This window comes from Solanum verrucosum, unplaced genomic scaffold, assembly GCF_900185275.1.
Source record: "Solanum verrucosum unplaced genomic scaffold, falcon-dt-bn FXZP01000128.1, whole genome shotgun sequence".
NCBI lineage: Eukaryota > Viridiplantae > Streptophyta > Magnoliopsida > Solanales > Solanaceae > Solanum > Solanum verrucosum.
The window spans coordinates 1,451,808-1,516,647 of NW_026020327.1; the positions used below are offsets into that span (position 1 = coordinate 1,451,808).

General features: G+C 31.3%; 7 protein-coding genes across 9 annotated transcripts; 1 reads left to right on the top strand and 6 right to left on the bottom strand.

Moving 5' to 3' along the window:
• Positions 1-229: 229 nt before the first annotated feature.
• Positions 230-967, bottom strand: LOC125835951 (protein MKS1-like). Its single transcript, XM_049515058.1, has one exon. It carries the CDS (start codon positions 913-915, stop codon positions 232-234), a length of 684 nt encoding a protein of 227 aa, XP_049371015.1. The 5' UTR covers positions 916-967; the 3' UTR covers positions 230-231.
• Positions 968-9,362: 8,395 nt separating this feature from the next.
• LOC125835938 (probable Histone-lysine N-methyltransferase ATXR5) lies at positions 9,363-14,227 on the top strand. Of its 2 annotated transcripts, none has more exons than XM_049515048.1 (6): positions 9,363-10,060; positions 10,150-10,230; positions 12,807-13,030; positions 13,134-13,234; positions 13,324-13,536; positions 13,743-14,227. In XM_049515048.1, the coding sequence occupies exons 1-6, from the start codon at positions 9,664-9,666 to the stop codon at positions 13,900-13,902; spliced, it is 1,176 nt and encodes a 391-aa protein (XP_049371005.1). In that variant the 5' UTR covers positions 9,363-9,663; the 3' UTR covers positions 13,903-14,227. The 2 variants fall into 2 exon arrangements, with proteins under 2 accessions (XP_049371005.1, XP_049371004.1); XM_049515047.1 differs by having other exon boundaries at positions 9,409-10,060; positions 12,804-13,030.
• A 4,026-nt stretch (positions 14,228-18,253) lies between these two features.
• Positions 18,254-20,716, bottom strand: LOC125835716 (uncharacterized). The gene is made up of 6 exons (XM_049514820.1): positions 20,676-20,716; positions 20,438-20,521; positions 19,292-20,014; positions 18,871-19,089; positions 18,663-18,787; positions 18,254-18,555 (listed from the first exon to the last, which is right to left on the bottom strand). The coding sequence occupies exons 1-6, from the start codon at positions 20,714-20,716 to the stop codon at positions 18,254-18,256; spliced, it is 1,494 nt and encodes a 497-aa protein (XP_049370777.1).
• Positions 20,717-24,560: 3,844 nt separating this feature from the next.
• On the bottom strand, positions 24,561-26,469 carry LOC125835717 (probable pectinesterase/pectinesterase inhibitor 51). The gene is made up of 2 exons (XM_049514821.1): positions 25,485-26,469; positions 24,561-25,249 (listed from the first exon to the last, which is right to left on the bottom strand). Exons 1-2 carry the CDS (start codon positions 26,467-26,469, stop codon positions 24,561-24,563), a joined length of 1,674 nt encoding a protein of 557 aa, XP_049370778.1.
• A 2,198-nt stretch (positions 26,470-28,667) lies between these two features.
• On the bottom strand, positions 28,668-33,512 carry LOC125835924 (UDP-glucuronate:xylan alpha-glucuronosyltransferase 1). 2 transcript variants are annotated; one of them, XM_049515030.1, is made up of 5 exons: positions 33,411-33,512; positions 32,688-32,712; positions 31,183-31,392; positions 29,813-30,426; positions 28,668-29,721 (listed from the first exon to the last, which is right to left on the bottom strand). In XM_049515030.1, the coding sequence occupies exons 2-5, from the start codon at positions 32,705-32,707 to the stop codon at positions 28,673-28,675; spliced, it is 1,893 nt and encodes a 630-aa protein (XP_049370987.1). In that variant the 5' UTR covers positions 32,708-32,712; positions 33,411-33,512; the 3' UTR covers positions 28,668-28,672. The 2 variants fall into 2 exon arrangements, with proteins under 2 accessions (XP_049370987.1, XP_049370986.1); XM_049515029.1 differs by having other exon boundaries at positions 29,813-30,444.
• Positions 33,513-46,252: 12,740 nt separating this feature from the next.
• Positions 46,253-49,236, bottom strand: LOC125835925 (probable pectinesterase/pectinesterase inhibitor 51). The gene is made up of 2 exons (XM_049515031.1): positions 48,043-49,236; positions 46,253-47,181 (listed from the first exon to the last, which is right to left on the bottom strand). The coding sequence occupies exons 1-2, from the start codon at positions 49,046-49,048 to the stop codon at positions 46,496-46,498; spliced, it is 1,692 nt and encodes a 563-aa protein (XP_049370988.1). The 5' UTR covers positions 49,049-49,236; the 3' UTR covers positions 46,253-46,495.
• Positions 49,237-51,312: 2,076 nt separating this feature from the next.
• LOC125835718 (protein FAR1-RELATED SEQUENCE 1-like) lies at positions 51,313-53,991 on the bottom strand. The gene is made up of 4 exons (XM_049514822.1): positions 53,042-53,991; positions 52,887-52,965; positions 52,754-52,799; positions 51,313-51,560 (listed from the first exon to the last, which is right to left on the bottom strand). Exons 1-4 carry the CDS (start codon positions 53,989-53,991, stop codon positions 51,313-51,315), a joined length of 1,323 nt encoding a protein of 440 aa, XP_049370779.1.
• Between the last annotated feature and the right edge of the window lie 10,849 nt (positions 53,992-64,840).

Here is a 64,840-nt window from a genome sequence, read left to right on the forward strand (position 1 = left end):
TCAAATGTGAACATAAAAGGAAATTTTCAACTATGATACAATTGTCATTGAATCCCACTACAATTGTGGAAAAATATACATTATTGTACAAACAACAATGTTTTATGAGCAAATAAAATAAAAAGTTAAACCTCATCATATTCTAAACTTACATTAATTTTACTTGAACCTCAAAAAAAAAAAATCTTAAAAAAAAAGTAAAATTAAAAATTAAAATAAAAAAAAGTCCACCTAAAAGTCAAAGAATGGATGGAATAGATCAGAAGCTGACGGAGACGGCGAAATCAACGGCGCTGAAAACAACGTTGACGGACTTGGACTTAACATATTCATAAACGGATCCGTCGGAAACGGCGAAAATAATCCCGGCGGTGATACTGGCGGTAAAGTAGCCGGCGCCGGCGACAAAATCCCCGGGAAATGACACATTTCTACGCTTGAATTTCCGAGTATATCCAAAATATCCATCGAATCAAAAGTTTCCATACCAACAGCAGCAGCCGGAGGGATTGCAGTAGACGGACTACTAGCTTTTTCCATAGAAGCCAATTTCGCCGCCGGCGATAGATTCCCATCACCGGAACCCGATCCAGATGTCGATGTTTCCATCGAGGAAGTAGTAGATCCAGTAAGTCTCTGTACAACACTCATAAAGTCACTAACCGTCGTGTGATACACTTTCGGCGAAACGGCGTAGATTATCACCGTTTGGGGGTTTTGGGTCGTCGCCGCCGGGGCTACCGCGGCGGTATGTGGCGGAGGATGCGGCGGAGGAGCAACCGGAGGTTTCTTGATCTTGTATGAATCTTTGTTGACTCTAAGAGGAGCTGGACGAGGACCTTGTAGTTCTCTCCGGGTCGGAGATGGTCTTCCGTCGGAAACGCCGGCGAAAAAGTCCGGTGGTGGAAAATCCATTTGGAAAATGGGAAAAATTGTTATTTGTGGATATTTGTATAAATGATATATGAGTGGTAATAGGAAATAGCCTATGAAAGGGGAAAAAAATGTGATATACTATGGAACATGAATGGAAATAGCTAAGCAAAAAGGTTTGAATATTCTATTTTCCTAAAAATATATTAAAAAAAACTACTACTAAATATCATTTTATAAAATTAAGAAAAAAAATTAGTGGTCACCAACTTGGCATAAGTTGATCACTATTCTTAATTTGACATGTGATAATTACTGTATGCATGTTTGGAATTAACTAGCAACTGCTTCAAAAATATCTAAAAATAGTGAAACTAATTTTATAATAAATGGAGTTGTAGTATATATAATTATAATAGGGAAAATTACACGGTTAAACAAATTTATATTACTTAATTAGTTATTATAGCTATAGTTTTGCTATAATTATCGCTCGCGACTAACATTAACCATTAATTATGTGGGCTGACTTCGAGTTTGTATAATTAGCTACGTTTGTATAATTCACCACATTTGTATAATTCACAACTACCAATTCTTCGTTTGATTTGTATTTGTATATGATGGTTTATATTTGTATTTGACGATGATTTCCTTTGATTTTTTCAGTTTTATCACCATATAAATTCAATCTTTTTGTGTATAACTTTTTAAAGTTTGTATAAACGTGTAGTTTTCGAATTTTGTATAATATGATTTATATAAAGTAATTTGCATAATATAATTTGTAGAACTGTTTAAAGTTTATATATTTATTTTTGTATCAATTCGTTATTTTGAGTTTTATCATATTTGTATAATTTCAGACTTTATATTACTTAATTATACAAAAAAACACGTGAATTATACAAACGAGATGCGAATTATACAAATTATTGAGCTCTCTCGCTCGCCTCTCTCCTCCCACTCTCAATCTCGCTCGCTAGATATACAAATACATAAGTATACCAGTTACATATATATAATTATCTAACCGATATACATATACAATTCACCTCTCTCCCACTGTCTACCCTCTCTCGCTCGCCTCTCTCCCACTGTCTACCCTCTCTCGCTCGCCTCTCTCCCCCCTCTCCCAATCTCGCTTACCTCTCTTCTCCCTATAACATATAACTATGAATCGTAATTAGCAAACTATAGTTATGGAGCGTAATTAAGCTATTTTTGAGTAGTTATATCTGAAAGTTCCCCATTATAATAATATATATAGTGTAGTTATATAAGTGAATTTAGAAAGGATATGATGTATGGAGATCTTATACTTATTTTGTTGGGTGGAGAGATTATTTATGAGACTGAAGAACAAATGTAACCAAAGTATGATAGAAAAACAAAAGTCAGCAACAAAATAGTAAGATAATCAGAACAAATGAAACAATAGGTAGTAGTGAAATTAGGAAAATACTACATGTATGCTAACTAATATTTCAACGCTCGGCTACCTATTATTCTTCTACGCTTATTCTTAACCTCATCAAATCTTCTTATCTAGGGTCATGTCCTCACTAAGTTGAAGATGTATTATGTTTTGTAATATCATGTCCATGTAGTTTTTCTCCGGTCTACCTCTACTTCTTTTAAAATCTACTACAGTCAACCTTTCAAATCTTCTCACCGTTGCATCTAAGATCTTTTTCATCACATGTCTTAACCATGGTCTTAGCCTCATTTTTCTCACATTATCTACTGTGGAGGTCACTGTAACCTTGTACCATATAACCTCGTTCATTATCTTATCTCTCATAGTATACTCATATATTTGTTTGATCACCTCTGCTACCTTCATCTTCTAAAGGTGTTCGTCTTGACATACCCTTATTTTGTTTCATCCACCCCAGTCTAATATGATGTGCGACATCATCATCCACCCCAGTCTAATATGATGCAGATCTTAAATTGAAACGCTTACATTCTAAGATTTGTCTCCTAACTTTTAGTATATCGTTAATTCTACTGCATGTCTCATCGATCAATACTATATCATCTGTGAATAACATACATCATACACCTCTCCTTGAATATGCATCGTCAATTCTTCTATCACTAAGGTAAATAAAAATTGGCTAAGGATTAATCTCTGATGTCACCTCATCATGACTAGAAGTTTTTTTGAATCATTCCCCACTTTTCTTATTCGGATTTTAACTCTATCGTACATTTCCTTAATCGCTCAAGCCACATCTTCAACTCTAGATTCCAAACATTTCAATAGAATCCTCCTATGAATGTTATCATATGCCTTTTTTGAGGTCAATTAACACTATTTACAAGTCTCTCTTTTTATTTTATACTGCTCCAACAATCTCCTTGTTTTTAATTTCTAAATTCCAATCTACATGTCTAAAATATCAAATATATTTTGACAAGTCAAACTTGAGAAACAATTATTTGAATTTTGGTCTTGGCAACAAACTTCAGAGGCAATTAACACGACTTTGGCAACTTAGACACGTATGTAAAAAATTATTTTCAAGATGACTAAATTACAAAAAATTATAAATTAAATATAGTTTAAATGATAGTCCCAAAATTAATTGTTTGTTCACTTCGTCCATAAAAAGGTTCACCAATTGATATAACAAAAAAAAAAAAGTATAAATTATAGGAACCACATATTATAAGTACTAAATAACATCCTATCCCTTCTAGTTTTCTATTTATCAAAAATCCCTTAAAAATGATGTTTGCGGGATACATAGCGTTGTGCAGGGATACATTAGGTTTGATACATTCCACATAGCGGGATACATAGCGTTGTGCACGGGATACATGCGGGATACATAGGTAAATAAGGGATTTTTGAAATTTTTGAAATAAGTAGGATAAATGGATATTAAGATAAGTAAAGGAGTGTAGTTAAGTAATTTGTCCAAAAAAAAATGAAGACTCATTTGACCATAGCAATTGTACATTTAATACGTAATTGTCTTACTTTTGTAAATGATGCATAAGTATTTTAATTTGAAAGTAAAATTGTATGATAATGTCTCATAATCATAATTTTACAATATAGTATAATTAGTTTCCTTTGTTTTGACGATTTAGATAAAGTTATTTCAGATTGTGTAATTATTATAAACGAAAAAATAAATGTAAAGAAAAAGATAACCAATTAGTTGAAGAAGGTGTATTAAATAACCGGTTAATTAATATTTTGTTTAATGTAGTACAATGTACTATAATTAGTCTAAAACTTCTAATCATATCTATTAATTATCATCATGTATTTAATTTTGAGCTTTTCATATCTAAATATAATACTTGGAGGCAGTGACATAGCTAGGTACACTAAGGAGGAATCATTCGAATTATTTTTGTTGAAATATTATATATATTATGTATATAAATAGGGGAAATTATCCGGATAATCAATATATACAAGTTAATTAGCTAATATAGCTATAATTTGAATAAATTATCACTAACAACTTCTTTTTAGCTATAATTATGTGCGTCTCTCTCCTCTCTTCCTCTCTCTGGCCTCTCTCTTTTCTTATACATACAAATACAAATTATACATATACATATATAATTATATGACAGATATACAAATACAATTCACCTCTCTCCACTCTCTGCATGCCCTCTCTTGTCGCCTCTCTCCTCCCTCTCCAATTCTCGCTTGCCCGATATACAAATATACATGTATACCAATTACTATATACAATTATCTGATAGATATACATATACAATTCGACATATATATAAATACAATTCACGTCTCTCCACTCTCTGCCCTCTCTCACTCGCCTCTCTCCTCCCTCTCCCAATCTGGCTTGCCTATCTCCCCCTCTAACATGTAGCCACGAATCGTAATTAACAAATTATAGTTATAAAACCTAATTAAATTATTTTTAGTGGCTATTTGCAAAATTTCCTCTATAATATATGTTGAAATTTTAATTAATTTTTGATATCTTTACTACTCAGGAGTTTGATAGAAAAACAATAAAACATTGTTTATCTCGTTGGAGAATTGAGACATATATAAGGTGTCTAAAGAAAAGGTGCTCTCAACTTGCTTGGACAAAGACAAAACAATATTGCTCTCCTTAAACGTGTGTACATAGCTTAATCTACTATATGTTGTATTCGATGTGGAGAAAAATATATTTTTTAAAATAGAGTATATATTTGAAATATGTCGATAATAAAATATTATGTTATGTTAATTCAGTGAATCAATACATAAAGGGAACACATACAAAGTTTTTGTGCTATCATCAATATTTCATCAATATAACGTTAATGTATTTGACATGACCCTACCTTATTTTATATATATATATATATCAATAAATTATACATTCAATTAAGATCAGAAACGCTATGTGGTGATATATTTGTCTTTTTAATTAGTTAATGTTAAACAATTCACATTTCAACTATGGTATTAATTTGTATTGAATTTATTTAGTAACAAACAACTCTCTCTAAATAATTTGTAAGATAATTTATTTAAATAAATGTACTATTAAAAATATAAAACATAAAATCAAGAAAATAAACAAAATAATTAAAATGATTTGAGGGATATTTTTGTCTTAACATAGACTTATCCCATGGTATTATATCCTATGTATTACTAATACCTCCAAATGGAAGGTATTAGTAATACATCCTATAATACCATGTAGGAGGTATAATTAATCCATGAATTAGTTATACATATGCCCAAATTCCTACCAAACATAGTACAAAATAATACCATACATTAGGGGTGTACAAAATCGAACCGAAAATCGAACCAAACCGTAAACCGAGTCAAACCGAAAAAAACCCGACTAGTGGTTTGGTATTGAAAAAAAAAAACCGACTATATTTGGGTTGGTTTGGCTTTAACTAAAAAAAATCAACATGAGACCAAACCAACCCGACATTATATATATAATTTTAAAATTTAATTTTATGCTTAAAAATATTTACTTTGATATAATTTTTAAATATTTCTTATACTTTTCATAGTTTTTATCTTTTTAATATATTATTTCAAGTTTGAAACTTAGATTTCTGAATGGTCCAACAAAGATTATAGTCCACAGATGTTGGTAATTATAATAAAACTTAAATCAAAATCAAATTAATACTAATGCAAAAAGGAAATCAATTCAATACTAAGAATGACAATAATATTGAATATTTGTTCTTTAGTTTTACATTGGTTTAGATAATTAAAACACATAATCTAATTTTAATTTCCTTTAATATTTAGTCATGTAACTAATACTTATTGAACTAATTATTTTAGCATGATTTAGTACTTTTAAATTATGATCATTTTACTTATGACTTGTTAATTTGCAATATTTGTTTTACGCGATTTCATTATTATTATTTTTGTTGAATATTTTAGTATCATTAATCATATCATATTTTGTGTTATTTTTTTAAGAAACACCTTAGATAGTTGTATTTTGGTAGGACTAAACAAATATTTGAAGTACAAGTAAATTATATGTTTGTATGAATACTTTACCGAAAAAACCCAAAACAACCCGAAAAACCGAAAAAACCCGATGTTGAAAAACCCGAATTTTATTAGTTTGGTTTGGTTTATAAAATTAAAAATCCGACACAACTGATTTGGTTTGATATTTGAAAAACCCGAACCAACCCGGCCATGTACACCCTTACCATACATAATACATAAACGATTTGTTTTAATGCGGCCTACCAAATGACCCCAATTACATTGAACTCATAGTAGTCATGAAAGTAAGATCTATATAGACTTATTTACTATTCCAAGCATTTGCATTTGGTCTATTGCATGTCAAGTTGAATAACTACATTCCTTAATTATTAGCCTAAATATACTTAAATTGCTCTAGGACTAGTTTAATTTGACATATTTTGGATAGTATTTTTATACTAAATCTAAAGTATTGCATGATAAATTTTACTAACATTTAAAAATAATCTAATAATGCCTATATAAGACGTAGTGAGTCAGAAAATCTAATAGTCTTTAGTCAATATTATCATATGAATCAAGTAAAAATAAAAGTTCAAATGCTGACCTATAATAAAGAAAATAAAATTAGAAAATATAACACAATATAAACGTGAACAAAATCTCTTTTCTTCCATCTTGACAGAGGAAAATCTAGATACAAGAAAAGTAAAATTTAGATATGCCATTGTTTGTTTCGTATTTACCAAATTGGACCTATTTGCAACTCATTTTTTCTAACAACTTGCACAAATACATATTTCTAAAGATTTTGCGGAGAGGGGTGAGTTGTGTACGTCAACGAATTTGTAGGTTGATAAATCACTAGATTTGAAATCAAACTCTCTCTTAGACGAATAAAATTTGAGACTGGTCCTTTCCCAAGACTAATATAAGTCAATAATATTGTTGTTTGATTAGGACTTAGGAGAATACTAAAACTAATGCGACCATGCTTATAATAACTTCTCACTACATCAATTAAATATTTGGAGAGTACAAGATTTTCATTTGATTCTATGTAAAATTAATCAATTAAGAATCTTAAATTTATTGCTAAACAGGGATGAAATGAAAAACACTATCATCTAATTTCCTTTTTGCACTAAATATGCTCAAAAATCCTTTTGGATAAGATTAATTTAACACTATCATCAGAGTTATTTGGATAAACTTCAGATTAAACCTAAGACATTTTACAGTAAATGATATTTAACAACTTGTGTGTGATATATACGTTTAACAAATGATATTTATAATTTGAAGTATTTTTCTAAATATGATTTATATTCCCTAATTTTAAAAAGTAACAAAATCACTCAAATTAACTATATGATATGTACAATTGAATTTGCTCTAAAAGTGTAATATGTTAAAATAAAAAATAGTCATATAATGTCATAGATTAGATCTCATATACGAGTTACTACATATTATTACAAATGTTTTTTTTTTTTTTTTGCAAAAACTACATAACTAAGCAAACATCTTAGTATAACTACTAAATCACACACTACTTTAAAATAACTACCCAATCACACGCTACTCCTAATGTCTTAGGTATTGCATAAATACTTTCTTTCTCTCTCGCCTCTCTCCCGACCCTCCCTCTCTCGCCTCTCTCGACTCATATTCCTAGTTTTGTGTTGTGTTTCTCTCTCGAAGAGGAAGAGAGAGCAACTAAAGATTAGTGGACTAATGCAGTTCTATGAAGACAATGGAAAAGATATAGACAATAATGTCTCTTCTCCTTACATTGATTTCAACCGGCGGATAACAGGGTTGTGGTGGAGTAGTTAGTACTCTTTCATCCTTAACCAAGTAGTCTCGGGTTCAAGCCCTCTTGATGAACTTATAATGGCTATATAATTGATACCAAATAGTCATTGAAGGGGGCATGTACCTGGATAACTATATCTTCATTTTCTTCGTCTTCTAAGGATGTATCTATGCACATATGCATTATATACATCATCAATTTGATATCAGATACATGTACCTTTGATATCAAATAGATGTATTTATACATAGATATACTAGATACATCGAATATATCAATATATTTTTTATATTGGATACATGAAATTAATACTTTTCATATCCCAATTTATGTAATACTTTTCGTTTTTCGGTAGTCAAACAATTTTATTTTGAGTGGAAATTTGCGCAGGGAATCTTCAAATTTTTGAAATATATTTATATTAAGATGACAATTATTTATCCTCAAATAATTTAGGTGGAAAAGTAGCAAAACATGACAACAAAATTGTTCTTCTCATAGCTAGTTAGAAGGCCATAAAAAATAATATTATCCGATAATTTTCTACCTTGACCCAATTACATAATAACTCAAGGGTATAATTGGAAAGAAACTTTTTATAGAATTTTAATCCAAACACAAGATGAGATGGGAAACAATGAACCAAACACTTGATAAAAATAAACCCTACACTACTAATTCCTGCATTATTAATCTTTGTACCAAATGACCCCTAAGTGGTTTGTGTAGTGCCTCTCGGGGTTATATACGCCATGTTACGCCTAGGCAGTGGTGGACGAACCCCCTTGGCGGAAAATTATATTATTTGTACATGGTTAAAATAATTTTTTTAGGTTGATATAGTAGATGTTGAACCCCCTTCGACTACTTTGTGTGTCTATTTCTTTAGATTTTGAACCTCCTTATTAAAAATTCTGGCTCCGCCACTGTGCCTAGGACATGCTAAGTGACTTGTCATGACCCAAAGCATGCAAAACTAAATCAAAAAACCGAATACACACCCAACATACAAAATAAGTAATTATTGAAACTATCATTACATTCTATATATATCAAAACTAGCACATTTACCCCCATTCTTTCCTCTAAAGAGCTAAATCCCCTTTTAACGGCTAAATAGTGTAAGAACTAGAAACAAACACCCACCAACAATAGTGCGCACATTAATTTCCGTGTGCTCAAACGGTGCATATTAGACTTTAGCAATCACCTCGCGCCACGTCATTTAACGTCACACACCTAATTTCCCGCAACCCTTCTACTACCACCCTAGGGGTGTTTCAGGGTGGGTGGTTTTGTTGGGTGGGTGGGTATCGTCTCTTTCATTGTTTTTCCATTTTTGGGTTCTTTCGGTTCTTCTTCTAATAAACACTCTCTGCAACAAAGTATAAAAGGAGTATTTTATTGAGAAAAAAAAAAAATGAAATTTCAAAATTGAAAATTAACATCCCAATTTGAGTAATTATTTATTTCCAATACTGTCCCCCATTTCGTATCAATGGCTCCATCCAGCTCTGCGTCGCCGGCAGCGGGTTTATCGAGACCGGTAGCTCAAAGGAAAGTCCGTCCATCAGCTGAATACCGGCGTCGACCGCGGATGTCAGTGTCGCCGCCGCCGAAGAAATTCAGGTCGATGGTGGAGATCATGAAAGTAGCGAAGCGTGTGGAGTTACCGGTGGAAGAAGATGAGGAATCGTCGTCGGAGGAAGAAGATGATTACGGAGAAGTTGTGTGTGAACAATGTGGCTCTGGAGAAAGGCCAGAGGAGCTGTTGCTGTGTGATAAATGTAACAAAGGGTTTCATATGTTATGTCTTCGTCCGATTGTAGTTCGTGTTCCCATTGGACCATGGCATTGTCCTCATTGCTCTGGTGATCAACATCGCATAATCAAAAGTATGGACAAATATAAAGAAATGAATTTAAAAAAAAAAAATTGATTATGAGTCAAAATGATATAAATAATGTGTTTGTATGTTGTTTAGGTTTTTCGCAAAAGAAGATAGTCGATTTCTTTCGGATTCAGAAAGAGAGTCAAATGGTGGTGAAATGTTCATCTGCTCAAGGTAAATGAAACAATGTGATCTTTATATCGGGAAAGGTTATAATGTAAGCTCAATTGAGATCACAAGATCACAATCTGAGTGTTTAGGTGTTTTGGTTGATCGATATCTATGTATACTTTTGTTATACTAGAGCTGATTGATTGATGTCTGTACTTTTTGTAATGCTAACTTATGTTTAGAGCGGAAGATGTAGGAATCATATAGCAGATTAGGAATCTAAGCCCGCAAACTTAAGTGTGAGTTGAGGTTGTTCTTTTACTAGAAAAAGCATACTCAAAGCAAGGGGCGGGGAAGGACATGAATCTTTCCCTCTTAAAAGTAGAGAGGGGAAGTGCAAGATCATCCCTTTATATAGTAGCGAGGGTTTCTTTATCTTTTCGGGGAAGTGCAAGATCATCACTTTATATAGTAGAGAGTGTTACTTTGTCTTTTTGGAGAAGTGCAAGATCATCCCTTTATATATTAGCGAGTGTTTCTTTATCTTTTCGGGGAAGTGCAAGATCATCTCTTTATATAGTAGCGAGTGTTTCTTTATCTTTTCGGAGAAGTGCAAGATCATCTCTTTATATATTAGCGAGTGTTTCTTAATCTTTTCGGGTAAGTGCAAGATCATCCCTTTATATAGTAGCGAGTGTTTCTTTATCTTTTCAGAGAAGTGCAAGATCATCCCTTTATATAGTAGCGAGTATTTCTTTATCTTTTCGGGGAAGTGTAAGATCATCCCTTTATATAGTAGCGAGTGTTTCTTTATCTTTTCGGGTAAGTGCAAGATCATCCCTTTATATAGTAGTGAGTGTTTCTTTATCTTTTCCAATTTATGTAATTTATGTTTTAGTTGCTAGAGTTCATTTCCTGCTTGCTCTTTTGATATGGATAGACGTTTTCCAATTATTATCTTTTGTTTCCATATTTAGTTTCAAGTTGGTGGATCAACGAGTTTAGTGGGCTTGATGTTTAGGTTCAACATTCATTATCTCGAGATTTGATGGTAGAATCAACATCCTGCAGTTAACTTATCATTGTGATCAAATGTGTTTTGCTAATAACTTGTCTTTCTGTCTTTGCAGTATAGCTTTTGTCAGATGCCATTTGATAATCTGAAGTTACTCGCAAAATAATTAATAATAGAGTAATTTCTGAATTATTTTAATGAACCAGAAGTTTCTCTTAATTTATCCATTGAATTGGATAACTCATTAGTTAACAGATAACTCCATCTAACAATACCTGCCTTTCTTTTCTGCAGTCGTTTGGTAGGACATTAAGGTTGTTCAATTGTATCTTACTTGGTCATTACTTTCTTAATGAGGAAATTGGATTTTGAACACAAAATGTTTCTTCTTTCAGAAAAAAATTCAAGCTAAGTAAGGTTTAATTAACAAAAGATCACTTTCTTAAATGTTTTAATGTCCTTAAAAGTGACTGTTGCCATTGTGATAGAGTTATACTTGTGCACATAAGAAAGGAATTTAATAATTATCTGTCTCAATGACGATGTGCTTGATCAAATTTTTGCACAAAAGCATTCTAATTTTTCCACATCCGGCAACTAGTTTGGATTGAGGCTTAATTAATATATGCTTTGATCAAACCACTCACGTATGAGGTAAGTATTAAGCTTGCTAGAAACATTCATGCAACTACCTATGCAGTGTGATAGCACTGGTTAGCTCAAAAATTGTTGGTAAAATATGAACTTTTGCTTGTCATCACTGATATGATTTTGTTGCTACAATTCAGTAAAGAGCTACTTGTCGGTGCTGCACTTTATTCTTTTTCCTTAGTTGTCTTTTTGCTACGTAGTGTTATCCAAATAGACCATTTTCACCAAGATTAGGTTAGCAAATAATGTGAGAACTGTTCTTATGTTACTTGTCTAGGAAGATCTATACACCAATATTTCATTTGAAACTAAGATGAGTTACTCGTTTTTTTCTTAATAACTGTGGTGTCCAGACCAACTTTCTCGCACCTCGACTAATTCTACCAGATACCTGTCACCTTTCACCAGCAACAAGTACCGTGTAACTCTGTCCACCAAAGCTAGGATAGATGAGAAGGAATCACCTAGTGTTTTAGCCTTTGTTGATATTTGAACTTGAGACCTTATGATTCTCAACTCACTTCATTGACCACTAGGCCACACCCTTGGGTGCGTTACTCCCAGTGTTTTGGATGGCGAAAGGTGATAAAAGGCGACAAGGGTCTGCCTCGCCACAAAGCGAATAGGCGATGAAGGGTCGCCTCGCCTCTCGCCATTGGCAACGAGGCGATCGCCTTTCACAACACTGGTTACTCCCTTGGTTTTCTTTTTCTATTTTCCTGATATTGAGTTATATGCTGCAATTTTTTGTCATTCTGTTTTTAAGAATGTATATTTATGACTTGTATTAAAGAGAATTTACATTTTATTGTGAATAGATTCGCTTTCTAATCTCAGAGATTTCCCTAGATATATTTTGCTACCAGATCCTTGTAATCCATTGCAAGCTAGCGAATTTATCTCCTTGAAAATTTTAAAAGAAGGTGTCGTTAGTTTCTGATTTTCCATTTTTCCCTGTCGACATTGTCAGTAGATATCAGAAAACGTCGGAAGCGTTCACTAGTTTTCCACAAGAGACGCAGAAGGCTATCACTATATGTTCCAACAGAAGATCCTCACAGGAGGCTAGTTCAAATGGCATCTCTTGCTTCTGCACTGACAGCTCTCGATATGGAATTCAGCGATGAGTTAACTTACATGCCTGGCATGGCTCGTAAATCTGCTAATAGTGCCAAGTTTGAAAGTGGTGGAATGCAGGTTTGCTCTTGGTCCCACAGTCAGTCGGTCTATTCTATTGCTCTTTCAATGTTATAAGGTGTTAGCTCATACTTCACCATGTAATTTTTTCCTTTTGTTATAGGTTCTCTCAAAAGAAGATACTGAAACCCTGGAGCAGTGTAGAGCTATGTATAAAAGAGGGGAATGCCCTCCTCTCATGGTTGTTTTTGATTCTCGTGAAGGGTATGCCTAGTTACCTCAGATTGCTTGTGAGTTTCTTGTCTGTTTGTTTTGTATTTGCACATGAAATCTAATGCATCTTATTAATGCAGCTATACTGTAGAAGCTGATGGGCCTATAAAGGACTTGACAATATTAGCAGAATATACAGGCGATGTGGATTATATCAGGAATCGGCAGGAGGATGATTGTGATAGCATGATGACCCTTCTTTTAGCAAGAGACCCATCAAAAAGTCTTGTTATCTGTCCTGATAAGAGGGGAAACATTTCTCGGTTTATCAATGGCATAAATAACCATTCACCGTAAGCTAGTAACCTCAATCTTGCCTTCTTAAACTCGATCTTTGTCCATCTTTTCTCCTCCATAAATCGTGGCTTTCTAAAGTCTATGCTTTTTATGATATGCTCAACCAACCCCCAACAATCAATTTCAGAATGTCTAAACTTTCATATCAAGAGATCTTATAGTAACCAACCTACTGTTCTTGAGACTATTCCAATTTTTGCAGGGAGGGTAAGAAGAAGCAGAACCTGAAATGCGTGAGATACAGTGTAAAGGGCGCATGTCACGTTCTTTTGGTTGCAATTCGTGATATTGCTAAGGGAGAGCGGCTGTACTATGATTACAATGGATATGAGCATGAATATCCAACACATCATTTTGTTTAAATTATCATATGTAGCTTTCCTAGTGAGCCTAGGATCAGGAGATCTTTCTTCTTCATAACTATACAACTAGTTCAGATCAAAACCTTTTTTCCCTTTTCCTTTTCTTGATTTATCAAAGTGTCAAGGTGAATGTTGGTCATTTAGATGGAGGTAGATACACCACAGCAGAAAATTTTGGTCAAAGTCCGAAGAGTTTTGGAGATTTAAGTTACTAGGTAACTTTGTCAATTTCATTTATACATTGACATATGTAGACCTTAGCCCTATGTAATTGCTTTGAGAACAAAAATGCATCTGTTTTACAGAATTTTAGAGGTGACTATTATAGCATGCTTCTGTCTTTTATTGTCCATTCTTGACTATTTTTTGGTCATTAATGTAAAAGCATCTTTGTCTGGTTACCTTTTGAATGCTGCGGCATAACTAGTACGTAACTAGTAAAGTTGTTTCCATGTGACTAGGAGGTCACATGATCGAACTATGGAAATAGGTTCTTGCAGAAATGCAAGGTAAGGATAAGGATGTGCAATAAACCCTTGTGGTCCGGCCCTTCCTGGCCTCGAGCGTAATGGGAGGTTACTGCCCTTTGAGTATCATTAAGTGATTGACAAGTTTTACAAGACTAAACTTCCTTCTGAATATCTTAGATCAACAAAGTTCATTATTGTGTCAAAACCATTTAAGTAACTTGTACATTTTGCACCAAAAATCCAAACTTGGTAACCATTTATAGTTTACACTATGTTCAAGACCAGTTCTTCCTTCAAAAGATTCTTCTAATTTACTTCTTCCAATCAGTCCATGGAATGCATGAGGTTACTCTGACCATATATCATCCAGTGATTTCATTATACTGTCTTTGTCAACCTTCCAGGGTGCCCTTTTCTGTAAGTTTTCTTGTGTGAAGCATGCCTCACATATTATGTTGCTCGGATCCTTCACAAATGTTGTTGCACCCGTGTCAGATCTTCCAAAAATGCATAGCTTTTGGAGGATTTGACTCACTCTTGGTGGTATTTTAGAAGAGTCCGAGCAACATAGTGGCACATGTGGATATCCAAGTAAAGCAGGTCATAAAATTCCATTTCTACTATCTGCAGTGGTACATCCTTATAAGTTAACTAGACCATAATGTTCAGTTCAAGTGTCTTTAAGTGGAACAGGTTCCAACCAGTTACCTTCCAAAAACTTTATCTTGCTGCAATGACCACTTTTTAGCTTCACCAAATAGTAGAATTCATTACCTATGTTTCTCGGACTCTCCAAAAATACTACTAGGTGTGTGTCGGATCCTTTTTGGAGGATCTAACACAAGCGCGGAGTATTTTTGGAGAGTCCTAGCAACATAGCTCATATTTAGATGGCATGTGTACCATTTTGGCCTTAATTAACTTCTATCACAGTTCTCAGCTTTGTCTTGCATTGAACATCCATACAATTTGGATCAGAGATATTATTTCTTATGACCTTAGATTCTTCTGCAATATTTGTTACCACTGGCAAAATTTTATTTGACGACTTTTCTGGGACTCTCATCTCTCTTTAACGGGTAAGTTTTGAGTCGTTGGACTAAGTCAGCCCAAAAACACTCTTAACATGGTCTGATACTGCTTTGCTTTGAGTAAAGTCTGCACAAATTTTTCCAAAAGGTCTTACACCTTTAGAAGTATCTTTACACCTCATGTGTAGCTTTCGTTTCTTATCAATTTCCAATGTGAGACTTTGTTCGCGTACTCAACAATCTACCTCTTGAACTAATTACCACATGACCTATCACTAAGATTCATCTAAGTATGTATGGCCACCAAAGCCCATATGCTTCTTCTTGTGTATATGTTTCCAAGCTATGAATACATGTAGTAAACCAATCAGTGGATGGGACAAAAATAGTAAACCAACCCATGCTATCACAATCTAGTGGGCTTGTTTTTCAGCTCTTCACATGCCATAACATGAGAGCTACTTTGGAGATGGATGGGCAAAGGTAGTGACTTTGGTTCAAATCCTGTATTGCGTTAACAAATCCATTGAATAATGAAGTGGGTTGAGAACCATGAATGCCTCAGGTTCAAATCTCAGTAGAGACAAAAATACTAGGTGATTTCTTTCTGTCTGTTCTAGTTTTAGTGGACAGAGTTACCTGGTATCTGTTTGCTGGTGAGAAGTGGCAGGTATCCCATGGAATTAGTCGAGGTGCGCACAAGTTGGCCTGGACACCATGGTTATCAAAAAAAAGAAAAAAAATCCGTTGAATATGCATAAACTATTAATTTATAACCTAGTCGCGTAAAATGACTAAAATCCCAAACTCATACGTTTCAAGTCCTGTCTCCGTCTCTTCATCACTCTCCGTTTGACTTGTTTCTTAACTCTTCATGGGTGGTAATATAAGAGTTACTCAACACCATCTCCATGCACGTCCAGTCGCACCACGGGCTTTCATATATAGCAATTTGTTGGGCTAAGCTAGTTCAAAGAGACTCTTTACATGGTGTGATACTATCCATTTTTGGATCGAACCCACACGATTTCCCCTAAAAGGTCTCACACCATTAGGACTTGACGACTTCTCACAACCAACATAGATTACTTTCTTGTTTTCCATTAGGCTTGTTTTCTGTCACTTTCCATGGTACTGCTTACTTGTGGCTACTTTCTTTCCTACTATGACCAAAGAAGGAAACAAACAAAGTTACTTTAGTCTTGTACTCTCTAGGTTTTGCTTTTGTTTCATTGAAATGCATTGTCCTTATATTATACATTGCAATGGCGAAGGTTTACCAGAAATAGTCTCTCTACCCTACAAAGGTAGAGATAAGATATATTTTACCCTCTTCAAACCTCACTTATGAGATTACAGCGGATATGTTGTTGTTGTTCTGTCTGTTTGAGACTTGGATTTCTCCCTTTGATCTCATTGATCAAATCCGTTTCATATTAGTCTACTATGTGTACCTTCTATTCACATCTTACCGTATTTTTTAGGTTGAAAAGAGTAGTGTATCTTAGATAGTATGCATAGAGGTTCTATAACACATAGCTTCTAATTTCTCTGTCTAAAACAACTCTATTATGAGCTAATTGATTTGACATTTTGTTTGCCCCCTTCATAATCTTTTTTTTTTTACAATAGATATGAGGTCGTGGATGATATACATTAGGATAGATGGTTAATTGGTAGTACAATGTTCTCTCGCTTACCCTTCCATACTAGTAGTCGTAGCATTATTGTTATAGTTTCTTGGTCCACGATTATGGTTGTTTCTAGCATTTTGATTATAGTATTATTTTATTGTAATTACTGTTTAGAATGATTTGTCATGTTTTCTTTAGTATTTTGCCATGACTTCTTGACCTTAATTATTTATTTTTCCATGTTGCTTCAAACTGTTTTTCCTTGAGTCGAGAGTCTGTTGGAAACCTCTCTACCTTCATGATAGAGATAAGGTTTGTGTGTAACTTAATTAATTTGATTTGTTTCTTGTTTTTGCTCATTAAAACATTTGAAGGGTCACCATTCAAATTCAACGACGTTTGGTATGAAAGATCATTTGTGTTTCATTCGATCTAAAGGTGACCATGTATGGAAAATTAAATACACGAAGAAGTTAAAGAGAGTTCAACAACATATATAAATAGTGTAGTTTTCCATTAAAAGGAATTCGAATGAACCCCTTGATCTTATCTGGCTCTGATCCTAATAAGAGAAGAAGAAAATGTGACAACTACTTGTGGGAAGTCATCAAAATATTTGATGCACCAAGAATAATAGTCGTAGGCTCGTAGCCTTCGAAACTTCCAAAGTACATTACATGCCTTTTACTCAAGGCGTTGAGGGATCGTTTCGTACTCCCCTGTCCGTAATTAGTAATTACTTGTCTAATTTTTCTTTTTTACTTGTCCATTTTTAGACAAATCAAGAAAGGACAACTTTCTTTTACCTATTATACCTTTAATTAATTACTTTAAAAAAAGGTAAAACTTCTTGAAAATGTTAAGTTTTAAATTCATTCACTTCATAAATAATAAGATTAAAATGGTAATAGGTGTGTCAATTTAAAAATGAACAAGTAATCAGAAACAAAAAGAGTACTTATTAATGTAGGGATTTGTAATGCTGGAACTATTTCATATCCATGAGTTTGGGTTCGTCTCTAAAGAATAAACTTCCATCTAAAAGTTTACATTATGCAAACACCTACAATGAACAACTTTGAGAAGTTTGCAATATAACACTAAGTTTTTCAACCATAAGTGGTGTAATATTTTACCACGAAAATATGAGCTATCTCCTTTGTCTGGCCGTCACCAACGGAGGGTTGTATAGCTATAAAAAAAAAATGCGAGAAGCCTACCCCTTTATTGAGTCTGCTATCTCATGATGGCAAGGAGAATCTTTTGTAGAGGTACTGTTACAACAGGAGCTCAAGGGGCTTGGGAAGCGACCCGGAGGACTGCCAGAATTCCCATCTTTCAGTATGCTCAAGGGACTTGGGAAACTCTGGTCCTGAGAACTACCTGTATCTGCACCTTCGATTTCATTTGGGAGATCGCTAGTAGCTGCATTCAGAATGCCGCTAGAAGTTGGTATTCTTGAGCGTGAGGGCGACTTATGTTTAAACACACCCCACAAATAGTACTTCCTACGAAGCCCTGTATAAGGTGAAGGTTTGTTAAGTGTTTGATTGAATACAATACAACTGATATCTCTGTTCAATGGGAGAAAATAAAGACTTGGGAAGCAGAAATTCATCACTTACTCCAATGTTTCTGTGGCAGAACACGAGATGAAAAAATCAAAAGCTCCAAGTCATCAATTGTGGCGCTCATTGCAAGATCATTGTCAATAACATCTTCCAATAGAGCATCATAAGAATTTTCATCCCTGAAAGACAGTATTAATAGATAAGGTTCGAGAACATCAGGATCATAATGTTCAATGACTGCATTATAATAAGACGACGTTACTCTTCAAGCTCGGGAAAGAGATACAAAGCAATACTGCAGTCTGTTGGTTGCAGCCTCAGGAAACTCCTCGGCCATACATCATTCTTGGACACAAGTTTTACATCAAGTTTCACAGGAAGCCTATTTGCTGCCATAGACGCCTTTTCACAGGCTTTGTTTGACAAATGAGCTAAGATATTAATACTGCTTTCACTTTCTGTATTGAAGATAAAACATCCCCTACAGTTAAAAATAAAGACAGTGAATAGAGAATTCTTTTTTCTAAATTCAATAAAGAATCCTCCCACCAAGAAGTTGGGAAGAAAGACAATAGCAGAAAGAACTGCTCGTTGCAATCACTGAAAAAGCCTTTTTAGGTATCCCAAATCTAAAATGAAACAGGTAATTGCCTATCTAAAGCAGTGGAAGTTAAAGTTTTTACCTCCAAATGGGATCAATAACTGGCTGTGCAGACAAACAATTCGCAGATTCCACTTGAGGATCACTATACAAAGTGTCGAGTGGAAAATTTTGCTCACCAGGGAATGAAGAAGAAAAATTTCCACCAATTGCCCCACCCTCTCCCTCAAAATCACCGCCATCATCAAGAACTACAAACTTCCTCCTTGACTTTCTCATCTCTTGTTGATTTCCAATTTCACCAAGTGACTGAGCACTCTTTGAATCTTGCACAGAAGAGTCACCTCTTACTTGAGCTCTTTCTACCATTCCACCTTCCTCGTTGTTCAATGTTGAACAATAAGCTTCCTGGCGTTTACCTACTAGCGGAGTGTTCCCTGCTTTTACTGATTCAATTTGCTGTTCAGAATAGCATACATCTGCACACTCTTCTCCAATGTCTTTGTGTTTCTTAGTATCAATGAATGAAAGCTTCTCCTTTTGCAAAACGTGAAATGGACTATGGGCTGTAGGTGATTGAACTGCACCGCTTGTGTCATGTCTAGCCTCATCTAACCGTAGAGCTTTTACTTTACAACGGTAAAGCTTTCTTCTCCATTCCGCTCGAACATCAAAAGCATGGATTTTTCGTTCACTTATCCGTTCACTCTTTCTGAACTGCTCAACCTTAGAAACTTTGGGAGTGCAATCCCAACATATCCAATTGGTATTGTCATCATCAGCAGAGATTTTCTCTTGGCAATAGCTGCAGAATAAGGAAAAACAAAATGAAATACGCCTGTCGAGTTAATAATCTTTTTCAGAGCTTGTAAAGTGATATTGAAGTCAATATAGGCATTTTTAGATGCTCGTAGCAATAATAGAACGACAATATACAGACAAAAAATAGCCATGATATTGAAGCCAATAGAAGCACATGTAGATGTGCATGCGATAACAAAATAGAAATATACGGACTAAAACATTCATCAGTACTTTTTCTAAACTCCATAAAGGGGAAAAGAAAAATTGTTATTTTCTACTAGGCAAGAATACGGCTTAATAATTAAAATGCCTAGGAAAAACTATATCCAACATTAAACTATTACAATTGCTAATATCCACTTGAAATTCATTCTCAAAATAAAGAATATTGCATACGATTAATTAAGTTACTGATGAAACATACTGGTGTACAGCGGAATCACGACATTGCGAGCAGTAGATAAGAAGCTTGACATCTCCTTTATCCCCACATGTTAGACAAACAGTTCTCTGAGAAAGAAAAAGAAAACACAAGTGAGCACTAAGATTGTGAAATTGTACAATAAGTTGAACAAGTACTGATGAAACTATCTCTTTTGATAGACAAATTGGTGAATTTGTCTTATAGAATTCAAACACTTATAAGTTATATTGTCTGAAACCTTAAATTTCTATAGAATCTGACGGCAACAACATGACACATTGCCTCTCCACGATCAAATCTCTGGACAAGAATCCAATCCTTGAGTTGTGTGCATGACCCTTAGATTGACAGTTCAATGAAGTTGATTTTTCTTTCTTTGATGTACTCATAGAAGTTTGGAAGGATGAACTAACCCAGACATCACACTAGAACGTAAAAATGAAAACCATCTAGCTAGAAAGTAAATACACTTCTCTGAATAAAAAACATATATACATGAAACCGGGTTGGGCATTTAACTCCTAAATCTTGCACAAAACAAATGGCAAAATCAGAAGTCCTGGGAATACGTCAAAAGGTTATCATATGAATTAAGATTCGACCAAAAAGCCGACCTCAACAGGCAGGGGGAAGCAACATTATTACTTCCTCCATTTCAATTTATGTGCCTTACTTTCCCTTTTAGTCTGTTTCAAAAAGATTGCTGATTTCTACATTTAGAAATTCTTTAATTCCGACATCCTATCATTGCCTGTTTAAGACCACAACATTCCAAGAACATTTTACTTTCTTAAACTCAATGTCCAACCAAAAATAGTCTTTGAAGACAATTAAGTAGAAGTCATTACTCATTGAAAATTAACCTCTTCAATAAACAAGTCTCATTACTCATGTACACAGAATGAAGACATAAAGAATAACTACTCTGTTTCTAGAATTAATTTCCTTATGAAATCATTCGCACATTGTTCTCAGTAAGAAATATGCAATATTTGGGTTCCAATTTTGAGTTACAATCTTCTCAAACTTGTAACTAAGATCGATAAAGGGACTTTTGAGTCAAGGAGGTTAGTTATGAAATGATGTAGGTCATAAGGATTAAAGACTTGCACAAAAGTAATTGTACAGGCCTCGATTGTTGGATGTTGGGTTCCCCAAGGGTATATGTTCGGACACTTGGGGTGTACGTTTCAGGAGGAAAACATAGCAAGGAGTTTTTTTAAAGTTATCTTCCAAAGAGTAAGCTCTAAGTCCACAACATTACCTTCTAAAACATTAATAAGCAGTTTGAGGTGAAAGCATTTACTGCCAGGGACGGATCTAGAAGAGAACCTATGGGTTCTCGGGAACGCAATAGCTTTTACTCAAACCTATTGTATCTATATTAAGAAATTCACTAAATATCTATAAGTATTTGACTTGAGGTTGATCTAGTAACGCATAAACTTTAAATCCTTGATCCGTTTTTGCTTAGTACTCATATCTTATATTTATATCCTCCCCTACCCCACCATTTCTTAAACCCTACATCCCACTTTCATGTTTATGCAAAAAAAATTGCAGATGAAGAAAAAAAAAAAACAAATGAGGAACATATCACTCTCAAAAATGGGTGTTAAACTGAATTTTTTTTTGCTAATCGAACAATTTAAACAAAAAAATTTACTTTAAAAAAAAAACAAAAAGGGTTCCTCAAAAACTTCAAAAAACTCTAAAACTCCAGAAGCAGAACACACACACTGAGAATTTATCATCGCCATTCGCCATATCTCAAACAACTATGAACTAACAACCAAAAATCAAAATTTAAAAAAAGTAGAGATAGAGCAACACAGATATACGCATTTGCATAAGACCCATAACAATCCATTGATGATTTCACCTTCAAAACCCTTCTTCATTGAAGAAATTGAAAATGTTAACTAAAAAATGAGTCAAAAAAAAAAAAAAAAAAACTTTTTCACAAACGCGAAATAATCAAACCAGTACGAATTAGAAGATAAAAAGTAAAATGCAAGAGTTAAATTTTACCGAAGCCGCAGCAGAGGCAGATATAGAAGAATCCATTAGCGTCCTTTTGCTTGTTTTCTCGCTGTTGCAAGTATTTATAGAAAATGGAGAAGGACGTTGTACATAGCAAGCAAGTGGAGCCAAAATAAGAATATGGGCAAGTCTAGGGGTAAAATAGGTATTTTAAAATTATACTATTAGTACTTAATATAGAAATGTGTCGATAAAATTAGTTCTCTTATATGATAATACTAGATTTGTAATAAAATAAGATAAATTACATAATACGTAAATTTAAAATAAGAAGAGAAAATTAAAGTAACAAAGTTATTACACTAAATCTATCGTTACACAAAACGAGATTTTACGGTGTTTTCTATTAATGAATTTGATGATACAATAAAATTTAAATAACAATACAAATGAATATTTAAATTGACGATACAATACAATATAATAAATAACGACCATCCGAACAATACAATGCCAAGTAAGTAATACTTAACCTAGGAAAGTATTTGTTTTTTATCAAAGATTTATTTCATGGGCGAAAAGGTAAAATGATAATTATGTAATCTAATTAAACAAACTTAGAGCTCGTTTAAATTGACTTAAAAAAGTATCTTTTGAGTCAAAAATAAAAAGTCAAACTGAAATGACTTTAAAGTCAAAAATAGAAAGTAAATGAATTTTAAGTCAAAAATAGAAAATCAAATTGAAATGAATTTTAAATCAAAAATAGAAAGTCAAACTAAAATGACTTTTAAGTCAAACAAATAAAAAGTAGGGGAGACTTACTTTTGATTTTTTAACTTATTTTAAAGTCCTTTTAAACTTATTTTATGTTATTTTTAACCTTGTCAAACAGTTTATAACTTATTTTAAGTCATCTTTTTAATTTATTTTAAGTTATTTTTATATTTGACAAACATTTCTAAAGTCAAAAACTAACTTAAAAAGTAGATTTCACCAATTTTTAAGCCAATCCAAACACCCTCTTAATTAGACCGAAAACTATTACTACTATTTCTAAAGAGGGTAATGTTTACTTTTTGTGGATAATTATGTACTTTTTCCAATTAAAGGAATTCGGTATTCAATCTATATCTACAAGTTTAGTGAATTTGTAGTTTCATTTGGATTCAACATTTTCGATATGGATTATAAATAGAAATTTGATATAAAATTTAAGAGTTCAATTTCAAATTAGCATTTATTTATAAATTTTAACTTCATTTTGTCATGATTTTTGAATATCATTTTAATTCGAAAAGTAGGATTTGAAATTTCAAATTGTGATTTCAATTTTTTTAAAATATATAAAAATTGACCGATATATAATTTAAATTCTACAACAAATGAATTCTTGTTTAATGTGAACAGATTAACCATACCATGTGAGAAATTTTATTTAAAAAATAGCTAGTTATTGCCGATCTATTGAACCAATGAATCTTTGTAACATTATATGTATTTAAAAGTTACTTAGGATCAACTTGCAAATTTTTGGCACCGTAGTAGAATCATTATCAATGACACGTTGTGCGCCTAAATGCGAAAAGACAGTGCAAGCTTTGTTATGCCGAAATCTAAATGTAATAACATTCAACCACAAATATTTATTCATAAGCAGTAGTAAAACTAGAACTTTTATTAAGGGGTTCAAAATATGAATAGGTGACAAACTAGTTGAAGAGTATCAACATCTACTATATATATATATAAAAAATAATTTTAATTAAGTATAAATAGTGTAATTTTTCGCCAAAGGCCTAAGCTCACTCTGCCCCTATTTATAATTAGAAAAACATGAAGATCGATATGTGATTTATTAATTCGACGCTATGTCATCTTGGGTCATTTCGATATCTTGTTTATGAATAGTTTACTTATTTGTAAGATTTTGTAAAAGTCGGAGAAGTTTTGATAATTTTCATAAATTATGAGGTTTTCATGTTTATATATAAACAAAAAAAAAATACATGTTCAAATAAAATTTCAACTTCAAATTAAGCAATCTAATTTCAAATTGAGACTTGAAATCATGTCCATATGGACCCTAAATTTATGTATAAAAATTCAATAATTTGTAAAAACCTAGAGAAGAGCCTTTTTAACAAGAAGATGGAGGTATCCACTTATCCCCTTGAATAAAATTCTTAATTGAGTAAGACTCAACATGTTCACCTGGAATTTGATTACTCCATGGCACTCTTCCTGTTACATTACCTCCATCACCACTACTTTTAAATTCACCATAATAGAGCGTCGCAAGAGCAAACTCGCCGCTCCATGGCATCCAGCCCTCAGGGCGGATCAAAACTTCTAAATTACAATTTAAAAAAACCGTCCTAGAATACTCCTTCCAAGGCCTTCCGAGGTAATTTTTGTGCAAATTCGGGTTACTATGGTACAAATTCATGTACTCTTTCGTTCCATTGATTGAACAATTTTGAAATACGAATCCTGTTGATTGTCCAGGGTCTAATCTACCATGAGCAGTTACTGCATTAGTTTCACCTTTTTCGGGGTTGAGTACCCGGGGAGTGACTAGAATTTCACAGTCCTGGAAGAATGCTGCTGCGTTACCAAAAATAAAATCTACGTTCCCCTGAACGCGACATGATTGATAGTACTGTCGTAACGATTGTGTGTAGAGTGTGTCTTGATTGCCAAGAAATTCACAGTTTTCGATTACTGAGTGGTCGCTATCAGACCGGAAAGCTACTGCTTGTCCTGCCCCGATACCGGCTGTGTTCTGGATTGTTAAACCACTAGCCATGAATCCATCACCACTTACTCCTGTTTTAGAAAAAACGTAGATTAATTCATCAACCAGACGTTAAATATCACTTGTGAAACTTTTTATTTTTTAAGCCAACCATGTCATTTGCCTAGCTTATTAGTGAACAAAACAGTATAACAACAACAAAAGAGACAAAATATCAACTACAAGTTGACTCCTAATAATTTTCTTGCCGGCATTAGTTTTAATTTATGTGACAATTTTATATGTAATAAACTATAATTCACTTACCAACTGTGGCAGATTCGTAAGTGGACATTCCAGGTATTAGGCCAACACTCAACGATCCTGAAATGACGGTTTTACCCATCCCGTCACCTAAAAACACCACATTTCTCTTCTCCAAGGGTACCCGAACTATCTCATCATACAACCCGGTTTTGATCCGTATCACAAACTTCCCGGGTCCCAAATTATTCGGGGTTGCATTCACCGCCTCTTGCACCATCCTGTAATCACAACCACCATCTTTACAAACCGTCACATTTGGGCTCAAACCCGATGGAACCCCACCCCTGAACCCAAACCCGGATTCTGACCCGATTTCCCAAAAACCGTCTCGCTCCGTTTTAGGTGGGGCCCACGACCCGGTTTCATTCCCGTGAATATCATAATTCACTATCATCCATAAAGCGTTTGTAGTAAATTCAATTAAACCTTTCATTACCTCTAACGTTTTGGCCACCGGAAGGGTTCCGTTTACTCTCAGTAAATTCGATGAGCAGCCGATTTGGTATCCCAAACCTGCGCTCATCCATGCTCGAGCGTCCTTGATTTCGCCACGTGGCAATGCGGCAGCCGTCAGATTGTGCCTGTACGCCGAATTACCGAATCCTTGTAAACAATTTTTCGCGGCGACGGTGAGATTGGCGTCGCCGGCGCCGGCGGAGTCGAGGAGGTTCTTCACCATTGATTGAGCACTAGTGAGGTTCTGAGATGAAACGCTCAATGCGGAGAGGATGATTTGTAACGCCGTTAGATTTGACGGAATGTGTGAAAGTTCCGTTAATGAGGATTCGCATGTTGGTGGGTCCTTTGAGGCTTTACAAGCTAATTGGATTTCAATTGGAATGTTGTTCGGAGACGGAGACGGAGAAGGAGAAGGAGGGAGGGAAATATGTGTAACTGAATTTTCTGACGAATGAGGTTCGGAAAAAGAGAAGAAGAAGAAAAGGAAAAGATAGAAGAATGTTAGAGAAAAATATTGAGATATCATTGTGTAGAAATGAGAAGATTTTTTTCTGTGAAATTATGATATGGATTGGATTATGTATAGGTAATTGAAATAGTGTTTTTTGTTGTGTTGTATATGGTTTACGTGAGTAAATTGGCCGTTGGAGGGTTAGTTTTAGATAAGGCAAGTACATTTAATTGGATGACAAAAGATGGTATGTCATAGGTATGGAATGTAAGTTATAAGTAATTAATACACATTTCCCCCATTTCATTTTCGTATGACAATATTTTCTATAAATAATTTTTGAAAATTGTAATTACATACGGTTGATTGTGTTTCAATTATTATTTGAATATGACATTAATTGACATATGAAATGAAATAGAGAGATATATCTATATTTGTGTTGTACTATTTTCTTATTAGTTCGTTCCGAAAAATTATATATTAATAAGTATTTTTACTTTAAATTTTTTATTTTATTCGTAAATGTTTCTATAACTAAAAGATTTCATATCCCTTCTATCTTTATTTATATGATATTTTTTCATTTTTCTAAATTTAAATTATATAAACTTTGATCAAAGACGAAAAATGATTGAGCACTCTTACAAGTCACGGTTTAGAGGAAGTTCACGGGAGGCTTTGGAAGGTAGTGTTTATGGAATCTTCTTCTTAAAGGTGTCGGTTCTAATTAATGTTTCCTATCTTTTCTCGTGTTATTAATTACTTGTCTATTTTTGAATTGACACACGTATTAAGAAAATAATGCGTTTATTATTTTATCTCTATTAATTATGAAGTGGTGAATTAAAAACTTAAAAATTTCAAGAAGTTCTATCTTTTTTAAAGTAATTAATTGAGAATATAATAAATAAATAAATTTGTCTTTTTTTAATTTATCAAAATAAATAAATAATTAGAAACAATTAAAAAATAAAAAGGTGACAAGTAATCAGGAGGGAGAGCGGAGTACTTTATTTGAACATGCAGACAATCTTCTTACTTGTAAGTATTTGCATGACTTTATTATAAAAAATTGTAGCAAACTATGTTTGACTTCTTCTCTTAGATATAAATAAAATAATAATAAGCTCACCTCACTATGTGCTATACTTAATGGTAATCAGAATAGGATATTGAAATAAAAGGGTACACTATTATTGAAAAAGTGGATTTAAACGGTTTGATATTTAGAAAATAACTAAAATTTTAAAATTTTAAAGTTGAAATGCTTAATTAATTAAAATGCCAAAAGTGCTATCAATAACCACTTAGAGATGTGTTACTCTATTTTAGAAAGAAAAATAAAATAAGATAGATATAAAATTCAAATTTCTAACCTCACTAAGAGGTGCACCCAATCATTGTAGCATTATATGAACCCGATAACACCCTCTTGCATACGCCTCTGTCTGTAATTGCATTGTAAGGTGGTCAAAAGATGGATGTGACAAATGGAAAGTCTGGCATCAAAATAGACACTTTTTTAACCCTAAACACCAATAAAGACTCTCTCTAAAAACACACACCAAAACAGATAGTAGAATGGAACTTTGGAAATTTGGAATTTGTTACTCTGATTCTATAAGGTTTACGATGCAACAAGAACTCTAAGTCATGCGTCCCAATTTGGTGTTTGATAAACTCTTTTGCATAAATTAGCTTCCTTTAAACAAATAATAGATGAGATTCTCTTACAACATGTTAGAGACATTACGAGGTTTTATCTCGATGTTTCACGAGTGAATTTGAATTTGTCTTCATACACAAGTTATAAACTGCCTTCTCATATATTTAATTCTCCGATACTAACATATTTCGATTGTATAAGCCACCTTATTGCTAGGGGTTCATTCGAACCCACTTTGGCAAAAAATTATATTATTTATATCTGGTTAAAATAATTTCAGATTTTGACCATCTTATTGAAAATCTTGGCTCCGCCACGGTTAAATAATGACGTTGAAAGTGCAAAAAGGGGGGGGGGGGGGGGATGAGATGGAGTGAATTGAATTCTTTTATCTTTTCTAGTAGAGTACTATAATCTATATAGCAATACTTTTTGCATAATAAAGTTATGCCACAGGGCTATTTTTGCTCAAATTATTTCAAGTGTAACATACCTGAATATTTAATCAATGTAGAGAGGAAAACATACATAACAAAAGTGTAAAATTGGAGAACTCTATCTATAACTCCACTTAGAAACAAAAGCCAAAATAAAAATAAAAATGCTTGTTTATATAACAGAAATGGATGATCTTTTCTTGATTTTCTTAGTCTTTATGGTTGGTGGTGAAGGGTGAAAAAATGGATCATCTGTCCAATTCTTTTCACCCCAATGCTTCAACATACCTTTCCAATTGCATAACCTGTCTGTGCATCTCTTAAGTCGTCGATCGTTGATCTTGATTTTCCAATGTCCATCAACATACTTTGCCTTCTCTGCTTCCCTTCTATCCCATTCCAATTGCGCCTTTTGCTTTGATCGTAACAAGCAAAAGTCTTGTAGCTGCTCGGGCATTGCATCGTGCACTTTCCACCACTTGTGATGTGCAACATCACTCGCGAATTCTTGTAATATGTCTACGTTCCAATTACAATCATAGTCGCGGAAACACAACCATGGTTTGTATCCTAAGTAGTGAAGGACATAAAGAATAGGAGGATCAGCCCCGAAAAGATGTGTTTTCTTAGCTTTCACTACTTCATCATCACCAATCCAAAAGTTCTTTAAGAAGTTCATATGCTTTGGTATACGATGCCACCACGTGAATATTTCGTTTAGGTAACCTTGATCACCTCCATTATAAGACTCAATCTCATTTATATGATCCATCAAGAGCTGGAACGTGCAATTTGATGGCTCGATCACCATTACACCGGAGTTAAACAACGTGCCATTGTTCCCCGTGGCTGAAATCTGTGGCATCCTAAATAAGATGTCGATGTTCCTAAGTATAAGCAAATCAGCATCAATGAAAATGATTTTATCATAATCTGTCAACTGCCATAGTCTAAATTTGCTATAGTTCCACTCATTGTATGCATCTTTCTCTGCTTTAGGATTTCTTATTCTCTGTATAGTCCTAACTTGCCACCCTGCTGCCTCGAGTCCACTACGATGATACTCACCAATTGATTCATCAACAAGAATCACGAGGTCTCTCGTGGACCCTGACATTCTAATACTTTGTGCTGCTGCTATAGCTCCACATACATATACATGAGCTGAATGCAAGATTGTTGCATATGCCTCGCGTCTTTTGTTCCCCGAATGTACTTCCTCTGTTACGATAACATAGAAGTTATCAATACTCGATATTTCTGTGGCGTTCACTTCAAAAAAAGGGGAAAAAACAATAAGAGTATATCTTACCTGTTGTACCAAAGGGTAGTGCAAGTTCACATGATCCAACAGGAAGTTGAACTTTTTCTCTTAGTACACTCAAGTCCGGCTTGTACAACCAAGCGTTACCTTTCCTAGCAACGAGCTCGTTGCACCTATAAAGATTCGGTATAGGGAAACATTTGGTTATGAAAAGCAAATGCACAGGATGTATACCCTTAGCAGATGAAGCTAAACCAGCAGCAGCAAGTTGTAAGTGCAATCGCGCAACATCTCTAGACCAATTCCCTTCATTCCTACATGGTAACTTGACAGCTATAAGATCGAATCGTGTCCTAGGAACTTCAAGTTTTGGCAAAGTAGGACAACTTGGAACTTCATTTTCTTGTTCTTCATCAATCCATTCAGGATACAAGGTGTCCCAAGTCACATTTTTTTCGGCGTAGTCAAGGTGAAGTACTGTTTGATTAACATTAGGAACAACTTGTGTCCATTCACTGATTTCATCTTTGTTGAAATTAAGAAGGCCAATGTTCTCAACAACTTTGTTTTGATCAGGCAATTGTTCCAAAACTTGTGATACTTCTTCCCAGGTGATGTCTATATCTGATATGTATCTAGGATCAGAAGCACCCCATATCCACCTGTTAACAAAATGTTGCCTGCATTATATAATTTGTTCACATTAATAAACAACTAAGCTATGACCAATTTGGTGAAGTACTCCCTTCGTACTTTTAATCTTGTGGTCTCAAACATGTCATTTGGAAAGTTAAAATTATTGAGTTGTCAAAAAAAAAAGAAACATTCGTTTTTAAACAAACTAAAGAGAAAGTTAAAACAAACAACTTGAATTAGATGGAGTAGTAATTTGTTTTTTCTCCAATTTTCGCTAAGGATCCATCGAAAACAATTTCTCTACCATGAGATAGGAATAAGGTTTGTGTACACTCTACCGTCTCCAGACCCCACTATATTGAATATATTAGACTCCTTATTGCACCTAAATCACTTGATGTATTGGTGTGGACTGGCAGTAATGTAAGCCTTATTGAAAATCTAATAAGGCCTATTGTAAGAAAGGCCCATTAGATCAAGGCTTGACGCCTATTAATATATGGCTAGGTCACCTCTCATCCCCCCCATTCTATACTTTTGGAACGCGCTTCTGCATTGATGAACAAAACAGCTTAACGAATACACGTCTTAATAACTAACATTTAACTTATATACAATGACAACATAAATACGTTTTGCACTATCTATATAATTAAAAATGTAGCATGTTACCAAACTTACTTCATAAATAACTAGTTCTACATTAAACTTATTTTACGCTGTCAGTGTATATAAGTTAAACTGATATAAATATTGAAGAATATATATGAAGTAGAGCATACCTTGAAACAGTGTCAGCATTATTATGTTGACAAACAGAAGGGGAAGATAGAATCATGTAGAAAGTACCAATCACAATGATAAATAGCACAAGCTTTAGAGGATGAAACTTGCAATTTGTGTTCTTCTCTTGAAAAGGGTTTTGGAGGGGCTTTATACCTCCAACATCCTTCACTTTTATTTTTTGTAATCTTCTTTTGCATGCATCTTCTCTGTAAAATTGATGTACAAGTAGTAAAAAAAAATTGGTTTAAATATTAAATTTATAAAAAAAATATCAGTAAGTAATTAGAATGATAATTGATATCCTTAATATCTCTTTACATTGGTGGTGTGACTCTAGGTTAATAATTTTGATATCTCATTTAGTGTTCATTACTTTTTTTTTTTAATATGATTATTTTGAATTTACGCTAAAAAGTCTATTTTAAGGGGAAAATGATAACGATTTTGATTTCCAAGACACGAATACGAAACTTCTAATTAAGGACCGATTACAATTTTGAATTTCTGTCTAAGGGAGAGGTTGATGGCATTGGTTAGCTACTTCAACAACTAACTAATCTGTCCTTCAACAAATTAAATGATAGTATTAAAGATCTCATCCACATATTTCTCATCCACATATTAGAAATATTATTATAATTTTTTTAAACCTAGGTTGAACAGTTAATTGTTCACCTACCACATGTTGGATCACCACAAACTAGTTAATCTAATAAATCTCTAATTAATTAAAAGGTTGCTTAGTCTAATTAAAGTGAGATTATAAAATTAAGATAATACAACTACTCTACCATCCTTAAACCAATAATTTTCAGTCTCACATGGTTTTTATTTCCCTTGCCTATGTGTTATTATTTTAGAGAACAACTATTTTCCACAAAAAAAAAAAGAAGTATTTTGTATGATACATTTTCTAGTAAAACTTACTTTCTAAGTTTTGGGGTTCTTTGCTTGAAAGGTTCCAACAAATTATAAAGCTAATCTTTTTATAAGTATTTTAATGTAATCTATAAATACGAGGAAAATGACCTTTTTATTGAAATTAGGAAAAATAAATTGCACAAATATCATTTCAAATGCTTTTGATATCATATTTTCTACTCAATTATAAAAATAAAAAAAACTTCACATGAATTAATATTTTCCTTCCTACCAAAACACCCTAAATGCTAGATTGCTAGTTCCAACTAAACTATATTATTTGCCTCTATATCAATACTATATATTACCTTTGATGAAATTACAACAACAATATATTCAGTAAAATTTTATAAAGTAGAATCGGGGAAAGATAAAATATACGTAAACTTTATCTCTACCTCATAAAGATGGAGAGACTATTTTCGAAAGACCTTCGACTCAAATGAAACAAATTAAAATAGTAATAAAAAAGAGGAAAAATAGCAATGAAGAAAAATATGACAACTAATAGAAAATCAGTATGGAACAAATATGCATAGAACCATAACATAATTTTATTTTATAGCAATAAATAACTTACATTGATCTTCTAGCCTCCATAATATCTGCCAAAACATATGAAGAAAATACACACACATTAATATCCAATAAGTTTCAACAAGAAATGCTACAAGGGAAAATAGTACCTATGTCCAATGCACCAATCATCATAATTGCCTATCAAAAAGACAAGTGAAAAAAGAAAAGAAAAAAAAAGGATAGATTTTCAAAGTACAAAAAACTAAAAGGAAACCATGATTACTTCACAAATAAATGCTCTCTTCGCGCCTATCCAATAGAAAAAATATATCAATCCTTATTCACTACTATATAGAAAAAACTTACCCGCACCGAGTATATACACCTAATACAATTTATCAATTTTATCCTTCATTATATTTTTAGCTCAAAAATATCCTCAACTAGTAAAATAACTTTAAAATACATTTTTACTTACGATTGCTTCAAAACAAGGAATTTTGAACAAATTTGCTCTTGAATTATTCAAAATAAGACAATTTTATACATATCTAACGTAATTCGAGCAGACAATAATTTGAGTTAGTTGAATTCACAGAACATGTCCTTAATCCGCCACCACTTAAGCATACTAAAACATTGAAATTACTCTCATATATGGTTTCAAAAGAAGATGAACAAGAATTATATGGCACAATAATTCAAACAAAACAACAAGAATTATATGGAACAATAATTCAAACAAAATAATAAAGAATTATATGGCACAATAATTCAAACTTACCTTTGCAAATACTTGGCAATGAGAATTACCACATTGAAAATAGATATTCTTGTTTTCTTCTTCTTTGTTCTTTTTTATCTTTGGTTAATTGAAGAAGGTGTTGATTGTATGAGAAGAGAGGAGGAAGAAAGAAAAAGGACACTCAATACAAGAAACAACACTGATTGAATAATTCTTCAAGTTTTTGTAAATATTTATATATATTTTTCTTGAAGCTACAATAAAATATATGCTATTTGAGATATGTCCAACTATTTTCTGGTGGCCATAACAAAAATATTAAAATAAACTTTAAAAAAATGTCGTGTCAAGTCAATTGCAAGAACAGGTTTTTTCACCAACTTCTTTGCTTTTGAATTGTCTCTTCTTACAAAGAAAAATAAGGAATACAAGAATTAACATATTTTTTAAATGCTTCCTTTTAGACTCTCTTAATTACAATATATAAGTCATTCTAGAAATTAGGAAATTATATTGTCTTGGAAATTTTTATTTAATCTTTTTTCTCCTCTTTGGACTCTTTTGCTTTCTTGGGATAAAGTGTTTGGTAGATAGGGAAATTATTTTTCCAAAAAATATTGTTTCCTAAAAGGGGATAAATGATCTTTTAATTGTACCTTCATTTGAAATAATAAGTTTTCAAGATAAAGTTTCTTTTGGAAATATTTTCGTATAAATCACACCTTTAATTCAAATACGATTATTACCGCGATTTTTTCAAATATTTTTGAATTGTTAAATATTGTGACTTAATAGTACTTGTTACGTAGTTTTGAAGTATGATATATTTAAAAAAAACATAAAGATTTATGTTCTAATTCACAGTTAAAATTAAAAAATCTGACTCTCGAAATTCAAACTGTACAACATAAATTGGGACAGAGAAAGTATATTCTAAATGCACCAAAATTAAACTATATTTTTAAATATATTTCTTAGATTTTCAATAAGATAATCTACTAATATGTTCACTAATCTAGAGAAGAAAATGAAATTAAAAAAATATCATGATCTCCTTCATAGAGAAATAGGAAGTGGTCAAATTTAAACCCAATAAAAAAATAAAAAAAGAAGGATTCTCTTATATAAAATTTTTAATTAAAAATATTAAGGTTGTCTATGTACACATGATGTAGAAGGTAGGATAAATATTTACTTAAAGAGAATAGTTCTAGTAGATGGATAATTAGGTCAATGAAAACAATTTGTTTAGTTTATGATGTGAAATTGGTGATTAGGAAGTTATATCTAATTAATTAATGACTTATACCAATAATTAATCATTTCAATTAGGTGAATTTTGGAATATATCACAATAATAACAGTCTGTAGAAGCTAGTAAGTTTAATGCCTTTTATAAAAATCTCAATTTGGTTTCTATTTAAATCCATAATTACAACTAGTAATTAATTTGATTAGTGTCTTAATGAAAGTTGGTTCTGCTTGTTTTTTTTTTTTTTTTTGAAACTGGTCCATTTTAATCATATAGTGAATCATTTTGTTGTAGTAATATCTACTCAATTTATTGGTCAAAAGGTGATGAATCTTTTTGTGACTTATTTTTTTTTTCTTACCTTTTTAGTGAAACATTATAAAGAAAATATTTTTCTTCCTTTTATTGCTTTTTACCATGAAAAAAAGGGTGAATGTATCTGCTTAAAGTTTTGACAAATTCGCTGATTAATTTCTAATGACAAAAAGAATAGTGATAGTAATTAATATTCTCCTTAATTATTTATTTCATTTCTTTTTTATTGCATAATGAAAAAAGCAAAAATTTCATCCCATAACTGGATGTCTGTTAAAATTTCCCAAAGTTGTTAAAATGGAGCTATCCTAATATGTTATACATCCTCAACAATTAATAATTTAATTAATACCTTAAGTTATATGTATTATGTATGTGATATTTGTTAGTATTCCTTTCTTTTAGACTTTGCACTGCGTTTCTTATTAATGACCATGTTTTCTTCTTTAATTTCTCTACTTGGGTTTGATACACTTGAGTTGAAAGTCTTTCGGAAACAACCTCTCTATCTACACGAGATAGTGATAACTGGTAAGGTCTGCGTACACTCTATCGATTTCCAGACCCCACTTAGTGAAATTTAATTCACTAGGTATTTTATTGTTATTGTATACATATATAGTTAAATGAATACAATTGAAATCATTTAATTATATTAATTGTGAATTAGTATCATGATAACCACAAAGATAAAAATATCTTTATTGATTTAGAAAGCTTGAAAGATGAGCAAAAAAATCAGATAGTGAAAATGAGGTATGTGCTAAAGTAAGGAGAAGAAGCAATCTACTTGGCACTTTGCCAATTACAAATGTCTTTGTTTCATACATACAAATAATATTTGGTGAGTGAAACCTTGCACCTATCGCTACGTATCACTTTGTTACACCCCCCCCCCCCCACCCCACTTTGTGTATTTATGTATGTATCTAACAAATATATATATATATATATATATATATATATATACATACTTTAACTAACTTTTATGAATAGTGACGTACCTAGTATTAAAGTGTGTAGTTTAGTCGTCAACGAAAAATCATGAGATCTTATTAACTTCTAGTTCAAGTAACAACCAAAATATACTAGGTGGTTTTTTTTCTTTTGTATTTACCCAAGTCTTGATAGAGAGAGAGTTACTCACCTACTTGGTATCTATATTGATGGGGGTAGTATTTTCACCATTAGACTTTAACAATATAAAAAGATAAACACACGAAAAGACTAGTAAATTAAATATATTTTATTTTGTATATACAATGTAATTTTTTGGCGAATTTTTTTTGGATAAACCACCTGCCTCAACTCCGCCTAATTAATTGATAACGTGATAAGACTTGCTATAACAAACTAAACCTTATTTGATAGCGTAAAAAATCTCCAATACAATCAAGGTACTTACGTATATGAATTAAATAATTAAAGATTTTTACCTTTTTGTTAGAAACAATATTTTTTGAAAATTTATAAACTTTGCCAAAATTACCACAATTACAAATTAAAATTGCAGAAATAATTGGCTTGAATTGAGAAACTTTAACCATTTGTACAAGTTGAGACCAACGGGAGTGTATGATATTTTTTAGAGTTAAAAAATTGACCATTTCTCATCTTATCACCTACTTTAATTATTATTGGGACAAGTAGATAAGTAGCTATTTGGGTGAAATAATTGACAATCGACTGGTTATAAAAAGTTAAAGGAAATTAAACACTATATAATTAGACATAATTCGCTATCATATATACAATTATTACTTGTATTTTAAAATATTACGTATCTTACCATTAATTAAGAGTTTTCTATCATATATTGAGAAAGATAACTTAGATGCTTGTATTTTTGCTACCATATATACTGAAATAGGGAGAGAAGCGAGTGAGATGGGGAGGGAGGCAAGAGAGATTTGTTATGTATCTCAGATACATGTGAATCACACTAGATACATACTAGATATATGCATTTATATGTATCTTGTGCGATTCACATGCATGTATCTAGGATCCCAGATACATAAGAGAGTGGCGAGCGAGATGGAGAGAGTCGAGCAAGTTTGTAATGTATCCTAAATATATGCGAATCCACTTGGATATAATGTATCTAGAACAAATCATACCTAATTTTGACCACATGTATCTGGACACACCAAAATATGGTAAGATACATAATATTACAAACTAGAGTGTATATAAGTAATTAGCTCCTAAACTAATGAAATTTATGTAAATTCTCCAAAAGTTATAACACACAATAGCAAAAAGCTAGTGAATTCGAGTTGTCATTGACTTCAACTTACACGAGATATCACAAAGTGGCTTGTCTTCTATCGAGCTCTCGGATCCGATCGAGCCTCTTTGATATTAGATCTTTGTCTCTTGTTTAACTCGAGTTGTCATGCTCTTTTGGTAGTTAATTAAAGTACCTTTATGAATAGAGGTGGATTAAGGATCGATGTCAACTCTATAATTTTAATTTGTAATTACCCATTATATTTTTATTAATATGCGTTCATATCTAGTATTTGTTACAATTTTGTTGAACTTTACAAATACATTTATACTTCGAGTAAAATATATTAAATTCAGATGAGTCTGAAAATACAAAGATGAATCCACCATTGTTTAAGAAGTATGATTATATCCTTTAGTACAAGACTTTAACGGATAAAATCGATGGACAATAATTCAAGTTATATATCTCGTTAGTATAAGAAATTTCTTACCCCATATCAAATTTCCAAAGATTAATATCTATGGCATATAGCGGTATAGGTAACTCTCCATAAACTCCTATAATTCTCAAAATAAGACGAGTTATTTGTCAATTGTCATAATAATAATTAAAAAAGTGATATTTCTCACGTTTATTATTATAGTTCATAAAACTTAAACTCAATCGAGAAAGCCATCATTAAATAAATGAATTTTACATGCAAAGAACGGTTCACTATTTCATAATTATAAGCGTAAATGATGCTTATAATCATCTCTAACATTGGAAAAGAAGGGCCAAGTTTTCCACCAGAGTCTCATTAACATATATACTTCGTGTTCAATCATAATATTATAGTATATCATCATGGTTCGGCCCTTTCTTAAATTTCGTACATATATAATGAAAGCTTAGGTTTTGTTTTTTTTAAAAAAAATAAATACATTGTCACCATATCATTTCCATAAGTGGCACTATTATTATATATTGATTATGTCTTTGTCACTCTCCAGTCTACCTCCTATAATATTTATTTAGATTTTATATATATATATATATATATATATCAATACTTTTAAAATAATATTTTCTTATCATATTTCATCGAATATAAGAAAATAAGTAAACCCTCACTTATTTTGCTACTTAAGACTACTAAGAGGTCAAAATTCTTTTTCTAAAATAACTCAATTATCATTTATTACAGGCAAAGTGTTCTGCTAAGCTCTAATACATGCAATATATGAGAAAAAGAAGGTTATACTCCATAGTTCTTCATATTTCATCATTACTGTGTTGGACCAATGACCTGTCATCATTCACTTGGCTTGTAAAATATATAGTTATATATATATATATATATATATATATATATATACACACACACACAATATCGATACATCACTTATATATACGATCATTTTAGCTAATTTTTTAGGAGAACTTATATAAATTTTACTAGTTGACTAGCTAATTACTTAAATACACTCTAATTTACATTGTTACGTATCTTATCAGATTTTGGTGCGTCCAGATACGTCTACATACGTCCACATGCATACATGTATCTCAGGATACATTGGGTCAAAAGTAGGTGCAATTTGTTCTAAACACATTGTATCCAAGTAGATTCACATGTATCTGGGATACATAACAAATCCGCTATCCTCTCTCCCATCTCGCTCGCCACTCTTCTATATATATGGTATCTTAGATACATGCGAATTACACCAGTTACATACTCATATATGTATCTAGTGTGATTTGCATGATCTGAGATATACAACGAATCTTGCTCACCTCCCTCCCCATCTTGCTTATCTCTCTCCCTATTTTGTGTATATGATAGCAAATATACATGTATCTAAGTGTATCTTTCTCAATATATGATAGAAAACTCTTAATTAGTGGTAAGATATATAATATTTTGAAAAGCATAGGTAATAATATTGTATATGGTAATGAAGTATGTTTAATTATATAGATTTTTTTAATCACCTATACAGTTACATAAGAAGCCCAAAATATTTTTCTTCTACCTAACACGCACTAGCTTGAAATCAATTTTCTTAGTATGGCATGTATATGTAACTATAAATGTATTCATAACTTAGTATTTTTTTTAAAAAATAAAAAATTCCTCACTAAAGTTTTTCTATGAGGATAAGATATTAAAATAAATAAATTGTAAAGATAAAGAAGTAATGTAATGTACTTTGTAGTAGAAGCAAAGCAAACTTTCTCAACGCATGCTATCTTATTTCATTTTTTTTCTTCTCTTGGCTTTGTCTTAACCAGATGATTCTTACAAGCCAAACTTAGCTCTCTTTTCTAAGTTTTACCATTTTTAGATAAATATTCATTGTCAAATTTCTTAAATTTTTTGTCATCACTTGTTTTGTTTTAATAAGAAGAATAGTTATATTAATAATAATAACCTTAATATTACAAAGTTTCATTGTCTTAGACATACAATATAAATCATATAATCAACAAAAGTAGAAATAGCAAAAGAAGGTGGTTAAGTATAAGTGGACGTTTGACTATGTTTCATTGTAAGATTTGAAGAAAAAAACAACTTTTGTTTTTAAAGTGAAAAATAATATTTGAAAATAGTTTCGGTGGATATATAATCCTTGTGCATTTTTTCAACAATGGCATTTGTCATTGACTTTCATAGATTGAAGTCCATTGGTGCTAATTTAGACTCCAAACTATGTGAAGGAACTTATATAAAGAGGGAAATATTGGTTTTTGTGCTTTCTATTTTTGGTTCTTTGTTGACATAGACTTGCATTGTATTAAATTCAATCTTATTTTTTTTACATTTTTTTTACATTTTCACTTTGTTTGTTACACATTTTGTTGATAAATGGGCCTTCATTTCAATATTCGAGTGAAAGATTGGAAGTTCTTTTCTTGGACCGGCCCAAACGAAGCCCAAAGGCCACTTTCTTTGAGGTCTGCATAATTACATGGAAAAACTATCTAAATATACAAATATTCCGATAACATTTGTGTAGGTAAAAAATATGAAATATTAATAAGCTTTTCCTTAATTTTTAATCATTCACGGAAAAGTAACATGCAAGAACATGTTAAATTATTAGGGGCTGCATTATCCCTGCAAGGAGGGATCATTTGCACTCTTGACCCTATTTTATGTTGATTTTTAATTAATCTTCCTTGTAACGAAATAATTTTCGTGAGATACAAGTTTATATTTTCACTATTTGAGAGGCAAAACGTCTACTAGTTTTATGGGAAATTCCAGTGTTCTGAATTTATTATAAGGCTCAATTAATTTAAATTCATATAAAAAAGTTCCACCTTAAAATAATAAAATACTTTCTATCAAAAACGGTTTCATTCTCAAAATTCAAATCGAGAATCTTTAATTAAAAAAAAATGGAGTCCTCCATTTTGCGTACACAATATTCCGTGACATAGAAAAGCATTAACGCAGAGGAAACAAAAAGAAGGCGTACACTCGTTCCCCTTTTAATTTGAATGATTACATACACTAAAAACCAAAGATCACTAAAAGAATAAAAAAATTAAAAAAATGAACGCACTAGTGAGTAATTGAAATTGAGAGTAAAAATATGTATCCTATAATTAAATTGCGATACCAAATGGACACCACTAATAGGTAACACTATTAAAGTGGACATGTATATATGTACTACTTCGGATATTTTATTAAAGTGAAATATATTTATTACGATGATACTTATTTTGAGATGGAGGAAGTACTATAACAACAATAACAAATTTAGTAGTATAACTTTACACAGTAAAGCCTGAAGAGGATTGAATGTATGCAGACTGTACTACTATCTTAGAGGTAGAGATGTGTTTCTGATAGACTCTCGACTCAGGAGGAAGTACTAATTATTTTCAATTTATTTCTTAATACAGTAACTGAAATTACTTATAATAATTAAGAGTGATATCGTAAATCAAATCTTAATATTATTGAGGAATAGTAAGATGGTTATGGGCTCTAGCTAGCTCATTATTGTCTTCACTAAACTTTCAACTCTTCAACAACTTAGAAAAAAATGCAACTCTTTATGTTATAAGTATGTCACATGTCTAGTATATAGTACAATAATTGAAAGACATAGACATATGGTAACAACTTATTCACCAATAACTCATGGTAGCTCATCAAACACAACTTCTAAGTATATATCATTGAAAAAATTGTATTAACAACCTAAGTCCCTTATGTCAATAACTACCCCCAAGAGTGACTTTTATACTTTTAGAGGTTATTTGGTACGAAAACAACTCATGCGGAAATTAATTATATTGAAATTAGTTATGCTGATTAGTTATAGAAAATTAATTTTTCATCATATGTTTGGTTGACTTTATTAAAAAGTAGATATTACTCTTATTTAGAAATGACAGTTAGAAGGACTGACACTGCATTAAATTAGTTGTACAACGTGCAAAGAATTTTGTACATTAACTTTTAACTTTATTAAATTAGTTGTACAGCGTGCAAAAAGAATTGTACATTAACTTTTTAGAAATGACAGTTGAAACTACCTACGTGTCTAATAGCCAATCAAATAAGCGCACAAAGCCCAAACTATTGGTGTTGACATAAAGTAATATAGATTAATAAGATAAAATTACGAAATTATCCTTATAAAAACTCCAAAAGAACTAACACAGCATGAAATAATTGTACTATAAGTTATGAAAATTGTACATTAACTTGGGCATATTTTCCTTTTTTGCGGTGCTTTACATAATTGGACTAAAAGCAATATAAGATGTACCTCAACATTGCCTCTTGAATAATGTACTGATACATACACATGTTCATTAGATGTAAATCCAGCTGTCCTATAAGCTAAATATATTATTAGTTCTTCCACATTGCTTTGGTTCTTCTTCTTTCTTCACTCCTCTTTCATATCTGATTGTTCTATGTTTAATTAAAAGGGAAAACTAATCAAAATGGCCATTCAGTGATAATTATAACTCAAAATAGTTTAATTATGGGATTTCTGTCATTACTATTCATCCGACACATAAATTTGTCATTATATATTGAAATAATATATTTATCTTTTCTTAATCATAATAAAATTATAATTTAAAATTTATTTTTCTGAAATGATAATTTTGTTTTAATTCCTAGAACATATTGTTTACTATATTGAATGTAATTATAATAAAACATATTGTATTTAGTATGACAAAAGAACTCAAAAATTTGAGAAATTAGATAAATAATCTTTGCTTCTAAGAAATGTCACATCATCATTTACATATCCAACTTTATATATATATATATATATATAAAAGAGTTAAAAAAGAAAAAATAAGTGATTTAAAAAAATTATATAAATAACATTAATAATGAGATGAAGATTAAGAAAAAATGTCAAATAAATTAGTAGTATTGATGATGATAAAAGTTAAATAAATCATTTTTTCTATTATTTAAATTTTTAACATAAATTTTCAGATCTTTTAAAATTAAAAATAAATGTTAAAAATAAAAATAAAAATCGAGGCAATAATTATTTTAAAGAAAAATATAACCAAAATTGTCAGAAAAAATTGATAAGAATAAATAAGTATCTATTACTAAGAATGGTGTCACTACATTTTCTATTTTAACTTTATTGTTACATATGGATAGAAACTTTTAGAAGAAAAAATGATCCAAAAATTTAAAAATAATGATTCCTTAAATGGTGATTCCTTTTCCATTTACAACTTTTCAATTAATTTTTAATGTATTAAATATGGTTATGGATATTGGAATAATATTTTTATCTTTCCTTAATCATAATAAATTATATTTTAACCTTTGTTTTTGTGAAATGGTAATTTTCTTTTCATTCGTACAACATATTGATTAATATATTGAATGTAATTATAATAAAACATGTTGTATTTAGTATGACAAAAGAATTCAAAAAATTTACAAATTAAATAAATAGTAATCCTAACTTCTAAGAAATGTCACAAATATATATATATATATATCTAAGAAAATGATATAAATTACATTAATGATGAAATGAATATTAAGGAAAGAAGTAAAAGAAATTAATAATAATATTGATGATGATAGGAATTAAATAAATCATTTTTTTATATTTTATAAAATTTTCAATCTTTTAAAAGTAGAAAATGCTAAAAAAAGAAAACTAAAACTAAAAATCGAGGCAACAATTATTTTAATTTAAAAATAACAAAAACTGTCAGAAACATTGATAAGAATAAATAAGTATCTATTGCTAAGAAGGTGTCACCCCACATTTTCTATTTTAGTTTTATTATTACATATAGATAGAAACTTTAAGCTGAAGAATGATCCAAAAATTTTAAAAATGACAAATCAATTATGTAAAAATACATGTGTAATTCTTATAAAGTTATAATAACTAATTTCTTCAAATAAATAATTAAAAGAAAGAAAAAAAAAGTAATTAAGAAAATAATATAAATAACACTAATTATGATATTAATAGCATTGATGAGGAAAGGAACTAAATATGATCATCTTTTTAAATTCTTTTTTAAGAATATATATATAAACTTTAATTAAAGATACAAAAAATCAAGACAAAATAAAAGAAGAAAGAAATTAGAAGATAATGAGGTTGAAAGAAATAATATCTAATTTTCTCTCTTTTCAAATCACAAAATAATTTTTTGCTTGTTCTCCTCCTAATTTGATACGAATTTCATAAATAGAATGATTTTTTCTCCAAATAATTTTTCTTATCCTTTGAAACACTAATCAATCTTCTTATAAATTTCTCAACCACAATGAATTTTCTCTCCTTGTAGGAGGAATAAATATTTTTTCAAAAAGTCTTTTATTTTGAAGAGAAACTTTTGTTACATGATCTCTTTCTTTACATCAATGTCTTCACAAGAATCATGAGATATTCTCTCTTTCTCTTTTGTTAAAAAAGTTACATGACCTAGAAATTTGATGGACATCTTAGCGACAGAAGTTGATACCAAATATTCATCATCATCGTCAGAAGAAGAAAAGCCAAAGTGAAGAAATTTGTTCTTATTTGTTACAAATGCTCAACTATTTTTTTTATTTTATAGGCTAAATAATTATAAACATTTATGAAAAATGAATAGTTTTTATCTTTTCATCTTCCATTTCCATTTACTTAAATCTATATTAGTGTAATGGATGTTATAAAGGGCATAATTAATTGGGTATGACATAAATACTTTTTTTTTAAAAAATACAAATAAAAAATACAAAACAAAGATAAAATGTCAAAAAAAGGAGAAAAAAGATGAATAGAAATACTGGCCATAGAGAGATGCCACATCAGATTGTCTATATTCAGTTTTATATATATAAGTTCATGCCCTTAGATGTTATTTTATTACTTTAGCTGGCATCGACATTTTTGTAAATCTGATATCTACTTTGGAACATTTTATAATGTGGCATAGGGTGACAATTGAGATCATAAATTTAAAAATAATAAAATATAATTTATTATAATACTAATAACAATATCATAAATATATATATATATATATATAAATAAATTGTAATAATATATAAAAAGTATTATGAATGGTAATAATTAACTGCTTTATTTTTTAAAAATCATATAACTAATTTGATTTACACTCCAAAATGCGTAGGTGTCACATAATTTAGACATTAATTCTTTATTACTTAATATATGTAATTATATCAATGACACATAAATTGAAATAAAAAAATTACATATTTTATTTGAAAATCACGTAATAGTACTATAAGGTATAATAATTAACAACTTAACATATTTTAAAATTTTTGTTGACTCTCCAAATTCCATATGTGTCATGTAATTGAGACAGAGAGAAACATATATTGGTTTAAAATAAATAAAAATATTATAAATTATAATAATTAACAACTTAAAATTTATAAAAAAAATCCTTTAAAAAAATTTAGTTGGCTCTCCAAATTTAATCGGTATTACAATAATTAAAACATAGAAATTAACATAGATTGGACTCGTGCTGACATTTATGTTTCCTTTTTTAAATTTTTTTCTTTTATACTTTATATAAATAAATTTTTTATGTAAAAAGTATTATAAATCATAATAATTAATAGCTTAAAATATTTGAAAACATATAAAAAGTTTTTGGTAACTTTCAAAATTTCATCTATACCACATAAATTGGGAGAAATATAGATATATAGATATTTTAAGTTGCTAATTATTGTGAGTTATAGTACGTTTTATGTAATTTTCATATATATTACTCGCTTTGTCCTGATTTATGTGATACAAATGAAATTTCAAAAGTCAATGAATTTTTTATAAGTTTTTTATTATATTAACTTGTTAATTATTGTGATTTATAATATATTTACATAAAAATACTCTAAATAAAAATAATTAGCAACTTAAAATATATAAAAGCATACTAAAAAATTGATCAACTTCAAATTTCATATGTACCACATAAATTAAAACAGAAACAGTAACATATATTCGGCCCCGTGCTGGCACGGGTCCCATATCTAGTACAATATATATAGTACTTAAATTCGTGTTTGGTTTAAACCTATATTAAAAAGTGATTTACAATTCTACCCTTCAACTTTTGTAGGCTTTTTCTATTTCATTGAAGATCAAAGTTGCAGGCCTTTTATCTTTTTATCATGTTCATTTGTTTAATATTAAAAATAAAAAAATAAAAAAACTTTTTAGCTTTGGAATGTCCCAATTTAAAAAGCTACTTATTCTGTTTTCAAGACCATCACTTGTAATTAAATAAAGGAAAAAGAGCTTGTTAATTGTTATGCCTCTCAATATTGCGATTTAGAGCTGATGTATCCTCGTTAAAAAAATATCTCACATATACACCCATTGTCTAACAAATGACACATATTTTCCTTTTTCGTTAGTAGGTCATCTTTTACTAAATTGAAGAAAAAAATCATTTTTCTTAATTTTTAATCGAGAACTTGCCACTTGACTTTAAATATAATTTCACCCATTATTTTTTATCCCTATATAGAAGAAGCCAGTAACCATATGTCAAGAAACATGAGATACGCATCTGAATTAATATGAAACTTTTAGCAATATATATCTCACATTACAAGAAGTTCCAAAGGTTTTCCAACAATTTTATATATTGAGTTTTTTAATAAAAAAATCAGGGTGGGTATAGGGGAGGGGATTACATTACAACATAGAGAATCGAACCCTCACCAACAAAATGAGAGTTCAGATAACCAACCAACTGAGCTACTATGATTCCCCGATTATATATTGAGCTTCACTTACTAGATGTACATTAAACATTACTATAAGTTAATCAAGAGGAAGTCGAAATCCACTGGTCTCCTTGAATAAAATTTTGTATAGAGTATGAGTTAACATGTTCAGCTGGGATTTGGCTACTCCACGACACTCGTCCTGCTGTATTAGCTCCGGCACCAGTATTTCTATATTCTCCGTAGTATAGAGTCTTCAACGCGAAATCACCACTCCAGGGCAACCATCCGTTAGCGGAAATAAGAGCCTCTAAAGTACAATCTAGAAAGACAGTCCGAGAATACTCCTTCCATGGCCTTCCCAGAAAATTTTTGTGGACTTTGGGGTTGCTGTAGTACAAGGACATGTATTTGTCAGTTCCATTGATCAAACAATTTTGGAAGACGAAACCAGTTGATTGTGCAGGGTCTATCCTGCCATGAGCAGTCACAGCATTCGTCTCTCCCTTTTCAGGACGGAGTTGTCGAGGTGCTATTAGGATGTCACAATCTTGGAAGAAAGAAGCTGAGTTTCCGAAAATGAAGTCTACATTGCCTTGGATACGGCAGGACTTGTAGTATTGGCGCAAAGCGTGGGCGTATAGGGTGTCTTGATTGCCAATGAATTCACAGTTCTCTACAACTGAAAGATCACTGTCGGATCGGAATGCTACGGCTTGGTGAGCATCCGGACCGGCTGTGTTTTGAAAGGTGATACCACTAGCCATGAATCCATCACCAACAACTCCTGTTTTAGAAATACTAAACATTAGAACAACTCGAAACTACGAAAGTTCATCAATTAAGTATGTCTTCAACAACAAATAGCAAATGCAGATTTTATCATCACTTGAACCTAATGCAAAGGTTTATGACAAATGCAAACATTTTGCACTTCTTGCATACCCCTATGATCCTGAGATGGATCAAAACGAGCTCACTAGGCTCGACTGAAACCATTGCTTTCGGCTCCATCCATAAATACACATACCACAAAGTTAATGCTCATATGTATACATGTGTATACATTAGACTCATTCCAAATCCACCGACAATAAATTCTAACTTAGCGTTTGCTATGGAGCAAGGACTATATCTTCCCTTTTTCATACTAACCACATAAAGTAAATGCAAATAGAAAAAATAACGCAAAAAACCAATCCCACAGTTTGACTAGTATTTCATAAATCCATTTCAAAACAGGTGAGCTTTGAATGCAAACACAACAACACAACAACAAGGGGCAGACAAATTAGGTTCTTAGAATCGACAACTTTAATACAATTTAAAGTTGCTAAAGCGATAGAGTCCCACTATTTCTAACTATTAGGTTTGATTTTAAACCGAAAAAACACAGGTGAACAAAATTGATCATCCTTAAACAACAACAACAAAAAACCGAGTGACCGGTGTAATTCCACAAGTCAAGTCTAGGGAGGATGATGTGTACGTTACCCCTACCTTGTGAAGGTAGAAATTGTTTCCTCAAGACCCTCGACTCAGGTAAAACATAGGTAAATGATAACGAATAAGATAGTGGGGCGGTAATAAACATTTTATAATCAAATAACATAAGTATTAAAATTCGAATTCAATTAGATTGACTTACCAACTGTTGCAGTCTCATAAGTAGTAACACCAACAAGACCAACACTCAACGAACCCGTAATGACGGTTTTACCCATTCCATCACCCAAAAATACCACATTCATCTTCTCCAACCCGACCCGAACTTTCTCCTCATACAACCCGGTTTTGATCCATATCACAAACTTCCGGGTTTGCTCGTTTACCGGTGCAGCATTCACCGCCTCCTGCACCGTCTTATAGTCACATCCTCCTTCTTTACACACCGTTACATCCGGTTTCAACCCGGTAGGCACTCCACCCTTCACCTGACCCGATCCGCCCGAACCCGAACCTTCCCAGAACCCGTCTCGTTCTGTTTTGGGTACGGTCCATGACCCGGTGTCGGCGCCGTAAAGGTCGAAATTCACCATCATCCCCAATGCGTTGCTGCTGTACCCGATCAAGGAATTGATAAACGACATCGTTTTGGATACCTGTGAGGTGCCATTAACGTACTTCAAAGCGGACCAGCAGTCGTATTGGTACACCATGACGGAGCTCATCCATGCACGAGCGCTCTTGTACCCGCCTTTCATCACTGCTTGACCCGTTAACCCGACCCGATATTCCGCATACCCGAGCACCTCCATACACACCTTCCCGGCGTCCGTACGGTTCTGATTATTCCCAGTCGACGCATCTATAATTGCCTGCACCATCTCTTTCGCCTTATCGTTGTTCTTCGACGATACTTTAACAGCCGATTGGATGATCAACGACGTCGTCAGGTCAGACGGTAAGTTACCGGAATCCGTCAGTACAGATTCACATGTTGGTGGGTCCCGTGAAGCTTTACAAGCACCTCGGATCTGAAGTGAAATTGAAGGGGATGTGGAGGAATTGGGGGAATGGTGGCGAGCGGCGGAGGAAATTGAGAAGAAGAGGATTAGGGAGAAGATAGTGAGTGTGAAAAAGGAAGCCATTGAAATGAAAAGAAGTTTGAATTTTCGGAATAGTGTGGGTTTTGCAGGTTTTCTTGTGTGCATGGTGGGTACCCTTTTATACAAATTTGTGGACTGTAAATGTCAAAAAACTGTACAATTTGAACAAGATAATTGAATTACAGTGTGAAAAAAAGAATGGGGTTTGGTGAATTTGGAGGAAAGTGGAAGTTCACGGGAGTGGATAGTGACTAGTGATAGCAATGAGGAAGAAGAAGAAAAAAACACAGTGGAAAAAAGCACTTTGATTTGATAGTGATGGTGTCAGTTATTTAAATTAGGGATCTACCAAAATGTGCTGTTCCTTTTTTAAGCACACTCGACATTTAAATTTGTATAAAATTAATATATGCATGCATAATATTACTGCCACGTAGAATATTGTATAGGATATGAATTGTTATGTAGGACGTTAAGTAAAACACGTGTGTTTGTTTGTTTAACTGAATACAAGTTGCGGACATAAATATCATATAAGTCAAATTAAATGACATATTTATATGTATTTCCTTTTTGTTAATCAACTTTAATTATTTTTTTGTGTTAATTAGAGATGAGAGCTTTTGGTTTGCTCTTAATTTAGGGAGCTAAGCTAGTGGTTAATAAAATAAGTGAAAATGACATGAGATCAGAACTCAAATTTGTGTGAGGACAAGAAAATAAGGTGTTTGGTTTGTATCATCATGCATATAATTCATTTTGATAATGTATAACCCGTTCACGTGATTACTTCTATACTATTTGGTGTATGTATTTGTCTCAATCCACACTAAAGTTTAAGTTTTTGAAATTTGACGTTACGTTTAAATACATATTTATTTGAAATATTTACGAAATTGTGATTAAAAGTTCTACAGATATAGAAATTGGTTTAACTTGAAAATATTCAAAATTTTAACTAAATATAATGATCAAAAGATATTTAAAGATAAATTTTCAAAATTTGATTTAAAATTTATGATCAAACAGCTCGTAAGAGGGCAGATAATGACTATTTATACTAGAACAAATGGTTATCTTGATTCATTAGAAGCTGGATAATTAAAAAAAAAAATCTTGTTGAACTACGTGCTTACTTAAAAGCTAGTTCTAATTAAATCATATCTTCTATCAAGACATTTAGCGAGGAAGTAGAAGCCTTTTTTGAAGGAAGCTATTCAAGAACAAATGAACCGTTTTATACTTCATTAATAAGCATTAAGAAATATTAACTTAATTTTTCATGAAAATTTCGGTAGACTTTAAAAGATTGAATAATGATTATCTTGATGTTTAGAAGATTGGATAATCTTGATGGGATTTGGGCAAAATTCAGAGAAGGTGAATTAATTTGACTTGTAGATTTTGAACATGTTTAGATTCGTAGAAGGTGAAGGTAGAGCAAGGTAGCAAGAAAGTAGTTGACTTACTTTGGTTTAAGTAAATTATTAATGATGATTCATTTTATATTTATCTCGTATAATTATTATTTATATTTTAAAATGTACTTTTTTGGACTCGTTTCAAGGTTAAATACTTGACAAACTCTTCGAGGTGCATCTCGGGACTCTTATTTAGCTAGGATATATATGTTCTGTGAGTTGCCTCAAGTATGTCAACAATCAAATTTCTAATTGATTTGGACATATAAAATATTCTCGACGTCAAGCTAGAGAGATTTGAGATTTCGTAATTAATTTAGTGAGTACTTTTTAAGTAGAGCCTGGTAGAAGAAAATGAAATAGGAACAATCATGTTAGTCGTAATAGAACGACTTTTATGCTAATTCTTGCTTTAGTATGAAAAGTTTCATTTTAGAAAGGACAACATATTACACTACTGAAAGATATTTACGTGATGAGTTTAAGTTTTGTGCACCGTCGGTGTATGAAATTTCTACACCATCAGGTACTTTTAATGAAATTTAACCATAGTAATTTATTAAATAAAATAACAATAATTATAAAAAGGAAAAAAAAAAGAATATCAACAGTTGAGTCCTACTTGGATTCTAATCATATTTATTTCTATAACTAAATTATTTTCTTTCCATACTTAAATACAATATTGAGTTTTACCGTATGTTTTCCCAGAATCATGCTTATGTAGTTCTTCAAAGCTTCAAAACTTGTGAATTTGCTAAGTAATAATTTTTAAAGGCATCAGGCGATTTTGAAACTTGACAAGCTTCTTCTACCTAGTGGTATGTCGCTATACAATTAGAACAAATTTCACATTTTAAAGTATATAGTGGTATCTTGGATCTTCCATTAAATAATGTCATTCTGCTAGTTTTTTCAAAACTTGTGCACACCAATTTGGCAACCTATCTAGTGCTTCCGTGCTAGCCTCATAAGAGATGCTTGCTTTTGAACTTCTTCAGTTATATTCAACGAACTACTTTTGTCTTGTCCATAAAACTGGATACTAGTAGTACTAATAATGTTCTGTTCCACAGTCAATCGGAGCTCTCTTGAACCATACTCATCAGCCAAACGAGCTAGGTCATCAATGTTGTTTGCTTGGACACGACCCATTGGAATGTGAAGGACGATAAAGTTGTAGCCATCTTGTTTCTCTGGAAAAAATTTCTAGACTACCTTATGATTTATGTCATATTTCTATCTTCACAATAGTCAACAACAATGCATATAAAGCTCCTCTTATCCATTCAAACAACATGTATATTACATGGTGTAAAAGAAATGGAAGATGATTTGAAGAGCAAAAAAGAGACGTTTTATGATTTCAAATATAAATGTATTCAGAATTTGTACAATTGTATGAAATGAAATGAAATTTTATACAAAATATGAAAGACTGAAATTAAAATTTATGTAATGTATTACGTCCAGATCTTTGTACTTGTTCTGGTGCCATTTTGGAAATGAAGAGAAAATTCATAGACTGATGATACTATTAGCAGCTGGTGAGAGAGGAGGAAGAGAGAAAAAGCTCAACAACATCTGGTGTATCACAGGGGCCTGCACACCGAAGTAGTATCATTTTCTTGCGAGTATCCTACATTAACTATCATGTGTTTCCTAACTATTTATCAAAACACGCCTCGAAATTAATGAGTCTTATTTTAAGCAGCAAAAAATCTTCATATACCTCCCAAATACAAGTCTATCAATCTCTAAAGGGTAAAATGAACAGGAAAGCAAAAAATAAATTCAACTACTCTATTTTTTTATAAGAAAATCCAAGCAACTACAAGTCAGCAGCAATTAGAATTCAGTATGTACTTAATCTTCTTATTAGGCCTCAACTGGTTGTTGTGTCCACACTTCTTCTTGCGGCAGTTGATAGCACGAGGATGCAACCGAGCATAGCACTTGCGGCATATCAGTACCAGATGTAATCAGAAACCTAAAGTATGTAGTAAAAATATTTTTTGTTTGATGAGGATCAACCACACAGTAAAAATAAACAAAAGATAAGAGACGATCTCATATCCAAGAGAACCTGCTAGACAAGGAATCTATTTTGTCCAAACAAGAGATGATCCAGTAACTAGAAAAAAATCAACAATGTAATAAAATCATATACACTAGCAAACTCAGTTCATTGATCAACATGCTTACCTGTTGATTATGTCCAAATACTAATACTGTCTTTACACAATAAACACATCAAAATAAACTATGAAAGGACTATTTAGAATTAAAAAACAGAGAAAAACTAATAAATCTAAATCTAAAGAACTATTTCTTCCTCTTTCCTTCTTATTCTCAAAGCTCCAAATCTTCTATCTTTTTACTCACTAACTAGGACGATATTGTTGGAATGGAGTTGAAGCCGCTTTCATCAAATCCTGATAAGAGAATAATAATTCATCAACACGCATCTTATCATGTAAACAATATATACACGACATGATTAAAGAAAGAGCAATTCTTACTGTAAATGAGGTGGCATAAGCACAACCAGCGTTCTCAACATATTCTTGATGAAATTCTGAATAAGCATTAATGTTTGAACTACAAATGTAATTTTAGAAGTTATTACAAAAGTAATCCCAATAGAAATAATATGCATCATGCTAAGTGAAATTACCTTGTTTCCTTTCTCTTAAGTTTCACACTTTTCGTTTGCCTTTTTTGCTTTTGAGAAGATCTTCTTTTAATTTTTGGAGACGAAACTTTTTTGGTCTTCTGAGTAACTTCTAGAAAACCTCTCATCCTCAAAGATCTCGGGCGCCCTTTAGTTGTTGCTACCGGAGGGTCATGCAAAGTAACATCTTGACTTTGTTCACATGAGTTTATTTCCTGATCTTTCTCACTAACTTGACCACCTGATACACAATCTTCCTCAGATTCATAAGAAAGCTCATCAAGTTCTCCACACAATTGCAATAATCTTTGATGCGCAAATTGATAATGTTTTTCAGACTTTGTAGCTCGTTCAGATAACCCAATAGAATGCATCATAATGTTATTAAACCACAAAGTAGAAGGTTTCAAAGTTTGTGTTACGTTTGAGGGGTCATTAGCTTTTTCTTTGGTTGCGTTTCTTGTCCATCGATCTAATAAATAATACATTGGAAGTGAGTGAATCTGTTTTTTTATAAATACCATTAGTACATGTCTACATAGAATTCCCATGAACTCGAACTTGTGACATGAACAAACAGCTCTTTTCAATGCAAGATCTAGACTAACGATATATGCTGGCCTTTGTCTTTGAAGCTGATGTACTTTATAGATGTTTGCTCCATCCTTGACCTCAATCTTTTCGGCGATAAATTTTTGAGACTGAATTAGTTCTTCTTGAAAAATCTGAAACATTTTTCTTGTATATTCCTTCGCTGCTTCATCTTCCATAGGATACAAAGTTTTCAAGATAGGTCTTGAATGTTTTGTCTTGTAATCCTTCTCCCTTACTTTATCATATCTAGCGTCAATAGCCTTATCATATTGCACCACAAATACACTCATTGGAGTACTAGAATTCAAATAATCTTTAAAAAATTTGTTCATACTCTCACTTCTTTGACTTGTCGACATGCCTGCACAAAAAGTGCTACGCACATATGCCGGTATCCATTTTTCCATTTTGACCGCAAAAACTTTTGACTATTTGGAGATGCAAGTTCATGATTGTGCTCAGCAACAACCCTACAAACAACCCATTTATCTTCTCCTTTCTTCGACATATATAACAACGCTTTGCATCCTTCTCTAGTTTCATCTTGTGGTTTATTGCTTTCTAAATTTTTCTTTGAACGAAATCCTTGCTTCGAACAAACAAATTCTTGACCAATTATTGATTTATCTTTCCTTGATTTAGTCATACGACCACGGCGCACACTAAAACCATTACGATGAGCATAATCAAGATAAAACTTAAATGAATCATCAAGAGACTGAAACTCCTTACTAATGTAGGGAGCTTTTGAATTTTCCACACCTATATCGGAAGCAGTTTGTCCAGTTCCCTCCATGTCACTTTCTTCTAATAGAACTTCAACTCCTATATTTTGCACATCTACATTTGATTTTTCCATTAATCCTGCAAAATACAATTAAGAAAGTTAGATAGCTTACAATAATGAATCTGCTCATATATTTTTCAACACTTCAATTATAAAACATATTCAATATTAATGAAAGTTCAATCAATAAACTCCTTCCCAACATTCTAAAGAGCAGAGCAAACGTATTGGGGACAATATAAAAACACTTTAAGATACAATATTCACCTCTCATGAGACTATATTCACTTATTTTTAGTACATTGAAATTCTTTTGCTCATGAAGATATTGTTCAAAAGAGGCTTTTTTATGCTGGCAAACGAGAAAAAAAATGTGAAATTTGTTCATATTGTATAAGAACGAACCACTAAGTAGAAGAAGCTTGTCAAGTTTCAAAATCGCCTGATGCTCTAAAAATTATTTCTTAGCAAATTCACAAATTTTGATGCTTTGAAGAACTACATAAGCATGATCCTGGGAAAACCTACGGTAAAACTCAATATTGTATTTAAGTTTGGAAAGAAAATAATTTAGTTATGGAAATAAATATGATTAGAATCCAAGTAGGACTCAACTGTTGATATTCTATTTTTTTTCTTTTTTATAATTATTGTTATTTTATTAAAATAAGTTACTATGGTTAAATTTCATTAAAAGTACCTGATGGTGTAGAAATTTCATACACCGACGGTGCACAAAACTTAAACTCATCACGTAAATATCTTTCAGATTATTAACTTTCTCTCAATTTTTGTTTCTCTTGTTTTTGGATATTACCAAAAAAAAATTCCCACTGGATATTACCAATTCACTACTTTGTTTCTTGGATTATTACTAATTCACTACTTTGTTTTATTCTAGAAATTGAAGAAAGTAAAATTTTTACGAGGCACCTTATTTTATGATATTTTTGCCCTTAACCAGTATTCACTTTTTTTAAAAATAAAATCTAACTAATATCTTATATTAGATAGCTTCTGATAAATTATGTCCTTCTTCCTTCATCTTCTTCTATCAAATTGGTGATTGAATTTCTTCCTGCGAAAGGAAACTTATGTTTTAAATTTGAGCTTCTTTCAAATTAATTTAAGTGTAAAATTGTTGAAATTTAAAAAACACATCTTAAGTTGGAATGCATGTTATATAGCGTAAATTTGAGCATTGAATTGTGTTTTGGATTGTTGAATTCGAAGAACACGTTATTTTTTAGACAAGAAAAGTTCAACTACACTTCAAACACACATGACTGAAGTGTATGCAAGAATTTAGTAAATAAAAAGTTTGAAGTTAGCTTTGGTAGACCAGGTAAATCAATTTTTTTTGAGGTTTTGCAATGTCAAGTCTACAAATTTAGTAAAACAATCTAAAATTGGCTTTGGTCAGTCATATCAAACTTCAGGCAAATTTTTTTAATGTTTACCCTTCATAAGGCTATACTTTAGATAAAAATGTCTGAAGTTACACACAAATTTTAATTTTGACGATTAAAGTTATTTTTCAAAACATATAAATTTATATTTTTTTTAAAAATAAGCACAAGCTAAATGAGGACCCTAAAATAGCTATTTAAGACCTATCGAAAAGAAAAGGCCAAGCAATGTCCATCTAGAAAAGACCCAATTTCAGACCCATAGGCAAGTGAGAATATTATAGAACCAATAGATATACTCCCTCTGTCCCAATTTATATGACTTACTTTCCTTTTTAGTTAGTTCCAAAAAGAATGACACATTTCTATATAAAGTAACAATTTAATTATAAAATATCAATTTTACCCTTAATGAAATGATTTACAGCCACACAAATTTCTATCATTAATTTTAGACCACAAGTTTTAAAAGTCTTCATTTATTTATTAAACTTTGTGCCGAGTTAAAGTATCTCACATAAAATAGGACGGAGGGAGTAATTATTATGAACTTTCTCTTTCAAGTTCTAGAGATAAACTTGAGAATATTATTATAGAATTTCTTTGATAGAATTTAAAAGGGTAAATCACATAAATATGCTATATTAAAAAAATATTTACCATCTATAGCAATATAATTTTTCTAACTAAATATAATAATTTTTTGAAATTAAAAAATTGTACCGTCTATATTCGCTTTGCCTCTTTCTCTGCCTTTTTTTTTTCTCTTCCTCCTCTGCTTCTTTTTATTTTTTTTCTTCATCTCTTTTTGTGTCATTCTATATCTTCCTCCTCTTCTTCTTCTTTTTATTCTTCTTCTTCTTCTTTCAAATTTCCATCTAAAGAACTCCTCTAATCAGTTTTTACCCATAATTTGCAATTTTCACCCAAAAATACGATGATAAAAGGAACAGAAATACCAAAAATTTGTACAAAATTAAGTTTTCAAGCAGAAATTTCAAATATCTAAAATTAAAACAGCAAAAGTTCACCATTGATGGTTATTATAAAGCTTCAAATTTTGAATTCATTATTTGAATTTTATGAATTTGTGATTAGTTTCCATTCATATTTAATTCAACTTTAATATGTGTGTAATACTTTTTAATTCAAGTTTAATTCATTTGGCAGTTTATTATGTTTCTTCATTTCTTACGATTAAATTACTTGTCTAATTAATTATTGATACAAGTTTTATTTAGTCTACGAATCATTGACTGCTCTTTCGTTTGTATTAGATATATTTCATAATTGTATTAAAATTGTATTAAAATCATGAACAATACATTTAAAATACATATTGCGAATTTCACTCCCCTTTTAATGATATCAACTAAAATAATTTAGGTGACACACTTATAATACATTTATAATACATATTGCAAACATCACTCATGTTCTTAGTGATACAAACCAAAAATAATTTACAAGACACATAAAATACTTGTTTTATTCATGAATAATACAAGTTTAATTCAATCTGTAGATTATTGTCTTGTCTTTCATTACTTACACTTTTTATTCATTCTTAATTCTCTCTTCTAATTCAATTTTAATTTTGTATAATACATTTTTAAAGCAAATTTAATTTTGTATAATACTTTCATTAGTTACGTCTTTTTATTCATGCTTAATTCTCTCTTCTAATTCAACTTTAATATTTGTGTAATACACTTTTAATACATGTTTAATTCATTTTGCAGTTTATTGGTTTATTTGTTACGATTGGATTACTTGTTTAATTCATTATTGATACAAATTTTATTCAATTTACAGATAATAAAATGCTCTTTCGTTTGCTACATCAATGATCAGCCAAGGATTGGAGAGATAAAAAAAGAGCTCATAAAAAGTTTGTAGAGAGAAAGAAAGGAAGAAAGAGTGCGAGAGAGAGAAAAAAAAAGAGCGAGAGAAACACAATTTAATAAAATACATTGTATTGTTATATATTGTTATAAATGGTAATAATTAAAGAGTATATTTAAAATAAGTAATTATTTTTTAAAAGGGATCCACTCAAGTAATTAACCCAATTTAAAACTCCATAATATTTTTCAATTAAAGAGGAAAAAATGGCCCAATAAACTCTTTTTCTACGATGGCCCAACCCACTTCGTTCTCTTACTCAGCCCATTTTCTTTATGATAAAGCACTTTTATGGTCTGCAATTAACTTTAGGGAAAAGGATACTTATTAAGTTGTATCGAAAAAGGAAATTATTTACCAACGACTATCCTCTTACTTTTATATCTCCTGTTTTTAACTACTATTATGCGTTTACTGCTTGATATCATCAAAGTATATGTATAGTTTGATGGTATCAAAAAGGAAGAAACATTTTTTTAGTGAAAACACTACTCAATTACTCCTTGATGCCATTAGGATATATATATAATCTGACGACAACACGAAGGAACATGCAGAGTTTCGGTGAAAAGACTGTTCAATTACTGTTTGATACAATTAGAGCATATAGATACTATCACATTATATACATACTCCGATGATATCAAGGGTGAAGAAGCAATGGTTTAGTAAATAGAACAAGGGATAGTCGGGTAAATAGGTTGGGTGTCCAATCAGGATAAATATACTATATTGAGTCCAATTTAAATAAATACTTTACCTACTAGGTTCAATTTATGTAGTTTTCCTCAACTTTACCAAGAAAAAGAATTGGGTAAAAGAACCAACAAACACATCGTATTGGATTTTTTTTCTTGATCATTCAAGTAAATTCACTAGGCTTAATTAATTGAGATTCCCATTGAATAGATTCATGACTTGTACTCAAAATTCTAATTAAGAGTGAAGAAATTTTAATCATATCTGCGCTACACCCTTTAATAATAGTTGAGTTTGATTTCAAATGGAGGTCATTATATTCGACTATTTGTTTAATTTGCAGTGGAATTCTATAATTGACAACATTACCCCTATTAGTTTGCTTTCCTTTTGTGAGAGGGGTAGGGGCGGAGCTTTAGTATATGGATTCAATACAATTTAATAGTTTGATTCAAATTTTATATTATGTTATCTACGTTTAAATATGTAAAAAGATCCAATAAAATTTGGTTACTAGCATTTGAGATCACTATTCTGTAATTTAAAATTAATTTATAAAGTTTATTTTGAATCTATCTTTGAATCAAGAACTTTTAATCAAGTTTAAATAATGCATACTCTCTTCGTGTCATATAATTAGTTTTCATAGTTTGCTTTTTGAGAGTAAAAATATAAACTTTGACTAACGTTTTTAAATATATTTTTTCATCAAATGACATGAAAAAACTTGCGACTTGTATTACTTATCACATCATTTTTTATTATCTAGATTTTTAATACAAAATTTTGAGTTACTTTAATTCAATTTTTAGCTTAAATAATTAATCAAAATTGACTTTAAAAAAACACATTATGACAACAAATTTGAGACGTATGGAGGATTATTTTAAGTTTAAATTTGTAAGAATTGAGTTCTTATTATAACAAAATTATGCATTGCTCCATATGGCATAAGCATTATGTAGATAAAAAGTTATTTACACGAAGTGTTTACCCTTTATATCAAATCAATAAATTCATCTCATGGATATGAATCAGCAATAGCTTTACTTAACGAGAGTTAATTAATTTATATAATTACTCTGTTAAATTACATTAATTTAATATAAACACCCGATACGAATATGTATTCGCCATTTATGTATCACCACATTGAAAAAAAAAGGTCTAAAGTGAGGAGTGAGGACATGGTACCCTCATGTATAAACGTGTGCAAACATTTGTTTGTGTTATGACATTTACTACAAGATATTTCTCTTGCATTTATCAGCCATTTTGCTGAAGCTACTTTTCTATAAGATCATAGGCATATGGGCGTAGAGCCAATGACATATATTATTACTTCGATTCATATTATCTGTCTTTTAAAATTTTAATGTGAAAAAGCAGGAAAGTTCCATCTATATTTATTAAGCTTTTGACTTGAGTTGGAAGTTATGCAAAATTAGTAATGGCTTGTGACTTTGTGTTAAGTCCCACGTCAGTAGGATGAAAAAGTTATTGACTCTTTATATGGATTATGGACAATTTTCTTTGTACGAGTTAGGTTAAAGATTCATTTTTTAAATATGATATTAGATTTAGATCCATTCTAATTTATGATTTATCGATATTAGGTCCTCATATTAAATTATCCAGCATACACTAGATATGTTCAGTCCTATCGTGAGGGGGGGGGGGGTGTTAAATGTCAAGTCCCACATCGATGGGATGAGAAATTTATTGACTCCTTATATACACTTAAGAGCTAACTTTTGAGGTTGAGTTAGGTCTAAAATTCTTTTTTTTTTCTTTTACCATTTGAACTTGCACAACATGATTAAGATTATTTTTTTGGTTTCCAATCCGGTGTTCAGTACCCACATTGGAGTCCGACTAAATTTGGATTTGCGCCAAGAAGTCTTACATTGGGGGGTAAAATGCTACCTAACAAAGGCGACTCTATACCCAAGGGGTCTTGAACCGAGACCTCTTGATTAAGAATGAAGAAATATTTATCACTCCACCACAACTTTGGTAAGTACATGATTAAGATTTGATTAACCATAGTAGAAAACATTTATCAACATACATTGGGAATTAGTATGTCTTACTAGTATAACATGTTTCTAAGATTTACTACATGCTTCTTATAAAGAATTGGTTAATATGGGACATGTAACATGATGTGTCATCATGAAAATTGAACTGCTTTGTCGGACATGTAACATGTAAGATCTTGGAACTGTAGTACTTACAAGTTCCATGTAAGCATATATCAATCTTTAAATTTAATGTAAGCAACTTTATAATAAAGGCAAATTTTATAGGCCCTATAAAATTTCGATATGAAATTTGTCACTATTTATTTATACTAAGGTATTTTCTTCACCGCAAACATGTCATGGACTCACTCTTTTTTTTTTTAGATTTTCCACCCGATGTCTGATACTCAGGAGCCCGACTAAATTCGAATTCGCGCCGGAAAGTTCTAGAGGGTAAAGCGCTCCCTATAATATAATAGTATATTCATCTTCTTGAAATCTTGAATCTGCCCTGGTCTATAATGAGTAAAAAGTTTTTTGTTTCTTATTTATAAACATTTTTTGTACTTTTAACTAAATTAACACATACTTCTAAAACACAGTGCAATAGAGGCATGCATGCAAATAAACTTGTAAACACAATTGCATGCATTATAGGCATGTGGTACGTACAGCTCATTTACTCCAAGCATTAATTAAAAGGTTTTCTGTACTATTTAATTGATTGAATTTGCATATGATTAGTAGTTTGAATTTATTGAATTTGTACCTAAAATGCCATTATATATATATATACATACACACACTCCCTCCGTCTCAAATGATTTGATGTTTTTTTTCAAAAATAGTTATTTCGAATTATTTATCGTTTGACAATTTTACCTTTAGTATGGTTTTTATTGAATAGTATTACAAAGTCCTTGATTATAAGTGGACAGGGGTGGAGTAAGTGGAGGTTTGTAGATTCGGACGAACCCAATAATTTTTTTGTAGACCCTGTATTTGTATAGAAAAATAAATAAATATATATCTATATTAACTTGTGATCCCCTAACAAAACTGATTGATGGTGCAATGGCAAGGAAGGGGTCGTGGAAATGTTTTCCACGCTAGTTGTGTATTCGAATCAACAAAAAAATCTCTTTTTTAAAAAAGGATGCATGCTTTGCAAAAAAATTCTCGTCTTTCCTAAATTTAGAACCTCCAAACTCCTAATTCTTGCTCCGCCTCTTAAATAATATGGAGTGCTGTTAGTTATTACTTCTTGAACTTGTTAATTTAATTCATTTCTAGGTCTTTATTTAGATTTTCAACTCATTAATTTTGTTGATGGATGTTATGCTAGCAAGGTGTCTTTGACAGCATACTCATCAATGAAGATAATGACACATAAATTGAGTAATAATAGCTTAGATATAAATAAAGTTATATTGTTTAGTTTGATTTATTAGGTTATCTATAATATTTTGTCAACTTTCTTTCATTTTCATATTTCTTTTTCTATGTTGCTTTGGTTTGTATCTTTCTTGAGCTCAGGATCTATTGGAAACAACTTTTCTACCTTCAAAATATAGTGATAAGATATGCATATATTTTATCCTCTTCAGACTTCATTTTTGTGGAGTTACAATGAATATGTTGTTGTTATTGTTGTATATAAATGAAGTTAAAATAGTAAAAAAAACCTTTCTAATAATTAATATTTGTTAAGGGTGCCTAAAACATAAAAGAACGACATATAATTTGAGACGGAAGGAAGTATTAGTAGTAAATGTAAAGTGGCTGTCTTTGTGGATGCATCTTCCCAATGACATGAAAACTCTTTAATATTTTGGTTGCTTTTGCATGACCTAATGCTAGTGGAACCATTATCAAAATAACATTTCAAGACCCAACAAGTGGTATGCTCACTTTTCACCTTCTTTTCCTATAAATGGTAAGTTGAAAATTTTTCTTCAAAAACTAGTCATTGTTAGTGCAGACTCTGAGGAGCAATTGTATTGAATTTTAAGACCCCCCCCCCCCCCCATGTACCCCATGTACCCAAAAAGTTGATTAATTATAGTGCATTGGCATTTGCTAGAAAATTGACTAGCTAGGCAAATTGATTGAAAATACACACCCTTACACACATGTAACATGGTTCTAGAGATTATATGTTGATTGATTTTATTTTTCCTTTATTTAAGATTGAAGAGAGTCAGGGTCAGGGTCAAGGTCAAGGTCAAGGTCAACAACACGAAGAATGGATCTGGAGAGGAGATCGAGTAGGCTCAAGTAAATTAACTTATGGCTTGGTATGTTGAATTGAGAGAGGGAAGAAGCTCATCTAGTGGCTCCGGGAGCTAAGTTGAGAGAGAAGCTCAGAACGACTTAACATGACGATGAGAGGAAATAATTGTAATTGAGATCACCAGAGTTTGACTCTGATATTATGTAAAAGAATATGAACATGATAAAAAAAAAAAGTTGATATTAGTGATGTAAACAATTGATACGTTATCATGTCAGTATATATAAGTTAAATTAGAAAGAAAAAAAAATCCCTTCACAAGCAACTTTTAAAAGCCCTAGCTAACTTCTCTTTTGCATGGTTCAGATCCTACTAAATCCTTCTTGTTACATAGATTTCCCTTTTTGTCAACTTTGTGATAAAGCTGGTTTCTTATGATGAGGCCACAAGTATACCCTTTCTTTTGTAAATGTACGTGGACCAATTTTTTTTTTCTTCATATTTGTCTTGTTCTCACAATCTTAGACTATACTATAGTCTTTGAAGTTAATCCAGTCATATGTATTTTTTTTCAAAATACATTGATTGCCCTTTAAATTTACTAGTAAATTTCATGTTGACATTCAAATTGCGATGTATTCCAATTAGAGTACCTAAACATAGGAGTATATGCATGAATCGAGTTGATTCGAGTTTTTTAAATATCAAATTAAACCATTTGTATTGAATTTTTAATAAACTAAACACAAAAACCCAACAATATAGTCTTTGAAGCTAATCCAATCATATATATATTTATTTATTTTGGTAAAATACATTGATATCCTTTAAACTTATCAGTAAATTTCATGTTTGACATTCGAATTGTGATGTATTCCAATTGAATGCCTAAATATAGGAGTGTACATGGATCGAGTTATTTCAAAATTTTCGAATATCAAATTTTGTATTAATTTTTTAACTAAACATAGAAACCAATAATATTGTCTTGGTCTTCTTTTATTAGTTTAATTAAAATCATAAAATTTAAAAATCTTCTTTAATTTTTTAAACTAGTATACGTATCCGCGTGTCAGATCAAAATCAGATAAGTAAATTAAAAAAAGGAAGTAACAAAAATGAAAGCATTGAATGGTGTAAGTTAAAAATCAGACTTTTTTTTTTCCTTAAGAGAAGAAATATTAGCTAATTATTCTATTTCTTCATCTGACATGAATTAGCTAAATATAAAAATCACTAGTGGCTACTTCTACATATCTCGAATCTAACACTTTTTTTTGTACGAGACTAACACGTGAAATTTCGTTTTAATAATAAGTAATGTAAAACAATATTATGCTTAATTATGAAAGACTTTTGGCTAATTAGAAAATGAATTTACAAATATCAGAACTATATATATTTGCTTTGATTATCTTTCCTTCTTTTTTTTTTAGTTTTCCGTCCATTTTATTCAGTATTTGCTTTGAAGCATGTTATTTAAATTCACCTCGAAATTTTTTATATTAAGAATAAAATATTTCCTACTAAATGCGAGAAATTGAACACGAGACCTGTCAATAAAAAAAATATACTTATTACCTCACCACAATCTTTCAAACTAACAACTCAAACTTTGGATTCAAGAATTAGACTAAGGACAACATTTTGCCATTCCTTGGATGCATATTAATTATGGAAAGATATATCTTGTTATAGTTGGGAAGAGAATTTAAATTGCTAAAATGTGTGACAATTTTATCTAAAAATTTAAATTGTTAATTTTTACCAACAAAAAAATAATTAATTGATTATGTCTTCAATGCGCTCCTTAGATATGAGCCTGCGCCTTTTTTCATGGCCAAACAAGTGTAAATTATGCCCCTTTTTTTATGATAAATGTGATGAAACTCAAATTTAAAATCTTTTTCTGTCGCCATATCATGTTAAAATATGCGATCCTCTCCTATGAAGTAGTAGCTAATTATTATAAAATTGAATTATGAGGAACTAATTAATTTCTAGTTATATAATTGAATTATGAGGGATCATTCGTCAATGATGTTGATATCTCAAGGCATTCCAACTAGAATTATTAACTTATTCAATTCTTTGCATGAAAATATTCTTTCTTGATATGGGCACTTTCCAAACTCTATATATATTGCGTCA

Excerpts from the sequence above, each read along its gene's own strand:
- LOC125835951 (XM_049515058.1), bottom strand. The coding sequence starts at position 915 with ATGGATTTTCCACCACCGGACTTTTTCGCCGGCGTTTCCGACGGAAGA.
- LOC125835938 (XM_049515047.1), top strand. The coding sequence starts at position 9,664 with ATGGCTCCATCCAGCTCTGCGTCGCCGGCAGCGGGTTTATCGAGACCG. Across the intron at positions 10,061-10,149 it reads TCAACATCGCATAATCAAAA|GTTTTTCGCAAAAGAAGATA; the intron begins GTATGGACAAAT and ends TATGTTGTTTAG. Across the intron at positions 13,537-13,742 it reads GGCATAAATAACCATTCACC|GGAGGGTAAGAAGAAGCAGA; the intron begins GTAAGCTAGTAA and ends CAATTTTTGCAG.
- LOC125835716 (XM_049514820.1), bottom strand. The coding sequence starts at position 20,716 with ATGTGTCATGTTGTTGCCGTCAGATTCTATAGAAATTTAAG. Across the intron at positions 19,090-19,291 it reads GTTATTGATCCCATTTGGAG|GGGATGTTTTATCTTCAATA; the intron begins GTAAAAACTTTA and ends TTTTAACTGTAG. Across the intron at positions 18,556-18,662 it reads TCTGCCACAGAAACATTGGA|GGCTTCGTAGGAAGTACTAT; the intron begins GTAAGTGATGAA and ends CACCTTATACAG.
- LOC125835717 (XM_049514821.1), bottom strand. The coding sequence starts at position 26,469 with ATGATATCTCAATATTTTTCTCTAACATTCTTCTATCTTTTCCTTTTC. Across the intron at positions 25,250-25,484 it reads TTACGAATCTGCCACAGTTG|GAGTAAGTGGTGATGGATTC; the intron begins GTAAGTGAATTA and ends TTTCTAAAACAG.
- LOC125835924 (XM_049515029.1), bottom strand. The coding sequence starts at position 32,707 with ATGGAGGCTAGAAGATCAAT. Across the intron at positions 31,393-32,687 it reads ATGGAGGCTAGAAGATCAAT|AGAAGATGCATGCAAAAGAA; the intron begins GTAAGTTATTTA and ends TCAATTTTACAG. Across the intron at positions 30,445-31,182 it reads AATGCTGACACTGTTTCAAG|GCAACATTTTGTTAACAGGT; the intron begins GTATGCTCTACT and ends TATATAATGCAG.
- LOC125835925 (XM_049515031.1), bottom strand. The coding sequence starts at position 49,048 with ATGCACACAAGAAAACCTGCAAAACCCACACTATTCCGAAAATTCAAA. Across the intron at positions 47,182-48,042 it reads TTATGAGACTGCAACAGTTG|GAGTTGTTGGTGATGGATTC; the intron begins GTAAGTCAATCT and ends TTTCTAAAACAG.
- LOC125835718 (XM_049514822.1), bottom strand. The coding sequence starts at position 53,991 with ATGTCGACAAGTCAAAGAAGTGAGAGTATGAACAAATTTTTTAAAGAT. Across the intron at positions 52,966-53,041 it reads CTTAAGAGAAAGGAAACAAG|TTCAAACATTAATGCTTATT; the intron begins GTAATTTCACTT and ends TTACATTTGTAG. Across the intron at positions 51,561-52,753 it reads ATTCCAACAATATCGTCCTA|AGAAACAAGATGGCTACAAC; the intron begins GTTAGTGAGTAA and ends AATTTTTTCCAG.